Source organism: Pinus tabuliformis, chromosome 6, assembly GCF_031772625.1.
Source record: "Pinus tabuliformis cultivar Carrire ecotype Pingquan chromosome 6, CPIR1, whole genome shotgun sequence".
Classification (NCBI taxonomy): Eukaryota; Viridiplantae; Streptophyta; class Pinopsida; order Pinales; family Pinaceae; genus Pinus; species Pinus tabuliformis.
In genome coordinates, this window is record NC_142292.1 from 1318392602 (window position 1) to 1318464690 (window position 72089).

The following is a 72089-nucleotide window of genomic DNA, read 5'->3' on the forward strand; positions in this document are numbered from 1 at the left end:
CTAGGACTAGTCAATGGTCCAAAATTGGACCCACTAATTTTTTTTCTTTACAAGTAGCCATGATGAATGTTCTTAACCCTTATTTTTATTATGTAACAAGGTGTGAATTTGGATTAGTAATGCTTCTTAGTGGACATACTTACTGGTGATATTTTCCAACATTCAACACAGTCCCTCTATTCATTATATTTCCATTTTTCTTCTTTTATTCCATTGTGTATGCTCCCATCCACAACTATAATACATAACTAAAAGATTTCCATGAACTCATTCTCCAGTAAATTCGTATACTCTAGGTGCAAGGTGATTAATATGATATTATCTGCAAGAAATATGAACAATATATTGCAATAAACAAGCACAAATATGGTCATAATCTAGCAAGCCAACCAAAATAAGAAAAAGGAAACATGTCAAACATGGCTGAGAGAGATGGAGATGAATATATCAAAAAGTGATATTTATTTGTATCATAATTCAAATCACCATGCATAGATCTATCTTAACCCTAGACTTGTCAAGTACCAAGACAAGCAAAATCCTTTGAAGTGCGAACCTTTCCTTAAGTTTTTGCACTCTAAAAGATGTTTTCACCTTGAATCTCAAGACAAGATAGATACATTGTTAATACTAATCTACACTAGTTTATATTTTATTGATAATACATCAACTTTATATATTTATGGTTTTTGACATACTAGAGATGTAGACTATAGAATGCACCTCTCAATGCAGTGTCAAATGTGAATATATTTAGTTGAAAAACTACAAAGGGAGGATATTCTCTAATAATTTCATTACAAGGCTAATATCATAGAAACTAGGGAAATAAAGAGCGGAAAAGAAACTAAATATAGACAAACCAATTAAGAAAGTTTTTAGTAGGAGAAGTTGTGATATCTTAAGCCATGTTTTCTCTAGCCAAACCATAAGACAAACAAGTGACTCAAAGGGATTTTAGAGACAATAGTCCTAAAATAGTTTAGGAAAGATTGAAGAAAACTAAAGGTGACCAAGAAAAAGAGTTAAATTTATGTCAAAACACAATAGAAAGAATATAAAGTGGCCTTAATCAGCCAATCACATGTGCATCCCTTATTCTTCATAGACGATAACCAATGTAATACCCCATCCATGAATTCACATTACCAAAAACAGTCATCCATTTGAGTAGGCACCTTCACACCTCTAGTCTACAATGTCTTGCCTACCACTACATGCACCAAATTTCTATGATAGGGTCATTCATAAACCCTCTCTACTTAGAAATGAAGTATTAGTTACCTGTTCAGGTCAACAAGCAATTAATTTTTCCAATAGGATTCTGTTTTGAATGTGCTTTACCCCACCCAAATGGTACAAATCTGAAAGGCATGGCACTAGGTAAAAGTCCTAGGTGTAAGCTCTTGGTGGAATCAGCTGAAATAGCTTCTCATGGTTCCCCCATCGATCTATAAAATTCAATCTTTTTTTGTAAAATGGTACATCACTGGTAGCAAAATTCAGAGCAAAATTCAGTCTTAGGGGGTATTTTTCCATGTTGACTAGTGGTAGACAATATTGTTTTATCTCCAAGTAAAAAATGTAATAACCAGTTACAACACATAAACATCATAATTCAAATGTGACATATCTCCTACCATATACAAACTTTTACATGAAATAGGGCACTCACCTATTTGATTGTAGACAACGAATATGCACCTAGCACTGCAACATTTGATGAGCATACATGTAGGGATATACACCATGAGATATTCAAAACCACCACATTCAATCATTTTATTCCAATGTATACTATCATAAATGATGCAATGTTGTGTTTATTAATTGCTATTAATTGTATCAACATATCTGTCATGATTGTCCAATGTTAATCACTATTATGTTAAGCTAAATACCAGAATGCAACTATCACTAATATGCACTTCAACATAGTAGTTTACAATGTATCATCCAATATACATTACAAGGAGATAATGTCATTAATACATATCAAAATCCTCATGGAAATATATGTCACTTAAATTTTTATTTTAAGTTATCTTGTAATTAAAATGATATCACAAAGATAATAGGGAAACAAAAAACACACAAGTACCTATAAGCAATGTTAGTTCCTAAATGAGTTATAATATATTACAATTATAGCAAAAATTAAAAGCTCTACCTTAAGCTAATGAGAAGACCAAGGCACATCTCTCATGTAGTTGATTCTAGGGTAGGGGCAGAAATGACATGAAGTTCCTCCTATGCTAAATACTATTGTGCTACGCTAAATATCAGAACATCATCTTCACTAATGTGCATTTTTAACAAAGCAATTTGCAATGTATCATTCAATATGATTTACAAGGAATAGTGGAATTCATGCTAAGAAAATTCCTCAAAAAGGGATATGCCATATCAATTTTAATTCAAAAAATTTGTTGTGAAGAATACATCACAAAGTAAATAAAACCCTCAAAACTGAATATATTACTTTACTTTTAATTAATTTTCTTACAGACACCACAAATACAAGAAGGAATCAAAAAGTGGACAAGCAGCCCTTAGCAATTTTAGTGCCTAAACAAAGAAATACACATTGCAATTTGAGTAGCAAATATTAAAATATATACGTGACAAAGCTAATGTGAACACCAAGACTACGATGAGATGAAGAACAATCCAGGAAAATGAAAATCCCATAAGTGACCAATCCCCGTTTGGGATTCCTTGTATTATAGTCAAAGCACATCTTCCATGAACAAAAATCACATCATATCAGATGATATCTATAGGAAATCATAAATACCTATATAGATTTGGTCTCAAATTACCCAAGTCACATTAAACTTTGTTGTGAACGATAAAAAACAATGCACCCAAAACGAAACGTTTTTTCTTTGGCAAAAATATTTTGTTCCCACTAAAGAAATAAATTAGCCATAAACAATTTGAAGAGAAAAAACATCAGGAAATATGACTAGAACTTTTTTTTCGGGTTTGACCCAGGGCTTTCTGAATAAAAAATTCTTGTCCATAAAACCCTTGGTAGCCATTGGTGAATGATGAAGGTAATGATAAAGCAATTCCCGAAGTGCTGAAAGCACAAAGATTGGAATACTATGTCTTCGATCAGAGCAATCTCTTCTTCATGCCAGTCCTCCTGAAGTAGTGTTCAAATCTTCTGTAGCAATTTGTATATTTTTGGTAGCTAAAAATGTAAAGTGGTTTTTCAAATTATTCACAATTTTACGTATAACTTTATGAATAATATACCCTTCCTATGGTTCTTGTAGAATACTTTGTAAATACAAGTTATAGTTATGGATTTTCAAGAATTTAGGTAATATAGGGTTTTAGAATGTCCCCCGTAAAAATATAATTCAAACAATTTTACTAGGAAAAACAATTTTGCAATATCCACGCAAATTTTGGGATTTTCAAAAATTTAGGTAACATAGGGTTTTATAATTTCCCTGATAAAAATCTAATTCAAACAATTTTATTGGGATTTTTTTTTTATAAGATCCGGGCCAATTTTGGCCCGTCCCCTCAAGTTTTTGGCCATCCTAGATTCGGCCTTCGTATACGATGCCATTTTTTATTGGCAAACTAGTTTAAATTGTGATGTGGTTTATATATTCAAATTTCATGGTTATGGTTCAATAGTCAATTCCTCCGCGTTAAATTTTTTCATTGGTTTCCCTTTGAAGTCATCATTCCCAGAGGTTTCATTACATAATTTGGACTTATCGACGGAACTCCCATTATAAAGTTGGGACTAATTACTAAAGAAGTTAGAGATTAAATTTGATGGTAATTGTTTAATGTTTTATTTTTTTAATAATGGAAATGCTCAGTATAGAGTACATGTGTAGGTGTAATGAAAGTATGTAAAAAAATTTAAATATCAACTTAATTAAAAAATAGAGAAAAATTAAAAATGATATCGGGGATGACTATAAACATTTAAATGTTGGGCTAAGTAATAATACAAATTTACAATAATAAAAAGAATAAAAATCAATTTGTTATATTTTGATTTTGTTATTAACTTGTGAATAGGATTTTTTACAATACCATGGGCCAATCCCATGGCTTATCAATACCACATACCCAAAAACCATAATTTATTTCACAACCAAAATATTTTATAATAATATCACAAGATTCTCAACCATGGATATTCACCCTATTAGGTCCCTATAATACTAGTGTAACCCCTTATTGTTATTAGTGTAACTCCCTTATTGTATTATTGTGCCCATATAGTCCCCATGTTGTTATTATTATGCCCCATAGAAGCCCACTATTGTTATTGTCATGCCCCTATAATATTATTGTTATGTAGGCTCTAATTGTATTGGGACCCCTTAGACTCCTATATATAGAAAGGAGGTCTTGCCATTTGTATCATCCAAGAATTGTTCATTTGTTTAATGTAAAGGAGGTTTCCCCCTTGAAGAGGTTGCTTTTTAAGATGTTGATCTATCTTTTCTATCTTTTTGTGAGCTAGTTTCATAACATTTGGTATCAGAGCCTTGGATTATGGGGTTTCGCTACTCCAAACAAGTCACCGTGGAATTTTAGACATAACTTTTTCTCTATGAAGTTTCAGAAGCTAAAAAAAAAATCATTTGAGCCAACTCGTTCTGAACCTCAGGTCCAAATTTCAAATCTTGTCTTGCTATATTTTTGGAGATATTATATGAGGAAGTTAGGATTTTTGCAAGATCCAGAATGTAGGTTTTAACCCCGTACAGAAATTACCTGCATACGAATTCTAAAACATAGAAAATAAACAATGCGAGAGTAACATAAAACACATACACAAAGATTTTCCCCTGGATCCCAAAACTGAGACTACCAGATTGATTTTTCATTATGTTCCTTTTAATGTTACAATACATATATATACATCCTGAAGCATCCAATACTATGGACCGAAAACCGTCACGTCTAAAACCATGCGTGAAAACCATGCACAAAACCATAGGTAGGTCTGCCCAACCTAACATAGGGTCCAAAACATTCCCTGTGGCGGTGCCCCAGACCCCGTAGAGGGGGACTACTCACCCCCCTCAAACCCCCTGGACAGTGAGGCTTCCAGCCCCCCCCCATAACCTTGTGGTTAACTAGGGGGGATAGTCATGGAAAGAATATAACACAACCCAACATTCTCCCACTTGTTGTTCTCTTTCCATAGGGGGTCATAGGAGAGATTAGTCATTTATCTAGCCTTGCAACACCCATTGTTTCTCTACAGCATGAGAACTTCTCAGAGCTCACAAATTTTTTCAATGCATCTACATTATTCTTCGAAGTGTCCACATTTACCAGCAACACCTTTTTGTCTTCTATCATATCCCTCACAAATTGATACTGAACATCAATGTGCTTTGTCTTTGAATGGTAAGCAGGGTTCTTTGCCAAGAAAATTGAACTTTGGCTATCACAGTCTATCCTTATAGCTCCCTGTACTAACTCCGTACTAGAACACAATCTCTACAACCAAACTGCTTCCTTTCTTGCATGAGTGGCTACCATGTATTCTGCCTCTGTAGTTGATAGTGCCACTACAGATTGTTTCTTACTCATCCAACTAACTGCACCTCCAAATAGGTTAAACACATACCCACTTGTAGATCTTCTCTGATCCATATCTCCAGCCCAGTATTCATAAAAAAAGCCACAAATATCCAAAACTCTGTCCAATCCTGGTCTTCCTTGGTAGCACAAACCATAATCACTAGTGTCACGCAAATACCTGAAAATCCGCTTCACTGATGTCCAATGCTCCTTCCCTGGTTTTGACATAAACCTGCTCAATAATCCCACTACATGTGCAATGTCTAGTCTAGTATAAACCATCACATACATCGGGCTATCGACTGCACTTGCATATGGAACATGGGACATGTACTCTTCCTCGTCTTATGTCTTGGGACACTATTCAACAGATAAATTTACACCTACATGAATAGGAACCTTCACCGATTTATTATCTTGCATATTAAACCTTTGCAATATTGTCTCGACATACTTCCTCTGGTTTAACTGGAGCTTCCTCTTTGCCCAATATCTTTTAATTTCCATGCCCAAAATATAGTTTGTAGCACCAAGATCTTTCATTTTGAATTTGGAGAACAATTGGGTCTTCAAATCGTGGATAATTTCTTTTTCATTTCCAACCAGCAACATATCATCCACATACAAGACCATATAAATAACACGGTCACCAATTAATTTAAAATACACACAATGATCTGCTTTGCTTCTGGTGAAGCCAAGTCCCCATATAAATGTATCAAATTTATGATACCACATCCTTGGTGACTATTTTAACCCATACAGAGACTTCTTTAACTTGCATACCAGTTCTTTCTTAACCTTCATCACAAAGCCTTCAAGTTGCTTCATGTAGATCTCCTCTTCCAGATCCCCATGGAGAAATGTTGTCTTCACATCCATCTGTTCTACCTCAAAATCAAAAGTGGCAGCAACAGATAAAAGTAATCTAATAGAAGCTACCTTGGAAACAGGAGAAAAAATATCACCAAAATCAATTCCTAACACCTGGGAATAACCTTTTGCTACCAACCGAGCTTTGTATTTCTTCACTTTTCCTTCTGCATTTTTCTTCTTCTTGAACACCTATTTGTGCCAATGGGTTTCCTTCCAGCCAACAACTCCACCAGATCCAAAGCCTCATTTTTGTGCAAAGATGCAATTTCATCAACCATGGCCTCTTTCTAGAGTTTTCCATCCTCTGAATCTACCACTTACTTCATAGTTTTGGGATCATCATCAGTAATAGATAAAGCAAAATTTGAACCGAAATCAGATGGACTATACCGTTCTAGATGACTTCTTTCTCAAACTAATCTTCTCACAATTGGAGTTTGTCGCTCTTCATCTTCTAATTCCTCTTTTTCTGTAGAGTCTGATTCTTCCTCCTTTAGCTCAAACTCTATCTTCTCAAGTTCCCTTGATGGGACTTCATGTTTAATAACATTTTTCACCTCTTTGAACACCACATCTCGGCTGTAGACAACCTTCCTTGTTACTGGGTTCCAAAGCTTATAACCCTTTAAACCATCCTTATACCCAATAAGGATGCACCTTTCAGATTTACTATCCAACTTTGTTCTTTTCTCCTTTGGAACATGTACATATGCATCACATATATATACCCTGAGATGTGAAAGAGAGGGTTTCTTACCGTTCCATACCTCTTGTGGAGTCTTATCCTGCAACACTGATGAAGGTGATCTGTTGACTAGATAACATGCTTTCTCCACCACCTCTGCCCAGAATTCCTGTCCTAATCTAGCACCACTGAGCATGCTTTTTTCCCTTTCCATCAACATCTTGTTCATTCTTTCTGCAACTCCATTTTGCTCAGGTGTGTATGGAGTAGTCTTCTGTCATGTTATACCACACTTCTTACAGACTTCTTCAAACTCCTTGCTGCAAAACTCTCCACCGTTACATGTCCTCAACACCTTTATCTTCTTCTCTGTCTGGTTTTCCACCAGAGCCTTAAATTCTTTAAACCTGCCAAAGACTTCAGATTTCTTCTTGAGGAAATATATCCATGTATTCCTTGAGAAGTCATCTATAAATGATGCACAGTACACAGAAATACCTAGTGATGGAACCTTCATAGGTCCAAACACATCACTGCGCAAAAGCTCTAATATCTATTTCGCCCTCTTACCACCAGAGTGGAAACTCACCCGATTTTGCTTACATATACACAATTTTCACGTCAATCAAAATCCATAGAGCTATTAGTGATACCTTCTACCATGCCTTTACCATGAAGTATTCGAAAGCCCTTCTCTCCAACATGTCAAAGCCTTTGATGCCATAGCATGGTATTTTCTCCAGAGACCACTAGATTTTCTGCTCCACTTTTAGGAACCACAGAACTGTTGCACCCATCAATAACAGTGCTACCTTGTAGCTTGTATCGAGTTCCAATCTGAACTCCCTGCATCAATACCAGTGCTCCTCAAACCAACTTGTAGGTATCTTTATCGAACATTGTTTTTACACCTGCATCATCCAGCTTGCTTACAGAAATCAGATTTTTGGCCAATGTAAGAATATGCAGAACACCCGGAAGTGTTCTAACCCTTCCACCTTGCAACTTCAACTTTACATTTCCATGACCAACGATTCTAGCCTTCCTATCATCCCCTAAGAAGACATCACCACCATAATATTTCTCATACTCGTAGAACCACTCTCTATGGGGAGTGAAGTGAAAGGATGCACCTGAGTCAATAAACCATGCCTCATGATCTACATGTGTACTTGAAGAAGCCAAGTATACATCCCCACTTTCATCTAAGGTGGTTTTCACCTCTGGAGAATGAGCATCATCAAATCCCTTTCCTCGGTCAGGAGCTTTAGATTTACAGTCCCTTTTGTAGTTCCCTTCCTTTCCACATTTCCAGCCCACCTTTACAGGTTTCCCTGGAGATTTAGGTCTCCCTCTAGATTCAGATCTCCCACTCGATGACTTATTTTTGTTTCTATTTTGGGACCTTCCTCGTATATACAAGGCATCACCATTTTGGCTCTCCATATTTTTCTGTCTCATCTCCTCCATCAACAAGGATGAGACTATTTCATCAAATTGCAAGGGAGTTTCATTGCAACATATTACAATAACCAGACTATCCCACAAATCTAGTAGAGAACACAACAAACTGATGCACTTATCTTCATCTGAAATTTTAATATCAAATGATAATATCTGACTTACCATAGTATTAAATGTGTTCAGATGCTCTGTCACCAAGTCTCCATCTTTCATCCTTAGGTTATACAGCTTCTTCCATAGGAAATATTTATTCACCAGAGACTTAGATTGGTACAAAGTCCCTAAATTGACCCACAAAGCCTTAGCCATAGCTTCCCGTGATACATTAAGAAATATTGAATCTGAGACACACAATCATATTTTTCTCTTTGCCTTCTGATCCAACTTCTTCCATTCTTCATCGAACACTCCTATTGGTTTAGTATCCGAATCTACCACGATCCATTGATCTTTATCTACCAATGGATCCTCCATCTTGAGTTTCCATAACTCAAAACTCTGACCATTAAATTTCTCGATCTCTATATTTCCACTACTCGCCATCTTCTTTCACCACCAGAATCGATCCCATAGATCCCCCATTGAATAGGGTCTAGCACAGGCCCGAGTGGAGCCCCTTAGCAACAAAGGCGTCCCCTTGAAGCCAAAACAGCTCTGATACCAAATGTAGGTTTTAACCCCGTACATAAATTACCTGCATATGAATTCTAAAACAAAGAAAATAAATAATGCGAGAGCATAACACAAAACACACATACACAGAGATTTCTCCTGGATCCAAAAACCGAGACTACCAGATTGATTTTTCATTATGTTCATTTCAATGTTACAATACATATATATACATGTCGAAGCATCCAATACCATGGACCGAAAACCATCGCATCCAAAACCATGTGCAAAAACCATGCACAAAACCATAGGTAGGTCCGCCCAACCTAATATAGGGTTCAAAAAACAATTTCCCTGGGACACTGCCCCAGACCCCGTAGAGGGGGGCTACCTACCCCCTCAAACCCCCTGTGACCCCCCGCTACACAATCAGTAAACCAATAAAGAATATAACACAACCCAACACAAAATTCCATCGCAAATAGGTCATCGTAAAATTTCTACTATAATGTTTTTTATACGACGGTTCAGACTCTGCAATTAAAACCCACTTGGCTGAAATCATGATGAAGCTCGAGCCCGAATTTCAAATCTTGGCTCACTAAATGTTCGGAGATATGGTCCAAGACATTTAGGGTTTTCGAAGGCTCCAAAATTACATCCCAAACATGTTACCTCGAGAAAAGTGTCATAACTTTTTCTCTAAGAATCAAATTGAAATTCATAAACATTTACAAAAAGATGATGACCTGTACTGTTTTGTGTATTGGTTGCAAGTCCTAAGATTGAAACAGTGACACATGGCACTTCGTACAAGTTCTCTCTACTAAACTAGTCTATAATCTGGTCATTGTGGGAGATTTATCATAACTCTTCATTGGAGAATCCAATCTTGATTAAAGATGTGGGGTTGGGAAGAGGACTTAGAGGGCTATAAAAGAACGCAATTTTAGACCTTGGAGATATGAAATTACAAAGATATAACAGATTCAATATCGGGCTCCTACAAAGTGAAAAAAGTGTGTATTTTTTTTAAGTTCTACATAGGTTTGGTTGAAAAAATAGTTTGAAGGAATTCAAAGGTCATGGAAGCTAAGATGGAGGGTATAGAAGAAACATTAAAGGCAACATGGAATATTTGAAGATAGATTTCACAAAGTTGCTACAAGAAATGCTTACTAATGGTGAAAGGGTAGTAAAGGAAACTCATGATGAGAACAAATGAAATGTTGATTTCATAGACTCTAACGTTGGATTGAAGATCCACCATGTTCCAAAGATCAATATGAGGAGTTTTGATGGAATTGATCCCATAACATGGATACTACAGATGGAGCAATATTTCGATCTCCATAATGTGAAAAACACACAAAATGTAAGCATTGCAACTTTATATTTGGAACCAAATGAGTTTGTATGGTATCAATGGCTTTTCTCCTGTAAACAATTTGTCACTTGGGCAGTTTTTACGGAAGAAATGATAGCACATTATGAGAATACAAAAAGCAACACCTTTTTAGCCAATTGATAAATCTCAAACAAAAGGGTTCAACGATGGAGCACATTGAGGACTTCCAAAACTTGAATATAAGGGTAAAAGATATTCCGAAGGAGCATAGGATTGATGTGTTCATAGGGACTTTAAAGGATAACATCCAACATGAGGTTTGCCTTTGGGAACTTGATTCATTGGAGAAGGCATTTAGATTGGCAAGAAAAATGGAAAGAAAAATTATGGCAACAAGGAAGCCTACCACTCACAACTATAAATATGGAAGTGTTGTTTCTCCTAGCCTTTCACCACTTACAAGGTTGACACCACAACAATTAGAATAAAAAAGAGCAAAAAGGGCTTTGTTACAATTGTGATAGAAAATAAACTAAAGGTCATAAGTGTGCTGAGAATAAATTAATTTACATAGATGGGGAAGAGGAGCAAGAAAAGGAATAAGAAACATCAAAAGAAGAGGATATACACCAGGAACCAATCCCAGAGAAAGAAGAAATGAATCTGACCATATCTTGTAATGCATTGACAAGAATTACCACTCCTCAAACTCTTAAGATAGAAGGGAATACCAAGAAGAAAAAGGTAATAGTGTTGATTGATTCGGGTAGTACCAATAATTTTATTGATTGTAAGATAACCAAGGAATTGAATCCAACACCAGAGTGACAAGTAATGGTTTCAAATGGAGGAACCATAAATTTCTCTGGAAAGTGCCATAATATCAAGCTATCCATGGGAGAATATGTCTTGAATAGTCCAACGCTTTCCATCCCGATGGGTGGTGCAGATGTTGTACTATGAGTCTGATGGCTACACTCTTTGGGTGTGATAACTTTTAATTTTCAGGAACTTGTCTTGAAATTATTTTGGGAAGGAAAGAAAGTTAAATTAAGGGGTATCAAAGGGAAACTAGGAAACATAATCAACTCTAACATCATGACAAAGCTTCTGAAGAAAGAACAACGAGGTGTAATTTCATAATTATGTTCACCAGAGGTTCCCACATCGAAATTATATATTTCTCCATATCTCCAAAACGTTTTGGACAATCATTCCAAGTTATTTGAGACTCTTGAAGCCTCCCACCTATTCATGATCATGATCATTCTATTCATTTGATTCCAGGAAGTGTTCCTCCAATCATCAAGCCTTACATATATCATATGACCAAAAGAGTGAAATTGAACGTATGGTTGCATAAATGCTAGAGGTTGGTATAATTCAACCTAGTCAAAGTTGTTTCTCTACTCTAGTGGTATTTGTACACACTAAGAATGGACCATGGTGCATGTGTCCAAATTATAGGGAGCTCAACAAGCTTACTATTAAATATAAATTTCCCATTCCTGTCATTGATGAATTATTGGATGAATTACATGGAGAAATTTACTTCACCAAGTTGGATCTTCGTTTGGGATATCATCAAATCAGAATGAAGACTAAAGACATTCCAAAAACAACATTTAGAACTCATATGGGTCATTATGAATTTTCAGGTATGCCTTTTGGCCTTACCAATGCACCTTCTACATTTCAAGGTTTGATGAATTCCATTTTCAAACCCTTCCTTGGAAATTTCTGTTAGTATTTGTTGATGATATACTAATCTACAACAAGTCTTGGAAGGATCATGTTCAACATGTTGACAGGGTTCTCAAACTATTGGAGGAGAAACAATTATATGAAAAAAGCTCCAAATGTTTCTTTGGAGTACAAGAGGTGGAATATTTGGGTACTCATTTAGCTCGTAGATTATTTTATCATCCTCAATCTGATGGGAAAACTGAGATAATGAACAAATGTTTGGAAGGATATATTCGTTGCTTTGTATCTAATAAACAGACAGAATGGGTCAAGTAATGCATATTTCATTAAATTTGGAAGTATTCAATGGATCTAGAATATATAACTTTAACTAGATTAAGTTTTTTCAAAATGGGGAATTGGAAATTCACTTAGTTCACTAATTTTAATGTAGATATTCATCATTTTTTGTGAAAAAAATTATCATGATAAACTTTATTAAACAAATTCATATAAACTTGCAAAAACAAATCTTTCACGTCTTAATCTTGGATTCCTTAGATTATCTATTTTCATATTTTTATGGTTTGTATTAAAATATAAGTTTGTTAAGGTTATTTTATGAAAAGAATGATGTGTATTTTACTATTATTAACCCATTTAATTATAATTTGGTATAGTAAATATCATGTATGTGTCAAGTTAAAATTATTACTAAGACAATGTTGGCACAATTTAAAAGTCTATCACCTTTGCAACACTAGTAATATCATTGAAGATTTAAAAAATCTCATAGATCATCAAGTTTATACTCATATTGGATTTAAATTTCAAAATATTTGTGATGCTACCAACCTTCCCGATCTTTTAACTAAACAAAATTATGATGAGCTTGAACACTTCTTTTAATGCTTTTTGAGCATAACAATAAAATTCGAAATAATTTTGGGTAATATCTTTTTCGCCTTCTTATATACCATATTTGGTCTTAGTGGATGATAATCATCATTATCACCGTTATCATTTCATACTATTGTAGGAAATTTGCACCACTTTAGAGTTGAGGAGAAAATGTTTTTTTAGGATCAAATTAAATGTTGAATGCGAGTAGTAGCATAATTTATTTTTATTTGTTATTTTTACTTTTGTGTTAAAAACTAAGTTGATTGAGGCTTACTTAATGAATAATAGATTGATATGCAAGATACATATTAAGTATAAAATTATTTAATGACAAATGATAATAGTAATGTGTCCAATATATACCAACATAGATCCATCTTAAGTACAAATGTAGGGATCAAATTTCTTCACGTGCAAACATTTTTAGTGTAAAATACAATGTGTTATTTTTCATTGTTGAAACTGTATTTTTGAATGCTAAATAGAGTATACATAAGACGAATAAAAATTTTAACCATAAAAACTTCTTTTTTATATATATAGATATATATGAAGTTGAAATTGACATAAATTAGTTAATATAGATCTTCAAATAGTTGATTTGAATCTCTAGCTGAAATATTTTTGAAAAGTATAACATTTAAACATCTAATTCACAATTGTTTTTTTCTTCTAATTACTTTACAACATATTCATTTTTTTATTTTTCTATTTACAACATAATTTTTATTTTAAAGGGGCACAAACGGACAAACAAACTTACGCATGTCCTCATACTAGGTTGTAGGATGATCCTCTCAACTCAATTACTAATCATTTTAATGATTAAAACCAATCACGAATTAGAATAGTAACAAAGTAGTACAATTTGATTATTTTCAAATACAAGAGGAAAGAGAGAAAATTGACTAAACTATTTATTACAAATGTTTAGTTTTTGTTCCTGTAGTGTTTAAGGATATTGTATTGAAAAGAACATATTAACATTCATCTAAAACTTAGATTCCTTACATTATTTCTATTATTATTAATATCTATATTTATGTATTAAATTTGACTCTTGAATAATAGATTTTGTAAAAAAATTCTTACCTATGAAGTTTTTTAACAATATATTAATATTGTTTTCTTACTATTATTGACCATTTTAAATTGACACTAACTGCTTTTCCTAAGTTGAGTACAAATTTATTATAATAGTACAATGTTGGCACCACTTCAAAATCTATAGGAGGAAATATTTTATAAGTCTAGTTGTGTTGTTCAATGATCAAAATATTTTTTTTATAAATTAGAGTGCAACAAAATAGCAAATTTGATTTGTATCAATTATAATAAGGAATATTAAGGAAAACTCACTTCAAACATTATTACACGTGTCTAGCATCTATTCATTAAGTGTTTAAATGATTTATATTAAATAGAATACTAATTAGGTACCCCACTATTGTTTTAATAGACCAAGTTTAGAAGATGTTTTTAAGTGTATTATTGAATTTGATTATGCATATTTGATATGGTGAGAAGTCATGTTGGTCAAATAAAGCTTTGAAAACTTAAATATTTTATGGAAACTTAAATATTTTATGGCAATGTCATGTAATTTGTATCAACACATGATTACATTGAAATACTAAATAATATAAAACTCCAAAAATAATATGAAGATAATATTTTATATACAACAAATATTGAAAAGTGTGTCTGAATGTATATTAATAGATCCTTCAAAAAAAAATTACATTCATGAATCATATAAACCTAATCTTAAGATATTTGTTCTTGCAATGTTCTTTCTTTGGCATCCATGCCCACACTATGGTATTAATTAGAATAGAACCAAGTTCTGTGTCATCAGGATTTGGTATCCAATATTGCTCTAAAAAATTTCCATTGTATTTCCCTTACATGGGCTTCGACTAGTCAACCTTTACATGAAGATTCTCAATTTCATTATACCTAAAGATATCTGAGATGGATTTTGCCATCCAAATCATCTCTTTTGCATCCTCATTTCCTGAACTAACTAGCAACGTCCTTCCTTTCTCAACATCAATCATCGGATTGAATGTTGGCTTTGGCTTGTTTCATTTGGATCCAACATATATTGGTTCATTTATGGCATTATCAAAATATCCATCCATAATACTTGAGATTACATGGAGTGCATTACAATCAACATCAATGCTTTGCCTTCTCTTGGGCCAGAAATCCTCAGAAGATGAATCACTTCCATCTATTATTCTATGATCATTATAGATTCCATCTAATGTATCAAGAACTCTTTCCCAATACACTACTTTATTTTTCCATTCCTCTATAACAATTGGTGAATCCTCATTCCCGATAGTGTCTTTCCACATTTTTATGTATGATGTTATCCCATCGTTTAGTTCTTTTAAATAGAAATCATTCTGTTTGGAAGCTCAGAAAGATGTCTTCCCTATGGGAATTATCGGTCGACCTTCATCATCTCCATAACTCAACTTGTTCTGACCACTTAGTATCTCTAATTGATTCTTTGTACCTTAGTATTGAAACATCATTGAGTACAAGAAATTGGAAGTATTGGACATTAAGATGTCAAACTAGTGCATTTTTCCCTCCTTGGTGTATCCATTAAGGAAACTTTTGAAGTCATAGACCTTGTCAATAAGTATAGGTGGAAACACTCGATTTTCTTCAATTATGCGATATGTATCCATCATTTCAGGTTAAGAATATATATCTTTACTTTTGAGGTTGGAAGACATTCTTATGTAGGTTCCATCTATGTATTCATGGGTGTGCCCCACAGGCAAGAACCCAACCTCAATAGTGATGAAGACACCAAGTGCAGTTAAAAGTGATGAGACAACAAAAGATAGCATTCTTATTATCACTTGCTACATTGTCCAACTGTAACAACAAATGTCGAGGAAGAGGTTTAAAATCAACATTTTGACTTGTTGATCTTCCATGAGATATAAAATCATCATTGTACACTTGACATTTTGAGTAAATAGAGGTGTCAAGTAATGCATTTGTAAGTGGGTTTCTTGAACTTCCGCTTTTATAAAGTGGATCACCATACATATCCATTTGTGAGTCTTCAAGGTCCCTTAAGCACTTTGCAAGGGATGTAATAGTAAATTGTGATCCCATATGTACAAATGGTAAAGAGAAATGACCAAAACCTCTTGTCTTATGCCCATGTGTAAGCATACCTGTCAATGGCAAACCTAAATTTGTTCATACAATAGATTTTGATTTGACACGTTTCCTTGGGATTGAAGTCTTTGTTTCATCCATTTTATCATGGATAATGCTCAAATACTCCTTTGGAAACCGCTCTAACATAATTATGTGGTTATAGTAGCATTATCTTCCACACATAACAATCTTGTTATGTTTGTTCAACCAACCTCGTGCCTTTTCTTCCAACTCTTTTGTAGTTTATGACTTCATTTGTGCTTTCAACACAATACATTCATTGCATTTACTGAAGTTGGGGTTCTTTGAAAATGCCACATCTCAAAGCTTAGTATCCCAGATCTTGCTCATTGTTGATTGTGATATTGATGGGTAATTGAGCTTTTGAAGAGCCTAATTGATCTATTTTAACAAAGAATTTTGTGTGTAAGTCAAAGGAAGCAATCTTAAAGGAGAATATGTTCCATCTTCTTCAACTTGACATGTTTGGTTTGGTGAAAATTCTGAATTATCCATTACAATTTTGTGCAATATTTCTATGGCTGCCTTTGTGTGAGCTCATGCTTTGCATGTGTTGGTGTTTCCATGAATAACTTTGATCTGTCCATGTTGGAAATAATGTTGGTAGTTATAGAATGTGCTTTGAGGAATATTATGTATCTTATACCAGGCTTTCTTACAAATAATATTCCCATTACATATCATGTCCTTTACATTTCTAACAATAGGTGGTAGGCCATGGCCATGGCTCTTTCACATGACTGTGTTTGACATGAGTGAATTCAATAAAAATTCCCTAATACCATTTTTATTTATTTGTCTCATACCCTTCATAGCACCTGCAATGGCCTTCCGATCCACATGTTGAAGACAATCTTTTCTACAACATACACCTGCTGCCAAAAGTCGAATTGCTTTCACTTCTTCTATTTTTGTTTGACATTTTGCAATCTTTTTTGTAGCCATAACTCGTTTAATCCTTTTATATGGCCTTGTTACATGCATATCAATTGAGTTTCTATCTATTTCATTACAAAGATACCCATCCCATTTGTTTAAGGGATTTGTGTCCTCTATAACATCCCATATCACCATTTCCTTGGGTGGCTCGTTGAACTTTTCCTTGACCCTTGATATCACACCTTTGTTGTCCACCAACTTATTTATTGGCCATCTAACTAGACAATATATAGACTTATCCCCAATTCTTTATATCTCACAATTTCATCTATCTCTTCCAAAAAAACACCAAATTCCATTTCACCTAGTGTTTCACCCTCAACAATGTGCTCCTCGCAGACATTAACTAGCATTCCTTTGGCAATGCACATGCATGTTCCCATGCATTCATGTGTAAGAGAAACCTTTTTACATATGAATCTAACCCTATCTTAGGGAATATTTATTGCCTGATCATGACAGTGAGGCTCCAAATCTGATTCTCGCCAAATCTCATAATATTCCAATGCACCCCCTAATGTATGCTCAAATCCTGTTGGATGTGGTAGAGGAGCATCATGTTTTAACACCTTCTCAATTTGAACCACTATGCATCCTTTATTTACCATATTTCTATGCACTTTATGCCCAAGCTTTGTATTGAATATGTAGCCCTCACCCAACTTCAATCCATGTTGCAAAAGATCTACCTTGTCTCCAATAGAAAATGTAGAAGAAACATTTGCACCTATAAACGAATGTAAATAAGGTTAGTATTTACTCAATAAAACATTTACTATACTATCAATAATATTTAACACAGCCTCAATATTTTGATTTACCTATGTTGTGCCTCAAATCTATGATCTTCCATGGATGTATGTCCACTTCATTAACATCCTCATCAATCAAATGTGGTTGAGTGATACCAATTATCAAAATTGTAACATAACCTGCATTAACCCTTTCTCCGACATAATAAGTTCTAGACTCTGTAGATTCGACCCTTCCTAGCCCAATGACCTGATCATTAATAAGGAGATCAACATAGTCCCCTTTTGCAAAAATTATATTTTCCATTGTAGCTTGTATCAATTCTGTAACAAAAATTAAATCGTAACATGTAATTAAAAGGTTGAACCATGTAAAGTGTGACTTTATATTTTCGCAAAAACACAACTTACAAAAAGAGTAATATAGATGCAATAATTTAAATAGTATGGTAGTCATATTGTATGTAATAAAACATTGTTTCCCACCATCTAGTGCCTACTACCAGGCAATTAGAGATATAGATAGTATCATAGAATGAAAAATATAACCTCGTATCAAACCACCAAGTCCCTATTTAACTTTAGAAATGACACTTGTAGTCTTGATGCATGTTTATGAATAATGATCATAAGAAATTTGTTGAAGTTGAAGAACCAAAACATGGTCCTTTGGAAAATATAAGAAATTCCAAGATCGATGCTACATAAGATGTCTAAAATCCCCATGAGAAGGAGAAATTATATTTATATTTCACTTAGTAAAGATGTTTGATGTTTGAACTTGATAATCGGAAGCCAAACTAGAGGTTTTCTTCCAAATAAAAGTTTTGGTACTGTAAATACTAGGTAATTCTCATTTTTATTCTAAAAGCAAAGAAACTGCATTGGAAGAAAATTATAGTATACCTCAATAATACATTTATTCATAAACTTCAAAATTATACAAAGCTCACATTATTCTCCATGGATCAAATAATTATGATTGGATTATTGTGTTTGTGCCAAAAGGAAAGCTATACTGTTATCTTTCCTTCCAACTCAAGCACAAATGTAGTGCCAACAATAACATATATTTATATACGATTATTTTGCACTATCATTGATCTTCATAAATTGTTCCAAATTCAATAAAAAGGCACATCAAAAGCTATAACTCTAACCATTGTGATTATTTAAACAATGTCACTCCTAGAGCATTGGTTGCATAAGCGTAATGGTGTCTAGAATAAAGTTACTAATCGCTAGGTATCCTTCTTGCATAATCACAAATGCACTGCCAAGAATAATATCAAAGCACTAACCTTGGTGAGGGTGAAATCTTGATAGTTTTCCTTTTGGCACAAGAACAAAGATCTAGTGCATTCTATAATTCCTTCTAACACAAATACAAGCACATTTCCAACAATAATTTTGCATTGCGAAAAAAAAATTAACACATGCAAGATTTACTTCTATCACAAACACAAACACATTTTCAACTGCAAGATGAAGGAAATTTAACACATTCTAACCTTCCTTCTAGCAAAACGACAAACATATTTCTAATAACAACATTGCATTATGAAGGAAATATAATGTGCTAGCTTTCCTTCTATCACAAGTAGAAGCCCATTTCGAACAACAACATTGCACCTCAAATGAAAGCTAACAATCAATATCATTCCTTCTACTACAAACATAAGCATATTGCTAGAAGCAACATTACATGGTCAAATAAATCTAGCACATGCTAGATTTCCTTCTAGCACAAACACAAGCACATTGCCAATAACAATATTATAAGGTGAACAAAATCCACCACACGCTAAATTTCCTTATAACATAAATAGAAGCATATTACTCACAAAAACATTGTAAAGTAAAAGAAATCTTACACATTCTAGAGTTTCTTCTAGCACAAACACAATCACATTGTCAAAAACAACATTGCAAGGTGGAAGATATCTAGCATATGCTTGATTTACTTCTAGCATAAAAACAAGCACATTGCCAACAATAACATTGTAGGGCAAACGAAATCCAACGCGTAATAGAATTCCTTCTAGCACAAACACAAGTACCTTTCCAACAATATTGCATTGGAAAAGAAATCCAATGCAAGTTATATTTCATTCTAGCACAAATACAAGCCCGTTGCCAACAACAATATTGCATTATGAAAGAAATCTATTGCATTCTAGATTTTATTCTAGTACAAACACAAGTACATTTCTAACACCAATAGTGCATTGAAAAATAAATTTAGTGCATGTTAGAATTCCTTCCACCATACACAAACATATTGCCAACATCAATATTGTAGGGTAAAAGAAATTTATCTCATGCTATATTTTCTTCTATCACAAACATAAGCATATTTCAAATAACAATATAGCAAGGTGAACTAGATCTAACATGATATTTGTACTTATATCTCAAACACAAACATGTCACCAATAACAAAATTGCAAGGTGAATGAAATCTAACACATGGTAGATTTCCTTCTCTCGCAAACACAAGCACATAACAATATTGTAGGGTGAAAGAAACATACTGCATATTAGATTTACTTCTAGCCCAAACAAGCATATTGCCAAAAACACCATTGCAAGACAAAAGAAATCCGGTGTGATAGATTTCCTTCTAGCACAAAAACACATAACATTGTAGGGCTAAAGAATCTAGCGCATGCTAGATTTTGTTACAGCAAGAACACAAACATATTACCAACAACATTATAGGGCAAAAGAAATCTAGCACATACTAGATTTCCTTTTAGCACAAGCACATTGCCAATAACATCATTGTAAGGTGAGGGAAATGTGGCACATACTAGATTTCCTTCTAGCACAAACAATTGAATTGCAAACAACAACATTGCAATGCGAAAGAAATCTAGTGCACGCTATATTTCCTTCTAACGCATATACAACCACATTGTCAATAAACTCATAAAAGGGTGAAAGGAATCTAATGTATGCTAGATTTCCTTCTAGCACAAACACGAACACATTATAACATTTCTAGATAAAAGAAAACTAGCACATGGTAATATTTACTTCTAGCACAAACAAAAGCATATTGCCAACAACCACATTGTAGTGAAAAAAAATCTAGTACATGCTAGATTTCTTCGAGCCAAAATAGAAAATGTTGTCAATAACAACATTGCAAGGTGAAGAAAATCTAACACTTGTTAGATTTACACCTAGCACAAACACAAGCAAACAACAACATTTTTGCCAAACGAGTAGTTCAACAAGACGTGAGTAAAAAGGCCTTATAACTCCCTTTATCAGACATTGCCACTCAACATCTCTAATTTTCGAAGTACTCATAAAACCTTCGATAGATGGAAGTTTATTAGGAGATAGCCTTTTAGGCTTCCCGTGGCTAGAATGAATAAACTTTATCAGTAGAGATCTGCAAGATCCCACTCACAACTTGAGCAACAAATAAGTCCACACGTGAAGTTAAAGGATCCTTTCTAAGTCTTTGAAATTCCACCATTAATTCCACATAGGAATCGTTAACAAAAGCCATCAATTACTTATTCCAAGAGGCAATAATTTGATTGTGTGTGTCATGTTTATTTTTAAAAGCAGTTACGAAGGCTTCATTTTTAAATACATATCACCCCGCATTGTGGCATATAAGAAAACATACAATGATCGTCACTAGCATGCTGACTGAGAAATTCAATGGAAGGGGGGATAAGATGCAATTATCTAAACAAACCCTCGTAGTTTTTCCATTTTGGGACACATTTGTAGCAACACCAACAATTTGAGCCAAGTTGTAAGACATATACCTCCTCTCCAATGCCACACTTGTCTGTCCGGAGCCAAGGGTAATGGCAACAAGCCATTTGTAAGTAGTTTCACTCCCATCTTCAACTATGCATACATCTATAGTATGCAATTTTGTCGCAACACTTGAGCTACTAAATAGATTTGATATTTGAAATTTTCTCCACTTTTTTTTTTCAGGAAATAAACTCCTTAGAATGGAAAATGTGGGACCCATAGAGAGCATATTTCTGGCATGGAAATGATAATCTTGTTTCTCGAGTTGACAATAACACCTTTTCAACTGACATAAAAACCAACAATACAACAAAACCATGATCTTTAAATTTGTTAAATAATCATTTGATTCTTTGATCACCACTTTCAACATCGTCTTTTGTAGAGTTAGACTTCAAAGGCATACAAATAATTGTAGAATCCGATGATCCCCAGAAAAGAGTTTTGCTAACAAAAAGTGGAAGAAATTGATCTTGGAACCTCCCAAGCAAATTTTTACCTCGTAAATAATACATTTTTGCACTTGGTGATCTTGAAGGTATAAAATGACCAGGGTTCAAAGACGTATTAAGGACCAAACCCAAAGGATCAAATAAATAAAGAAATCCATCAGAAACTATCAATGGAAGGTCACATAGCAGGTAACAACTCAGTAAGCCTAAGCCATAGCTAAGGGTTTGACCTCAAACTTTCCATGGAGGATTAAGATGGAGAATGCATATTTCCTCCATACTTAGCACAGTCTCTTCAAAAGTAATTATGAGAGCAGGCCCCTCAAATTCACCTAGATTAGGTTGAAGAAAAGATTGTCATGGGTGATCACACTTATCATATATAATGTGTAATTTCTTTCTTTGGCATTGGTCTGCTATCTATGACAAGTCAAACAATATAAGGTCGTCATTCCCATATCTCTGAAACAATTCAGGTATTCTAGTATGATCCATACAAGGCAAATCTTTTGACATTTCTTGATCTATAAATGACATATATCATAGTGACTTTTCACCAAGTCACTCACCCAAATCATTGCTTATAAATCAACAAAGTGTAATGGTGATTCTCTGTTGTGAAGACCCATATGAAAAGTGTTGTAATGATGATAAGACCAATGCAACTACTACTAGGATACCCACTTACCTTTCCCTTTATCCTACAAAACACTCCCAAGTGTGAAATCCTTTTTTTGCCAAGTGTTTGCTTGTAAAAGGGGAAAGTAATGAATAATTTAAACTGGCAGAATAACTTTCTTTGGGGAAAACAGGATGGAAAACATGAAGCCTCATCTCCTTACCAAGCAAGTAAGGCTAACTAGGCTTGATTGATATCCATGATCGAGGAACTATATTAGTGGTAAAATTTGTTGTTTGAACTATGATTGGTGATGAACCTTGAAAGACACATGTGCTATCATCTTCAAAATGTTAACAGTTACACATCCATGGCATCTTTGGTTCTTCCAACTTCTATGACATAATTAGTGTAGTTGAAGCCTTGGAGATTTCTGGATCCAATGTTCTTTGAAGAATGTGGCAGGGTTAGAATTTGGTATCCAAGTAGTTACTCACCTTTATCACAAGCTGACCAACTGGTTTTCCTATTCTATATTACTCTCAAGATCTACTTACATGCCACAAACAAAAGAAGGTATGGTAAAAACAATCTCTCTCTGTTTCTAAAGGAAAACAATCTCTGTGAAATGACCAAAGATAATTTTTTGTTATTTTTGTAACATTTGCCTCAAGAACATTGTTGGAGAACTCATAATCCATTGCAGCATTTGAAAATGACACGGGGCACTGATTCTGAAGCATTTCTTTTTTGTTAGAATGAACTAGATCCTATAAAAGGTAAGTCTGTCAACCCAAAATTTCCTTGCACAAATGGAGGGTTAATCTAGCTAGACTCCATCATGTTGGTTTGTTAAAATTGGCAAATAGGGCCAAATTCCACTTTGGACAGCTCCTGTGGGAAAGATTATTGCAACATTAAATTCCTCTCTTTGATAAGACCAAAATCGATCTAAAGATCGCCAAATTTGGATAAGGAAAATGGGTTTTCGAATTTATGTTCTCTCAAGTAAATTTATAAGGTCGGCCTCATCCTTATGTCGACTCATCAAGCTTAATGGTCACATCCCATGAGCCCCCATTGAATTGTATATATAGAGGTATCGTCTCACCACATTTCAACACATCCAAGTGCATCATCCACACCTCTAAAAAAGGTGGATATCTAAGGCAAGGACGTAGGTGTCAAGAGTCAAGTTTATGAAGATGTTTATCTCTATTTAGGGTGCAGTTTCCTTGGGAGAGAGTCGCAGGTCTGAGGCAGCATGGGTGGAGGCTAGAGGATTGTCTGGGAAGTTTAACTCTTGATTATGAGAGTGAGTTTCTTGTTGGATAGGGCCGCAATCAGAGGTATGATCATTGGGTATTTTTTTGTGCCATTTGGTGTGTTGCATCTCTATTACAAGCCACGGAAAGAGGGCTGCTACAACAACTTATTGGTAAGCAGTTTGGAGGGTGTAAAATCCTTCTCTCTAGGCCACATATGCCAAGGCGAGAGCACAGCTAGGTCAAGCACTCTTCCATGTGTTTGGGACTACTTTGTAATCTCTCATGGGTCCAAACTGCAGCAAGGAGGAAGATGCATCTGAGAGGGAGTTCTGCATGATGTTTGGGCTTGTCATAGTTGGATGTTTCTCTCCTACAACAGGCCACAGCCCTAGCTGTGTGTTACAAGTAGGTCGCAGGCATTGACAGCCTTGGACAGGAGGTTGAAATGCTGGCAGGAGTCTGTAGGCATTGGATCTCTGGATGGGAGACTGTGACTCTTATCTTTTGTTTGATTAATAGTCCAAACCATTAGCAAATTGGAGCAGAGGTGTTTGGAGGAAGGCCACAGTCAGGTAGGGGTCTAGGAGCAAAGGAAGAAGGTTGTAACAATTTTCCATCAAACCCTCTCAATAATTGGCATTATCTCAGTTCATCATTACAGAAGTGTTTCAACCCTTTAAGATCCTTGACCTGCATTGTTTCTATGACTCACATTTTATGATTTGCATTCTATAAACTCTGGCCTGCCTGGTGTTCATAAGAATCACTACAGATCTCTCAAGTCGCATGAAAATGACTCATTATGTCTACACAACACCTTGATATGTAAAATAGTCTGTTCAACTCCATATTGGCCATGATATGATGGATAAGATATGACACATGGAAATTGATACTCTGCAAATACCATGATAGTGACCACAATTCTCATCAATAACATATTTTTACTGTTGTAACCTTGTAGTATAACATAATTCAGATTTCATTAACTTCATACTAATCAAGCTTGCACCTGTGATTATTATTTGAAGTTGTCTAAACTATAATCTAGCCAGAGATAGCTTGCTCCTGTAATACGACATTATCTCAGTGCCCTGAAATCAGTATCTATGACATATCTCCTTAGATCGGGGTTATAAATTGACAAGAACCTCGCATAGAAGTAACATTGACAAGGTTAAGTATTTAGCACAGTAAACCCTGTAGCTGCTAGTATATGATATAAATATAAATGGCACAATCCTGAGGATGAAGATAAATGACAGAAGCATCATATGGGGTTCAAGTTGATCACACCCTTGTATTGTGTCAATCTTTGAATATCTAATTTTATTAGTTGAAATACCTCTGTGGTTCAAATCTGAAGAATATAATTTGAGGTAGTATGTCCTAAGCTTTTCATCTTGTGAAGATCACCCTTGGAACACTATGATGATTACCTTGTTCACTTGATCATCCATAATTGATTGGTGGCTTACTACTATTGAATATTGTTATATCCCTTCTGGGGATTGAAATATCAAGTCATTGTCTCTAAAGAAATAGCTCAAAAGGTCACTTCAATTGCTTCTCCAGATATTCTATTGACAATACTTTCAGATAGTTACATTTGTTGAGAGTAGCTATTGTATGAATTTTTCAAAGCCTGAGAATTGTGAAAGTCTTGACATTGTGATCACTATACATGAGTCAATACTACTGCATACACAATTGTGAAATAACGATTGCAGGGTAGTATAATGCACATGAAGATTGAGATTCAATGTTCTTGGTGGTGCCTAGGGTTTGTCTTTGAGTGAGATTTTTCAAAATTCTGTATAGCTGATTTACAGTATTGATAATTCATATGACAAGATGCATGTGGAAGAAGATGAAAGATGGAAGACTTGCTGATCAGAAGTTCGAAGGCTTTCTTAATAGCTTAAGCAAAGCTACCAAGGTTTTCAAAGTATTTGCCATATGTCTACAACTGAATAGAATATTAAAGCAGTTTCTTTGATATCCTGGGAAGTCAGAATATGCTACTATTAGTATGATTATGTATGACAGTCAGGGTACATCTTGATGATGTATGGGCTTTAGTTTTCCAGAAGTACAATACCTTCATTTGGCATATTCAACCTTGAATAAAATCTATTGTTGAGATTCATAATCTGTTGAGCAGTCAATATATCTCAGGGTCTATATTTGATGACAGGTGTATCTAGGTCTTTATAGTGATTAGGGATTGCTACAGAGTCAGTTTCAATAGATTCCCAGGAACTGTTAATTTTACAGTTTGTTTTTTCCTAGAAACAAGAGTTCCAAGGCTCACATGGCAGAGATGCTTAAGTAGATTGCTCCTCAAAGTGATTTTGTTTTGATAGGACCACAAATGTCACTACGAATTAACTCGTGATTTGTGTTGCTCTCAATTTATATATTTCAAAGCTATCCATCTTCTGCTTTCCAAAAACACATGCTTCAACTCTGACGCCAGGTCAAAATTGAAGCAAATTAGCATCATGTTATCACTGAAACTGGATCACATAGATCATTCAATAAGACAAAAATACTATGAAATGAGACATTGACAATTTTATTACAAAGATAGAGCAAAAGAAAATGGATTTGGAAGCACATGAACACATAATAGAGCTTTTAACACTAAACATTCCAATTCGTATGACTCTTTATTTGCCCAATAACCTTTCACTTCCTATAATCTCTCTCTCACCACATATGTAGCCAAGTTTGTCCTCTTATTGACTTGCCATTTTACAGACCCTCAAATTACACCCCACACAATTGTTTCATGTACACTAATTTCAAAATTTGACCATTACTTTAATGACCTAACATTTTAACAACAGAACCAAGGCAAGCCTTTCAAGACCTTTCCTATAATAGCTCACATCAAATCACAAGATCCCAAAATGGCTTTTCCTGGTTGTAGTCAACCTCTGACAGATATGTCACCTATACTAAAGTGACACAAGAAACAGGATTGTCATAATGTATGACACAAATTCGCATCATTAAAGATGGTGTGACCCACCATAAGCCTTATGCATTAGATAGGGAATTGTTTGCCGGGGAAAATAAAGTGGAAAGATGAATAAGGTGTAGGATGATTTTGGTGAGATCTAACCAATTTTGGGAACAAAAGGGTAATCACAACAAATATGCAAAACCGTGGTATCATTAAAATAACCTATTTAATCATTAATGTTTGTGCACAAAGCTATCAATGAAACAGTGATCCTCATTAATCCTTAGTGACAAACAAAGAGCATCAAGACAAAGTGTGCTAAAATAGTCTGTAGTTGTAGCTAATACATGTAAAAATTACCTTAATGGCTTTCTTGGAAGTTGTCTAAATCAAATCCTGTTGGAACTATCCTGCTACAGGAATACAAATACACATAAGAACCATTAGACTATATTTTCAAAAGGCTGTTCACCAAAACCCTAGTTGGTTATTAGAGCATGATAAAATTTATTTCCTGTCATATCCTCACTTTTATATATAAACTCCTGTGTATGCAAGTTCATTCTTTTAGGATCTGAAGCACCCATGAAAGTGCCTCTGCATATCATTGATCACATAAAATAGTTTGAAAACAGTTGAATTAATACATGAATACACATTGATAAACAAAATCTGCATTGCATGTTGGCAGAATATCGAATATAACAACAATTGTTATGCATAACATCAATAACTTAAAATATTGGGACAAGAGAAAATTATCATTTTATATCATAAGCCTTTATAATTCCTTCAAATCCACTCCAAGGTGCACCAAAGACATCATTTCAACTGGATTGCCTTCTTGCAAAAATTTACAGTGGTCATCAAATACATTAAAGGTACACACAACCACAGTTCTACAGATGTTCTGGGAATACCAAAGCCACTCCATTCCCTCCATCTATATTAAAGGTTCTTGAATCTATGAAAAGTTGAAACCCATCCCCCCGTCAAAATTGGCACAAAGAAGCAACCAAGGGCACCCACAATAAAGAATAACATGCATAGAATACAACACTTAGCACAGATCTGAAATCATGCTGCTAAGGTCTTGGGATTATAAATCCATTTACCAAAATTATTTCCCCACATTTGGATAAGCATATCCCATTTTCCTCACGTGTTTCTTGAAAAGAAAAGGAATTCCTAGGAATTTAAAAATCTGGCTTGCCTTTACCCAAACCCACCCTTGTGTTTTAAGTAAATCTGGCATCTTCTGTGAGCTCTACCTTTAAGTCAATCAGGCATGTTTTGTGAGCTCTACCTGTAGCAATAGGTTTTCACTCATTGAATGTTTAGAGCTAAGGGCCTTGCAGAAAATGCCTAAGTAATTTACAAGACATTATCAATTGACTCCAATCTAGAACAATGAGTTTTAGCCCATTCAAAAGATTATTTGGATATGGTTTGTGCAGATGAATCCACTTTAATGACACCTTGCTTGACCCTATGAGATATCAGACATACACTGGCCTCTGTTTGGCAACTTGATCGGAAAGGATTAACTCAGGTTTACACTCTTTAAGAGAGAGGCAAGGTTAGGTCTTGGTGAATAATATCTTAAAAGCCTTTAGAGAAATTGGCTCAAATGCAAGAGGTAGAATAAAGGGATACCATGCTATCACGTAAGTTTTTTCAAAGCTGGTTTTGATGACAAGGATGTTATGGCCATAATGACTGGGCCATTCCATGCCTTCACAGACTGCAATAATATTGGCGATGATGAATCGCCCTTTGATGAAACAAGTCTGCCCAAGTTTGATAATAATCATGAGAATATGCTTGATTATGAGAATTGAGCTTTGGTAAGACTATTACATGTGACATTCAACAGAGTGATAGGCTTCCAGCTCATAGTCACTTTGGAATCATTGGGTTTGGGTATAAACTTGATAATACCTTTGTTTAAGTTGGTTCTCAATGATTGCTCTTGTGATGGATTCTTTGTAAACCTATACAAAATGTTTGGATTGACAAAGTACTAGGTAGCATTATAGAATTCACACTGGAATCTGTCTAATCCCAAGACTTACCATCATCATTGATCATGTTTGAGAGGGTAGCAGCTAGCTTACCCAAGGTCAAAGACTAGTCACACAATATTCTGTGTGCTTAGTATTTGCAATTGAAAATTCTTTTGTAGGGAGAATTAAGAAGTAAAATGTTTTTCAATTTCATCTTTTAAGCCTACCCTTGGTTGATTTGATAGTGGATATTATCTTCAAGCCTTATTTTGAATATAGATCCCCTAACAATCCTTGCACTATGATATTCTGCAGATGATTAGATCATAAACAATCACACAAACAGAAACTATTTTCCATTGAGAAGAATCTATATACCCCTCTCAAGGTCCTGCAAGGCAAGGACATGAATTGAAAAGAATATATATACTCTTCTCAAAAGAATATATATACGTTATGCATGAGGTTAATTCTATACTATCTTGAGGAAAAACAAAAGGCTTGGGTTAGATTCAGTAGTCCAAAGGGAATATCTTCTATTGCTTGTCTAATTGAGGGCTTTCTCGAGCATTGGGGCCCTGGTTTCCGATGATATGAAAATACCTTTCAAGACCTTGTTGTAGACGTATAAGAAGAAGAAGCTCCCACCTCTCTTGAAGATGATAACAGTATCACTGAAAAAGACCCTCCAAATTCACAAGATTAGTTCTTGGACAGGCTACTTGTGACCAACGTGGCCCCAAATTAAACCCCATCCTCATCAAAGAACAACTATGTGTTGATGTATCTGTCCTAGATTCTATGAATGATTTGAATGAAAACAAGGAGCATGATAATAATTTTCACCATTGTGAGGATGCCAGTCATGATTTCCTACATGACAAAGTGATAAACGGAGGAAATGAAGAATTTTTTAATACTTCCACCGATGATACAACCCAAATGCAGTTCTACACAAGTAGAAACCATGCTTCTACCCCAAAAGATCAACCATATGAAAAGGATGATGAAGATCATGCTTCCCTTGCTGATAATTTAAATCCTGAAAACACTTTTGAGGTCACAGAAATATAGTTCAATCGCACTAATCCTATTTTCATAGACACTGAAATTAAGGGAGCTGTAGACTTTCATGGTAATATACTTGGCACCTCAACATTTCATTGTGAGTTTGAGGAGTAATGTAACCCCCACGTTGCACTTTGATGTTAATCATGATCGTGTAAGAAATAAATGGAAGTAATCATGATTTCCTACAGTTTGAGGTCAATAAACTCAAAAGGTTTTTCAAAGCCAGCAAAGTAATAATGTGACCATTATTATTATCTGAGTGAAGAAACAATTAATATTATAGTTCAATCCTCAAAGATCCTATATCATGGAATCCAATAGTCCTGCTATTTTTTATGCCTAGAATCTGAATTTGTTCCTCAAGCCTGATGGGATAGGGAAGTCTCTTCCTTTTACTGTCAATACTCATCTGGAAGGAAATGTTATTGACATATGTGATGGATATTCCTTGGTAGAGGAACAAAGGGTATGTTATAAACACACAATTATTGAAGCTTTCAGTCATACAAATCCATTTCCACCTCTAGATGGCTCTATTGTTGACAATAATAAAGATGGACAGCCCAGAATATTGATGAAACCTGTAATGAAACCCTCGATGACATATACAACTACAGTGCCGAGAATGAAAACGATGTCAAGAAAATAATTGATGAACAATACAGGCTTGACCAAATAAAAAATTTCTCTCTGGACCACATCAAATGCAAAGATGTTCTCTTCTTCATGAACATGTGGACAATCATTCATGCACTAGATTTTTAAAAGGAAATGTAGACAACGAACCTCTAACAAATCCACATGAAGTCAACGTTGAGGGACAATTTTGGGGCCTGGAAAAGGTGCACTCTAGAATGATCGATGATATAGGTCAAAATGATCTTGAAACCAGCAAGAGGACATTTTCTCAACCTAGTCATAAACAAGATCTGGCTGCTCTAACCACTTAGCTTATGGGGTTTAGGGTTTGATGGTGATACAAGCACCGTTATGAAGTGTTGTGTCTTTGTATCAATTTCTGGGCATTATATTTCATAAACAGACTCTAAGACGTTACTTATAGTGGACCACTATAAAACAATCAGGTTCCATCTTTCTAATTCCCCTCACTGTGTGTTCAATTTTTGAATGAGAAACGACCATTTGTGGGTATTATTGGTGTTCTGGATCAAATGTGCATGACCTTGAAGGCTCTAATTTTTCAATGATAATAGGATGAAGTTAAATTGACAAAAATGGAACTTAAACAAAAGTTTTGTACCATTACTTGGGTCAAACTTATCGGTCCATTCATCACTGCAATTAAAAAATATTAGAAACATCCAAACACCTCAAGTCTCTAAACAAAGAATCTGGTGTAAACTCATTGACTCCAGACGACAACAATACTAGAGGTGGGCATCAGAAATACCATGTAACATCCAATGGGAAAATACATTTTATACACGAAATCAAATGCAGTCAGAGTATTTTCTAATGTTAGAACCCTGGAAAATTATGGAAGACGTACTTGTTCATTTTGATTAAAGGTCAAAATACTAATTATAATATAGTGCAAGGCAATTCCAAAAATCTCTTAATTGGAGACAGAATAAACTTTCTATTAATATGTGTCCAAAGGTAAACAACTACATTCATACATGAAAGAAGGAATTCTCTTAACTATTCAATACTTCCTAACAACTATAACCCATTCCAAAAATTAAAAAATGCCATTTCATCTAAGGATACTAAAAAGAAAATGGAAGAAATAAGTGAGTGAACTGACAAAAAAAATTAAAACAGGTTTGTTGGCATTATGATTTAAGTGTTGTCCTTGATGGCAACTCACTCAGAGGTTGGTACAGGTGATGGCAACTTAATCAGAAGACAGATCTCAGTACAGCATGCCAAGGAAGCTCATACACGCCGTTTCGTTAAGCCCAAGTCGCGTGTACACGCTAGTTCGATTCAGAAAAAGCGCGTGTATGTGGAAAGGTTCCTTTGGTCCATGGTGGTTAGTCCTTGGAAGTTGTGCCTATGATTTCGGACCATTATGTCTCGACGGGCGTGTCGATCCCTAGTTTTAAAGTTGATGGTATTGTGTTACTATGGTTTTGGCTCTTGGTATTGAGAAAGGCCTAAGGCTATATAAGGAGAAGAATATCATTAGGCAATATCATCTTTCGACAAGGCTTGAATATCTAAGAGAGAAAGAGATCTGATATGCAGGGTTCGGGTTGCTTGATATGAGCTAAGGAGAAATCACATCGGCGGATGGAAGACTAGATCTAAGGACAAATCGGGATCTAATGGTTTGAAATGCTCTATTATGATATGGTTGATTATGCGTATTTCTAGATCTGCATACTGTCGCAATATTATGTTCTGGATCTAACTGATGTCTGGTACAGCTGCAAGTTGAGAGAATCTATTTTTAGATCTGTACGCAGGTTGGCTTAAGTAAAAACGCGTGTACACGCGGGTTTCGCTCATTGAAGTAGCGTATATCTCTTAAAGCTTATTTTTGGGTTTTGCAGTTGGATCTGACTGTTATTGCAGAGTTCTGTAGACTGCTCTGGGTTCTGGTATCTGGTGATTGACAGGGTTCAGTGGTTCAGTGATTCAAAGTTTGATAATTCTAGTATTGGTTGTTTTATGCTTCATGGATCTGTTATGAAAGTTGAATGAATTGGGTTCTACAGATTGAATGATGTGCTTCAGGAATATCCAGTCTGAAAATGTATGAAAAGTGATACCTGAAAGAAAGAAGATTGTAGGCCAGCACCTACGTACTAGTATCTTGGCTAGTACAAGAGCAAAGGGGGTTGGAGCTCCCTTCCAAGGAAGTTTGGAGAACGAGAGAAGGTTGTAGCCTTCTGCAGGTTGTAGCCTGCGTACTGGTACAAGGCTGCACCAGTACAAAATATTGTAAACTGAAGTTTCTTATTAAAGAAAGATAGAGACAACTTGCAGCAGGTGGTTTTCACCCACATTGGGTTTCCACCTTATATCTTGGTGTTCATGTGTGTGGTTTTTGATCTGTTCTGTTATACTGCACCTGCTTACTGTTAATGTGGTGAATAATGTCCTGATGAACTTAACTGAAGAATAAGCTAACTAAATTATGAGTTTTCTTCTTATACGCTGTTTTACTTAACCACAGTAGCGTGTACACGCTGGTTCACCTAACTGAAGTAGCGTATATGTTTCTGAGCATTGAAAAGTTTGATTGATCTGATAATACTGATTCACCCCCCCTCTCAGTATTATTTCCAACAAGGTTCCCAATTGTTGGAAATAATACTGAGAGGGGGGGTGAATCAGTATTATCAAATTCTTTTTAACAAATCTTCCTTATTTATACTTTGAATTAGTTTTGCATATCAGTACCATAAAATAATGAGCATGAACAAGAAAAACACCAAAGAACACCAGATGTAAGGTGGAAACCCAATGTGGGTGAAAACCACCTGCTGCAATATGTCTCTATCTTCTTTCAAATTAGAAACTCCTTTTACAATGATTTTGTAATGGTGCAGTCCTTTACCAGTACACAGGCTGCAACCTGCAGAGAGCTACAACTCTCTCTCGTTTTCCAGTCTTTCCTGGAAGGGAGCTACAACCCCCTACTTCTTTTCATAAAGCATCAAATGATCATCAAGTACATGTAAGTTACACAGTCAACTGCAGTAACCAGATCAGCAATAACAGAACTAATCCAGAACACCTTATCAACAGGAAAATTCAATCAACAGAAGATCTTAAGACAGATACACAGTTTTTCCTTCTGTGGCCTGCGTCGCTACGCACTTCCCCTTCTGCCGCACTGCGTACTGTTACTGCAGGTACGCACCCAGAGACACTATCGCGCCGCGTACTGTTACTACAGGTACGCACCCAGAGATACTATCGTGCCGTGTACTTTTACTGTGCGTACGCACCTGAACCTTTGTCGCTCTGCGTACCCACGCAGTTCTCCTTCTTCTACTCTGCGTACCCACACAGCTCTCCTGTTTCTGCACTGCGTACCCACGCAACTCTCCTGTTTCTGCACTGCGTACCCACGCAGATATCCTATTTCTGCTCTGCGTACCCACGCAGCTCTCCTGTTAAACACCTGCGTACTTCTGATTAGGGCCAAATTGGCAGTCCACCAGAGCGGCACAGTTGCTCAGATCTGAGCATGCGCTCGAGAGATCACCCTTCACAGATTCGCTTTCAACTTCTCTTACATATAGATCAAGCTTTTAAGACCATAACCCAATATTTCAGATCTTAAGATATTCAATTGCAAAAGATACTTAGCCAAGTGATCTCCTTTGCTTTATATAGGCAAGCTCCTCCTAAAATCATGGAACAATACCACGAGCCAAAACCATAATAACACAAATACCGTCGGCTAAATACAAAGGTTAAACATAAGAAACCCCACGTGTGCTTTTCTCTGCCTTGAAATGAGTGCACTAGGGGTACGCACCTCCTGAACGGCTGACCTGCGTATCTGGCCACGGTCCCTTCACGGTGTACCTACGGGTACGCACTTTCTGAACTGATCTCCTGCGTACTTCTTAATTTTCAACATATTGAGAGCCTTGCCACGGGTGTTGCCATCAAGTACAACATCGTAACATATAGCCATTCCAGAAACATAATGCCAACAATCTCCCCCTTTGGACTTGATGGCAACCTCAAAAACTTCAGCTTCATTCTCCCCCTTTGACATCAAGGGCAAAGGGTTATGCTCCCCCTAAGAACATGCTCCCCCTGAATATGAACCAGATCTGCAACGAAGAACCATAATCCATCATGAAAGAGATAGAGACATATTGCAGCTACTTCCATGATCTCCTTCTGTACATCCTCCATAATGCCATCAAATGCATTATATGCTCCCCCTGAACCTGTGCCATCAATCTTCAACCAATCAGCCACCCAACACATGTACACATATACCCCAGATGAACCATGCGTACAACCATCAATCAGAAGAGTTTCAACAATAAGATGATGCATCAACAACCCCCAGCTTTTGCCTGAGGTATTCAAAAGTCTCCCTGGGCAATGGTTTGGTGAGAATATCAACAACTTGTTCCTTAGAAGGAACATACTCCAACTTGACTTTCTGTTCAAGCACTTGTTCCCGGAGAAAATGATACTTGATTGGTATGTGCTTGGTTTTTGAATGCATGACAGGATTCTTTGAGATGTTGATTGCACTTGTGTTATCACATAAGATGGAGATAGGTGGTGTACAAGTGATTTGAAAATCCTGCAAGGTCTGCATCATCCAAAGGAGTTGAGTGCAGCAAGATGCAGCAGCAACATATTCCACTTCAGTTGTAGACAAGGCAATCGAACTCTGTTTCTTGCTGAACCAAGATACTAATCTGGAACCCATAAAGAACGCACCACCACTTGTGCTCTTCCTGTCATCCACGCTTCCGGCCCAATCTGCATCTGTATAAGCATGAAGTGTGAGATCTGTATCTCTAGGATACCATAAGCCATAATTTTGTGTCCCTTGAAGATATTTGAAAATTCTCTTCACTGCCTGAAGATGAGTCTCCTTTGGATTTGCCTGAAATCTTCCAACTATTCCTACTGCATGCATGATGTTCGATCGGGTACCTGTCAAATAAAGTAGACTTCCAATCATAGATCTGTAGGTTGGTTGATGTACTGCTGCAGATTCATCATTTGCACTGAGGCTACATCCTGTGACCATGGGTGTACATACTGGTTTTGCATCTTCCATGCCATATTTCTTCAAAATCTGTTTGAGATACTTGGTTTGAGATAAAAAGATTCCTCCTTCTTTTTGTTGGATTTGCAAACCAAGGAAATATGTTAGTTCTCCCAGCAAGGACATTTCAAATTCTTTTTGCATGACCAAGGCAAAGCTTTGACTCATAGCTTCTTCATTGATGCCAAAAATAATGTCATCTACATACACAACAAGTATTAGCAATTTGTCATTTTCAATTTTTATATAAAGATTGCTATCTGCCGATCCTTTTGAAAAACCTTGTTGATGAAGATATTTGTCCAAACGATAGTACCAAGCCCTTGGAGCTTGTTTGAGACCATAGAGAGCCTTTTTCAATCTGCATACAAGATTTGGATCATTTCCAAGAATGAACCCATCTGGCTGCTCAATGTATACTTCTTCTTCCAGATCTCCATTTAGAAAGGCTGATTTCACGTCCATTTGAAATACTTTGAAGTTTTGGAAGCTTGAGAGAGCAAGGAACATTCGGATGGCCTCAAGTCTTGCAACAGGAGCAAAAGTTTCTTCAAAATCTATTCCTTCTTGTTGCGCATACCCTTTACAAACAAGTCTGGCCTTGTTTCTAATTACTTCTCCATTTTCATTCAATTTATTTTTGAAGACCCATTTTGTTCCGATAACATTCTTATCCTTTGGTCTAGGAACCAGCTCCCAAGTGTTGTTCTTTTCGATCTGCTCAAGTTCTTCATCCATTGCTTTCACCCAACATTCATCTTTGCATGCCTCTTTCACATTTTGTGGTTCAGTGGAGGAGATTAATGCCAAATAGCTTGAAGCTTCTGCAACTGTTCTTCTTGTTTGTACACCTGCTTCTTTCTGCTCCACAATCTGAGATTCTGGATGATTCTTCTGAACATATCTGGATGGAGTTTTCTCTTCTATTCTTGTCTGCTCCTCTGGTTCTTCTTCTTCATCATTCTGTCTTTGAGGGTAGCCTTCATCTTCTTCGATGTCTTCATGATGTACTTGCCTAGGAATGTATCCCTTCTCATCAACCACTACATCAATGCTGTCAACAATTCTGCCAAGTCATTTATTGTAGCACTTGTATGCTTTGCTATGTGGAGAGTAACCAAGAAGAATGCCTTCATCTGCTCTAGGTTCAAGTTTGCCAAGTTGCTCATCAGTATTCTTAATATAACATTTTCTCCCAAAGATTTTGAAGTGCTTTACCGAAGGAGTCCTACCACTCCAGAGCTCATGAGGAGTTTGAGTGCTGTTCACCCAGACATTTGTTTTGTTGAGAATAACAACCGTAGCATGTGCAGCTTCACCCCAGAAAGTTGCAGGACTTCCTGACTCATCAAGCATAGCACGAGCCATTTGTTGGACTGTTCTGTTCATTCTTTCCACAACTCCATTTTGCTGAGGAGTTCTAGCTGTAGAGAATTCTCTTCTTATCCCATGTTCTTCACAGAAATCGAAAACTTCATTTGAGGTAAACTCCCCACCTCTGTCGGATCTAAGGCACTTAATTTTGTGACCTGATTCATTTTCAACCAAGGCTTTGAAGGATTTGAATTTTTCGAATGCTTCATCTTTGTGCTTCATAAGTCCTAACCAGACAAACCTGGAGAAATCGTCAATTAATAATATCAAGTATTCTTCTCCTCAAGGTGTTCTTTTCCTGAATGGACCGCATGTATCTGTATGTACTAGTTCAAGAGGCATGCTAGCTGATCCTTCCTTCTCTGGAAAGTTAGTTCTGGTTTGTTTTCCAAACTGACATGATTTTCATATGGTGTTGTCAGGAATTTTGATATCTGGAAGATCGCGAACTGCCTGATATTTGCATGCTTTCCTTATTTGTGAAAAGCTTAGATGCCCCAACCTCCGATGCCATAACCAGTGCTCATCATCCTTGCTCAGATAGCATTGTTGTTGTCCTTCTTCAAATATGTACAGATTATTTGGAGTTCTTTTGCCTTTGATCACTGTTTTACCTGTATCAAGATCGCGAACAAGACATCCATTTGATCTGAATATCACCTCGGTTCTTTGATCACACATCTGGCTGACACTTAGAAGATTATGCTTCAATCCATCAACATACAAAACATTTCTAGCCTTGACCTTTTCTTTTAACTGAGCAATGCCTTTTCCTTTTATAGTTGAAGGAGTATCATTTCCAAAAGAAACTTTCTTTCCCTTTTCTAGAGCAGAATATGACTCAAGTTTTTCTTTATCACCTGTCATATGCTTCGAACATCCACTGTCAATGTACCATAGATTTTCCTGTCCCTCTGCATAAAATGTTATCCCACATCTTTCTGTTTGTGGTTCCTTTATTCTCCATGTTTTGGTGCTTGAGGCTTGTTCCTTTTTCTGCTGAAACCTGCTCTTGCATTCAGAATCTTCATGACCAAAGTTATTGCAAATAGAACATTCAACTTCATTTTCAAGAGCCGAAAAGTTGTTATAGGTCCTTTTTGTAATCCTGGTCATACTTCTTTGTTTTTGAGCTTCTCTAGTCATGATTGTTTTATATGCAACACATTGAGCTGCTTTGTGACCAAAGTTATGACAAGAAAAACATTGTCCATTGAAGAAACTTCTGTGGTTATCAAATCTACCGGCCAAGTGATTGTAATCTCTATTGTCATTCATTCTTGAACCAAATTGAGAAGATTTTACCTGTGGCTGGTTGTAGCTTTTGTTCACTCTTAAGACGGATTGCCCCTGATAGTCTTTGTTTGCAATTCATCCCTGCTTTACCTGATAGTCTCCATTGTGCTTTTGCTCATTCCTTTTTGCTGCATCAAGATAACTTTTTGAAGTGGATGCTTGAGAAGTTTCTCCATTATAGCCCAGACCTATCTTGTTTAGAGGAGAACGTTGTACATTGATAATCTCATCCAGAGTTCCAGATCCTTTGACAAACTTAAGATTAATAGCTTTTGTTTTTTCAATCTCTTTTCTAAGAGCAACAATTTCACCTTCTAATTTTTCAAGATGTTTTTCCTTTTCATCAATTTGAAATTGTAGAGTATCAATGATCATATTCTTTTCTTCTATACATCTCTTGAGTCTAGTAATTTTTTCAAAAAGGTTATCCACATCTATAGCATCCATATAATCATCATCTTCAAATGCCATTAACAATTTATATTCATTACCTTGTTCATCTTCATCACTATTTGAGAGACCATCACTATCTTCATGAGTGTAGTAGCTTTTCTCATTTGCACCCTATTTCTTGTTCCATCTAGCAGGTTCCTTTCCTTTATCCTTATAAGGACATTTTGCAGCATAATGACCTACTCTTCCACAAGCAAAGCATTTAAAAGGTAACTTACCTCTAAACCTTCCAGAACCCCTTTGAAGATTTCTGACAAAATTTGATTCTTCTTCTTCTTCTTCTGGTACGTGACTTGCTTCATAATAATCTCCTTTGCCTGACGCCTTGAAAGCAGCTTCTCTTCTGTCTGATGGACCTCCCTTTCTCATTTCATAAGCAGTTAGAATTCCATGTAGCTGAGACATAGTAAGAATTCATAGATTTTCCTTTTCTTCTATTGCAGATACTTTAGATTCAAACTTGGGGGACAATGATCTTAGAACCTTTTCAACCACAATAGCCTCTTTTATTTCTTCACCCAAATTTTTCATGCAATTAACAATCTCATCTACCCGAAGAAAATAGTTAGCCACACTTTCATCATTATACATCCTGAGATTCTCATACTGAATCCTGAGAGTTTGAAGTTTAGCACGCTTTACCTGTTCATCTCCTTCGTAGCTCAAGACAATCTTGTCCCATATTTCTTTTGCGGATTTATATTGCATAACCTTTACGAATTCAGTTTGAGATAAGCATCCTAGCAAAGTATTGACTGCTTTAGCATTTGTTTCATATTTCTTCTTTTCGGTTGCATCTGTAGGAGTAGCTGAAGGAAAAGCATAGCCTGTATCTATGATATCCCAAACTTCTGTACCAAGAGATTGAAGATAGGCAGTAACTCTTACCTTCCAATAATTGAAGTTTGTCCCATCAAAAATTGGTGGCCTGATTGATGCTTCCCTCTCGTAGTTGCTCATGATGAATGATCTTCCTTCAAGCGATCAAGCTTCTCCAAAGGACCTGCTCTGATACCAATTGTTGGAAATAATACTGAGAGGGGGGGTGAATCAGTATTATCAAATTCTTTTTAACAAATCTTCCTTATTTATACTTTGAATTATTTTTGCATATCAGTACCATAAAATAATGAGCATGAACAAGAAAAACACCAAAGAACACCAGATGTAAGGTGGAAACCCAATGTGGGTGAAAACCACCTGCTGCAATATGACTCTATCTTCTTTCAAATTAGAAACTCCTTTTACAATGATTTTGTACGGGTGCAGTCCTTTACCAGTACACAGGTTGCAACCTGCAGAGAGCTACAACTCTCTCTCGTTTTCCAGTCTTTCCTGGAAGGGAGCTACAACCCCCTACTTCTTTTCATAAAGCATCAAATGATCATCAAGTACATGTAAGTTACACAGTCAACTGCAGTAACCAGATCAGCAATAACAGAACTAACCCAGAACACCTTATGAATAGGAAAATTCAATCAACAGAAGATCTTAAGACAGATACGCAGTTTTTCCTTCTGTGGCCTGCGTCGCTACGCACTTCCCCTTCTGCTTCCCTGCGTACACCCGCAGAGATCCTTCTACCGCACTGTGTACTGTTACTGCAGGTACGCACCCAGAGACACTATCGCGCCGCGTACTGTTACTGCAGGTACGCACCCAGAGGTACTATCGCGTCGCGTACTTTTACTGTGCGTACGCACCTGAACCTTTGTCGCTCTGCGTACCCACGCAGTTCTCCTTCTTCTGCTCTGCGTACCCACGTAGCTCTCCTGTTTCTGCACTGCGTACCCACGCATCTCTCCTGTTTCTGCACTGCGTACCCACGCAGATATCCTGTTTCTGCTCTGCGTACCCACGTAGCTCTCCTGTTAAACACCTGCGTACTTCTGATTAGGGCCGAATTGGCATTCCACCAGAGCGGCACAGTTTCTCAGATCTGATCATGCGCTCGAGAGATCACCCTTCACAGATTCGCTTTCAACTTCTCTTACATATAGATCAAGCTTTTAAGACCATAACCCAATATTTCAGATCTTAAGATATTCAATTGCAAAAGATACTTAGCCAAGTGATCTCCTTTGCTTTATATAGGCAAGCTCCTCCTAAAATCATGGAACAATACCACGAGCCAAAACCATAATAACACAAATACCGTCGGCTAAATACAAAGGTTAAACATAAGAAACCCCACGTGTGCTTTTCTCTGCCTTGAAATGAGTGCACTGCGGGTACGCACCTCCTGAACGGCTGACCTACGTATCTGGCCGCGGTCCCTTCACGGTGTACCTACGAGTACGCACCTTCTGAACTGATCTCCTGCGTACTTCTTAATTTTCAACATATTGAGAGCCTTGCCATGGGTGTTGCCATCAAGTACAACATCGTAACATATAGCCATACCAGAAACATAATGCCAACACCAATAAGATATTCTCAAAGGGAATCTATGCAAGTTCATTCATATTCTCAAAGTAGACAATGACATGAAAACTTTCTAGTTTGTAATTGAGGAATACCAGAGCACAATGAAGATGCCAAAGAAATATATTTTTAACTTGCAAGTTATCCAGTTTAAAGTGCATGATGCTAATCAATACCAAATACAGAAGTGCAGGCTGTGGTAATCGTGTCAAGATTCCTGCAGCGAGAGCAACAATCAAACCAATCGTATATCCTGAAAGTGCATGCCAAAAATACCTGCAGCCCCTCATAACAGGCAATTTTGTATCATTGCCAAGATCCCTGTTCTTTCGGTAATCAGAACAGAGCACTAAAGCGAGGAGCATCCCTGGAATTTCCTGCATTGTGATTCAATATAAAGTTTAAAGAATGAGTAGGTGGATGTGAATAAGGTGCTCACTATTTATGAGTCCTCACTTTTAACAAACCATGACATCCATAGAAATATTGTTCATAAGAACATTTGTGTAAAAAATAAACTAAATAATGCGTTCAAACAAAATGGTATCTTCCCACTAAAAATGCACCAACTACAACAACAATCTGCTGATGGTTTAAACAAATTAAAGAACATGTTAAATAGTTAATACTAATAGAGTTAATGACAGGTTAAGAGAAAAGACTTCATTCTGGAGCAACAATGAAGTAAAGTAACTCTCTTTATTGGAGATCTTATACACAAAGTTTGGTGTACCTGAACAGGTATTGAATATCTTATAAATAAAGTTTGGTGTACCCAAACAGGGCCAAAATGCATCTCATGTATGCAGTTAATCTCTTACAAGCACCCTATGTCCATTGATCAATTCACTATAATACTAAAATAGTAAACAGTTATATCACGGCCAAATATGACATGTAAGGTTCCTGAACAAAAACTGTCTGATAAACAAAGCTGGAATACAGTATTATACTGGAATATACTTGATGAAACATCTAAAATCTGAAACCACCTGACTGTTACATCTTTATAAATTATTCCAAAAAAATTATAGACAAGAACATAAACAAATAATTGTTTTGAAAATGGCAGAAAACGAAGAGGAAAAGAAACCCTAGCGGAGCTCTGATGGTCATCGATAATGGAATTACTATGGCACTGCTGCCAGGCACCTGACGGTAAGGGTTAACCTCCACAGCTTGCCAGACTCCGTTCAACCTTACCTCCTTCCCACGGGCTCTCTAGCGTTTTCCATTCCTATGGTCCTCCCGCCTTCCTCGTAGTCCGTAACCACCATCGACCGTTTTCCTATCGGTTGCAATGGACCTGGACGAGGTGGACTATACGGAGGACCCCAATCCCCATGAGGTCATTTGGTCTTTCCATCACGCTATGTTGGGCTCTGGCCCTTTTGCCGCATCTCTGCGACCTCTCTCAGCTCCTAGCTCTGCACTAGACAAACTTGGGCCATCTGTGCCCCATCCTCCGCCCTCTGTCAACATCGAAGACGCCTCCGGCTTGGACTACCCACCGCTTTCCCCAGCTACCTTGAATCTCCTCGATACCTGCCTGCAACCATCGCCCACTTTCAATGCGTCGCTGCCCCGTCTACCCCACATCTCCACCCCGCCCTACAACCCTTCCTCCTCTGGCATCCCCCCTCCTGGGACTGCTACCTACCTTGTCCCTGCACTATCCGGTAGCACCCTTAATCTTGGTGGCCCATCTCCCAACACCCCTATCCGTTTTGGATGCTTCAGCTCCCCGGTCCCAAACCCTAAATTGACCCCATCCACCCCACAGACGGTTAACCAAGGCATACGGGGACATCTTTGGGACTATCCGACGGCTCGCAGATCTGACAAGCTAAAGAAAGGAAGGTGCCTAAAAGCTGTCGAGAGGGACATCAACCTATCCTTGGGCGAAGACCTCTCAATGGGGGAAGTTGTTGATACAGCGAAGAAGGTATTGGTGGGCTGAGTTCGGCAGCGAAACTATATTGTGGAGAGACTTCGTCTCTAGACCTCAGAGATTTTGGGTTCTTTACTCAAAGAATTACCCACCATTCAGGTGCTTGTGCGAGGATGGTTTGCCCTTCATTTCCACAAGGAAGAGTGCACGGACTGGATACTCTCTAGATTTTGGCATATCGAATTAGCCCCTGTTCTGCTGAAATGATGGGATCCCTTATTTGATCCTGAGAGGGAACAAATGGGAGCTGGGCCGATTTGGGTTCAATTACTAAGCCTTCCAATGCAATACTGGACCCCAGTCGTTTTTAAGCGCATAGGCAATGCACTAGGTACCTATTTGGAACATGATCAGTCCTATGAAATGTCAGGGAATATGACTATAGCTCGCATCCTGGTTCATTTGGATACCATAGAAGGCCTGGAGGAAAAGATTAACCTACATTGGAGGCATTTCTCTCGCTGACAAAATCTTGATTATGAAGGCGTTCCATTCAGGTGTAGACGATGCCATAAGGTTGGACATCTTTTCAAAGAATGCTCACTGCTCATGCCCACTACTCCGGCTGCTACAAAGGAAACCAAACATCACCAGACAGAAGACCTGATTGTGGATGAGCAGCCCACAGGTCCGGATAGTCCAAAGGATGTGGCTGGGGTCACTGCTCATCCATCCAGTGCTTCCCAGATGCCACCAATCTCCCCTCCTATGACTAGATCCCGGTCTGCTAGGGAGGCTGCTCCTACATCGGGTACAGTTTCTTCTCCCTTATCCTTTGCACTGAATTTTAATCAACATTTTTTCTCATTGGAATCATCTGCATCTTCACCTTGTTTGGTTACCTCTCCCATTACCTATGCACGTGATCACCCATTGCCTATCTTTTCCACCACCCCCCCGGCTGTCCTTGGACAGGGGCTCCAACAAAATCCTATTTCCCCTTCTGCTTCAGGTTCACATTCCTACAACCTCTGTTCCCGCCATCGGGAAATCCCTGACTCACTTGGATTGGGTATCACACCCTCTAATGTTGAGCATAAACCCACCCAGGGGAGGCCTTCCAAGATGTCCAAAGCCATTAATATTGTTGGGGATGATGTAGCTTAGGGCAAATCGAACACCATTGAAAGGGTACTTAGAGCACCATACACCCTTGGAAATGTTCTGCCATGAAGTGGCTCTCCTTCAACTGTAGGGGATTAGCTAGTCCCTCTAAAAAATTAGCCCTTAAGAGACTCTTGAGCTGTGAGCCTTGTGACATTATTTTTCTTCAAGAAACCCTAGGTAGCTTTGAGCTGATTGTTAGGACCCTTCTAACTATCATGCCAGGGTGGCACTTTCAAGCCCTGGATGTTGCTGGGAGATCTGGGGGTCTAGCTCTCGGGATAAACCCTCGAACCATCAAGGTTACATTGGCTTAGGGAGGTCAGGGTTTCCTAGGTATCGATATATTTTTAGCTGAATTAGGCAGAAATATCTGTATTATGAACATTTATGCATCCAATCACAGTATATTGGATTTCTTGCAGCAGCTCCTTGAGAATCCCCTAATAGACCAATCCACTATTCTAGAGGGAGATCTTAATTTCTCCATCGGACATGAAGAATTCTGGGGACACCACTCGCAACTGGATCCACTCTCGGATCAGCTCAACATCCTCTTGGAGCAACATGGTCTTATTGATGTCCCTATGAACAAGAAGCTGCCAACCTGGCACAACAGAAGGACTGGAGATGCAGCTCGGGGGAGGAGACTAGACAGGTATCTCATTCATGAAGATCTACTTAATTCCCTCACAAATTATAGATAGTGGGTGGGCACTAGAGGAATATCAGATCATTCCCCTATTTATTTGGAAGTGGCAGGCTCTTTCAAAAAACCTAGGGCTCCTTTTAAGTTTAATTCGACCTAGTTAAAGGACACTGAATATCTCAGGTTGGTTTCGGAATTTTGGAAGGCCCATCCCTTACCAAATGTCCAGAGGAAGGCTGAGGGTTTCTATAGTAACTGATTCAAACTCAAGTGATTATCCATAGATTGGGCGAGAAGGAAAAGGGCCAAGGAGGAACATAACCTTTGTGACATTGAAAATCAGTTGGCCACTCTAATGAATGAACAGGGAAGAGGGTACACCTATATAGCAGCAAAACTACACCTTGTGGTCTTGGAAACCCAGAGATCAAGGATTCTGCTGGATCGGGAAGAAACTTGGAGACTCAAAAGCAGGGCAATTTGGTTACAAGCGGGTGATGGCAATACAAAATTCTTCCATAAATTTGCAAATGGAAGGAAAGCCAGCAATACTATCTAGCAGATGCCTACAGAACAGGGTCTGATTGCTAAAACTTATAATCAGCTGGCACGGCTGGGTAACACTCACTTCAAGCAGCTATTCAAAGCCCCACCAGGCACACCTCTAGCTGATATCATTCGCATTGCAATGCATTTTCCCAGATTTGTGGAACCTGACTTGGTGGAGGATCTCATAAAACCTGTTACTATGGGGGAACTGGAGGGCACCCTAAAGTGGTTTAAGAAGGACAAAATTCCGAGGCTAGATGGTTGGTCCGTGGAATTTTATCTTACGTTCTTTGACATTATTGGACCAGATCTACCTGATGTGATCGAGTAATGTTGTACATCGGGTAAAATGTATGAACCTATAAATTCCACCTGTATAGCCCTCATTCCCAAGACAGACTCCCCGCCATCCTTCAATGACTTCAGGCCTATATCCCTATGTAACTGCCTATACAAAATTATTGCGAAGATCATTGCTAACCGCATCAAGTTGATCCTATCGAGCAACATCTCCTCAGAACAATTTACCTTCCTACACAATCGACAAATCCATGAGGCCATCGACACAACACAAGAGGCCTTACACTCCATCAAAAAAGAAGAAGCTTAAAGGGGTGATGCTCAAGATTGACCTCTCAAAGGCCTTTGACAGGGTCCGCTGGTTATTCTTAAGGATGATCCTTACTCACCTGAGCTTTCCACTGGTTTTTATCAGATGGATAATGTGTTGCATTACATTTGTATCCTTTGGAACCTTAATCAATGGATCAGTCTCCCATTCCTTTCAGGTGGAGCGAGGAATCAGGCAGGGGTGTCCTCTCTCCCCATTGCTTTTTCTTATTGTGATGGAAGGCTTAAGCAGGCTGATTGCATCAGAAAAAAGAGCTAGGAGGCTCAAGGGTCTCAAGATCATGGAGCAATGCACTCTAACACATCTGCTCTTTGTGGATGACATGCTCATCTTCTTAGATGGAGGCATGCAGAGTGTTGTTTCAGTCAACTTTTGGAGGTCTTCCTCAAGTCCAAATTGAGCTCATGATAGCTCAATGGAAAGATATCGGTGTCTAGTTATCATTTGACTCATCAAGAAAGTCATTTGGTCACTCCAGCTAGGAGAAATCTTGATTTTCCCAAAGTCACTCCAGAAGTGCAGCAACTCTCCCGAGGCAAATGATGTTTTGGAAATTTCTCCCAAACCATGAGACCTGTGTAAAAACTGAAGGAGGTTTTTCTTCTTGAGTCTATTATGGGAAAAAACCTCTCTCACTTTTTTCAAATTCATCTTTTCTTGCTCAGAAACATCATTTGAATAAAACCTATCCCGATGTGTGGCACAGGGGATTTGTAGAAATGAAGGGAAATGAAGGGGATGAGGGCTTCTAATTTCTTGAGAATTTTGGGAAGTAGGAAGGGATGTTAGGAAGCAGGGGAAAGTATAATTTCAAAGATTGAGTGAGGGGAAGGGGTCTAAAAGGGAAAAACACAGGCCTAACCTAGAAAAGTGTTAAATTGTAGCAATAGGCTAGGCTTTGTGGGAAAATGATGAATTTGAGGGATATAAGTGATGGGAGGTGTTTAAGAAGGTATATTAAGGATAGGGGAAGGTGTATGAACATTAGGATACAAGTTTTGTTGATGATTTGACCATCCAAGAAAAATTACCTTCAAAACCCTAGGAGAGGGAAATGAGCCTTACTTAAGCACAACTGAAGCACAAACAAGGTGTAAAATGACCCATTGGAACCTGAAATAATGATGACAACTCTTTGAATGATGGCACACTCAGCTGAATGGTGACATGGACCAGTACTTGGAAAACTTTGGAAGGAGTGAAAACAATCCTAGACCTAATACCTAGTGACCAAATTTTACATGAAGACTCATTGAAATGACAAAAATTTGATTTCGACACCCCAAGACCACTTTATAAGAGCATATTTGATCACTGGTGGAAGACTGCAAAGACTGATAGGTGGAACATTGATAGATTTGATGAGCATGATGGGTCGGTTAGAGGAGTACATTTTCACAAGGCTCAGCCGTGTTTGTGTCTGTAGGTAAGCCAACTGGCTTGGATATTTATTGCATGTTTTGTGGTCCATGTGAACCTCTTTTTTTATGTATTTAAGAGATTGAGCAGCACTTTGAAACTGATCACCAAGGTTCATTTTTCAGTAGTTCCATCAATTGGACGATTGATATGGGTTTCAATGGATACATTTTTATATCCTGGAATGGTGGGTGTCTAACACCTTGGTGACATGGAGAGGGTCTTGAACACATTGGTGTTGTGTGAGTCCCTCATGTATTTTGACAAAATTTTCATGGATCAACTAGGAGATTACCTTTAATTTCTCTGTATTGTAAAATGTCTGGAAATTACACACGTCTAGTGGCAAGTTTTGTAGTGGTGTCAATTGGGTCTAGCTTGGGTGGTTGGGAAGAAAATGTTATCTTTCCCTGTTTGTGAGTCAATTGTTGTTTGGAGCTCTTCTTCATGAGCTATGAGGAATAGAGTCAATTGTTGTTTGGAGCTATGAGGAATATCTCAGTCTCACTACCGGATGGAGGGTGGGGTGAGAAATTACATGCAAGGAAAAAGGTCGCAAGGTAATCAAACTGGTATACCTAGTTTAAAACCTTCTGAATGGGCGGGGATTGGGCCAGATGACAAGTCCTTGGTGATTTTGGCAGGCTTAGAAATGCCTCTCATAGTGCAGCCACTTAGCCAAAGGAGAGCTGCAAGAAAAAATCCCACCCTCTCCCATCCAAGGAACAAAGTTATTTTAGAATTGGTAGGTTTAGCGAAGCTTCCTAGCCATGTAGCTTCTTATGTAGACATTGTGCATGTATATTTAGGACATCTAAAGAGTAGTGCCTTTGATTGTAAATGATATTAACTGCAAGTCATCTGACATAACAGTAAAAAATACAATTATGAAAAGTTGTTATAACTCCAATTTACTTGTTAATGTTACAGGGAATGTCTTTAAGATCAATATATGGAACTACAATATGCACCGCTGCCTATATCCGGAGAGTTAAGTTCCACAATGAGTATCCTTAGATTGTCAGTGCCAATGACGAACAAACAATAACGATATGGAACTGGCAATCTTGAACTTGTATCTGACCTTACTAGCGACATTTTTTGTGTAATGTGTGTTTCTTTTCATCCTAAGGAAGATTTGGTCATTTGAAGCCCCTTGGATTAGACTGATTGTGTATGGGATATTTGTGCTCCGAGGAGGAAAACCGTCTGTTGATGATATTAAGGTTAACACAAATGAACACAGATATTTTTGGAGAGGGTGATGTTGTTGTCAAATATGTTTTGGAATGTCATGACCATGGAGTGAACTGGGCTGTTGCTTTTCATCCCAGCTTGCCATTGATTGTGTCAAGAGCAGATGGTCACCAAGCAGATTGAATGGCATGCAGATTCAATTGCTTGGTGAAGTTATATCTATTTCATTAGAGATATATTAACTTTTTTTTTTTCTTTTATCTTTTTCTTCTGTTACTCCTCTTTATTGAGTAGCATCTCAGTTTGCATGTAATTCATTTGTGAAATGTTAGTTTGTTTTGTTCTCGAATACCAAGGCCTGGCAAGTTGGATAATTTAAGAGGGCATGTGAAAAGTTTGTAGATAATTCGTTTGTGAAAAGTTAGTTTTGTTCTCAGAGATCAAGGCCTGGGAAGTTGAATACTTTAGGAGGGCACGTGAAAAATTTGTAGATAATTCATTTATGAAAAGTTAGTATGTTTTTTGTTCTCGGGTACCAAGCTTGGGAAGTTGGATATTTTAACTTTTAAGAGGGCATGTGAACTATATGTCTCGTGTGATGTTCCATCCACGCCACGACATTATTGTTAACATTTAGAAGATAAAAGTATCTGAGTTTGAGATGTATCCAAGTATTGTAGAGGTGTCCAAACATTTCGTAGAGACCATGATTGCTTCTAGATCCTTGTAGCACATCTTGATATGAATCTTCTTGCTGTTGGGCATGACCGTGGGATGATTGTTTTCAAGTTAGAAAGAGAAAGATCTGCTTTTGTTGTTTATGAGGGCACCCTATACTGCAACAATGACCATTTTTTGTTTGCTCATCAATTTGCAACTCAAAAATACTCTCAACTTATACAGATAAGAAGGGCTGGATCCATGAATTGGATCAAGGATGATGATCATTGTTGTTTAGCCCCATGGAGAATGTTGTCCTAATATGTTTGGATGTTGATGGTGGGTGATATGAACTTATTCTTGGGCCAGATGATAGTGTTGGGACTTGGGAGAAGTGACGCAATGCAAGAAGAAAAGACAACGACTTGGAGGACCTGCTGCCTTTTTTGCTTGCAATCAATCGACAGTCACTGACATGAGTCATAACCAAGTGATAAAAATTGCAGAAATAAGGTGATCAAGAAGTCTAGTTGTCCAGTAACTGTGGATACAATTTTCTGTGCAGGAACATAAAACCTTCTTCTTGGGCCAGAAGATAGTGTTGGGACAGAAGAGTGACACAATGCAGGAAGAAAAGACAGCAACCTTGGTTTGCAACAGAGGATTGTACCTGGGGACCTCCATACTCCATTTGCTAAATACATTTAGTCAGATGACATGGAAAATGTAGCCTTGCTGAGCAAGCATGCAATCATCATTGGAACCAAGGAGCTTGTACATTGTTCTCTACATAAGATTATTTGTGTTAAAACTTAAGAGTGGTGCTCGGGGTGACAATTGTGCTTTGTTGTCTTCCAAACAGAAACTGTGGCCTTATTGGAACACTTGATGTTCAAGTATGTATAATGAAGGTGTCTGAGAATTCTGTCAATTACATGAATGAGTTGGAAATAACCGTGTCATACAGATTGATGCATGAGTATATATTCAAGCTGGCACTGATAAAAAGGAAGTATGACAATGTTATGAGCATGATTAGGAACTGATTTGTGGATAGGCAGTGATTGCTTAGCTACATCTGAAGGGCTTCCCAGAAGCAACTCTTCACTTTTTCAAAGATGAGAAGGCATGCTTTAACTTAGCAGTGTAGGGTGAAACTATTCAAATTGATGTTGCTTCTGCAAAAAAAAGAGATGTTAAGGTCACTGTTATACACTTGGAACTGAGGCCCTTTGGTAAGGAAATGCTGCCATTGTTGAATATGCTTACCAAAGATTAAAGAATTTTGAAAGGCTTTCATTTTTTATCTTGTCATGGACAATATTGATAAGTTTTTGAAGATGTTGGGGATTGCATAAATATAAAATGATGTTATGGGTCAGTTTCACAATGCCCATATGTGAGTGCAGCAGTTCATGGGCTTACAGAGATTGCTGATATGCTTGTACTTAATAGTTAGGTGGAAATCTGCCCACTCTGCCATCTGGAAAGAAATCATCACTTATTGTGCCTCCATCAATTTGTCGCAATCGTGAATGGCTGTTATTGAGGGTTACCAAAGGCCTTTTTGGGGGTGGGTAGCATAATGCAGGGGTTGCAGTCCATGAAGAAGAGGATGAAGGAGCTGCAACCAATAGGGGTTAAGACCTTGACACTTCTGGTGGGTTGGATAATGCAGGGGGTGCAGTCCATGAAGAAGAGGATGAAGGAGCTGCAGCCAATAGGGGTTAAGACCTTGACACTTCTGGAGTTGAAAAACAAAATGGCAAGGTTGTAGTGGTCAGTGATAGAGAAGTGAGAGGAGACAATGACGATGAGGTAGGATGGGATGTAGAATATTTGATGTTGTAGGTACAACTCATAATGTCATTAGTTACGCCATCACCACGTATGCCAGTAATTCAAATATGGATACACAAAATATTTTCTTGCAGGTGAGAATGCAACTGCTAGTAACATTAATATGGCGATGCAACTCTCAAGTCAACAACTTGGTATTAAGAATTTCACTCCATTAGAAGTTAAAACCTTTGTTTTTGGATCTTTACATGGGCAGCCATACATACCTCCCTACATTTGTTTCTGCACTGTGGTCTTCTTAGCAATAGAGGGAGGCTAGAGTGAGACTGCTAGCTCAAATGTCAGAGGTCCATGAGCTTTGGTATTTAAGCCTTTTCAATTAGATGAGAAACTTAGACTAGCTTACAGAGCCACAACACATGGGAAGTTAGCTTACAAAGCCACAGCAGATGGGAAGTTTAGTGAAATTTCTTACCATCTTGCACACAATTCCAGTTATTGATGTAGATTCCGTTTAGGAAGTTGAGAAGGTGAAGAAATTGATTGGAATTGCTAAAGAATGTGTTATGGGTCTTCAAATGGCGGTCAAGAGGAAGTTAAAGATCATACTGTCGAACAACAAGAGCTTGCGGCCTATTTTACTCATTGCAACATTCAAAAAGTCCATTTAAGGTTGGCTTTGTTGAACACCATAGGCGTTTGCTAGGGAAATTCAAGTTTTCGAAAACATAAAAGCTTGGTTTTTCAGTACATTTAACTACAACAACAATGTCTTCAGTGTTCACCATATCATCATTCCAGTTGGAAATAAAACACTAGTGATAATTTCTTTTCTATTCACTAGGGATAATGGCACTTTATAATCCCTGCACAAAATGCCAAATACGAGACAATACTTACAGCTGTTAGCTCTATATAAACTGAAGTCCCAACATGCAACAATTGTTGTTCCTTTAGCAACTCCAACAACCAAATCCTTGGACACCTTGGACTTCTCCTAGTGACTTGGCAGCCCTCCTGGCATGCCCCCTGTACACTCAATCAGCAATCTGCCCATTAAGCAGTTCTTCAGCTACATCCTGCAGGCCATGGTCTACTTTCTTAGTCCTCCTGTAGCAGACTTCAAAGCCTTGACCTACTCCTTTAGTCCTCAGCCACCCTGCTGTAGCAAGTTCACGCCGTCATCCCCCTTGCACGGAACTCCACAGAGCCAATAACTTGGCTTGATAACTGCTGGCAAATGAGCTCGCTGCAAACCATGCAACAAAGGCCCAACAAGTTCTGTAGGCATCTGGGAGGCAATTGCAGGATGCTAAAAACACTGAATTATGACTTCATAAATCCTTTTGTTGATTTTGGAGCAACTTTTACACCTCTATACCATGGTAAGAAGTATGTGTCCTGTCCACATTGTACACCACACTTTATTCCAATCATAAAGGGAAATCTATGTGCTATATGTGAGCTTGCAGTTGTGTTCTGGGTCTTTAGCTACAGCGCAAGAGAGAGGAAGTTAAGGATGATACTGTTCAACAGAAAGAGCTTGCAGTTTATTTTAGTCATAGCAACCTTCAAAAATTCCATTTGAGGTTGGCTTTGCTGAATACCATGGGTGTTTGTTATAAGGGATGGAGCTTTAGTACAACAGCTAACTTTGCTTGATGACTATTGGAAAGTGAACCCTTGCAAACCATTCAACAAAGGTACAACAAGTTCTGCAGGCATGCGAAAGGCAGCTGTAGGATGCCAAAAAATTGAATTATGATTTTGACTTCAGAAATCCTTTTGTTGGTGGTGCAGCAAATTTTACACCTATATACCATGGTTAATCAGAAGGATGTGTCTTGTCCATATTGTACAACATGCTTTGTTCCAGTCATACAAGGAAATATCTGCCCTATATGTGAGCTTTCCATTGTGGGTTCCGATGCTTCTAGGTGCTGAATGTGCATCTTTATTTCAAGAAATTTCATTACCCATGCATATTTCCATATCAATATTGCACTCTCTACCTTTGAGAGCCACGTTGAGAGATATGGCAGGACAATCACTAACAAGTCTTGGATAGACTTGAGGGTCTTCTTAAGAGACCAGAGGAGGCTATTTATTGATCACTGAAGTGACAGTAGAAGTAAAACTTTCCATGTTTTTTCATTGTTTACAATTTGAAATTTCAGTCTGTGTTTTTGCTTCCCTTTCTCAGGAAGTAAAACTTTCCATGTTTTTTCATTGTTTACAATTTGAAATTTCAGTCTGTGTTTTTGCTTCCCTTTCTCAGGAAGTAAAACTTTCCATGTTTTTTCATTGTTTACAATTTGAAATTTCAGTCTGTGTTTTTGCTTCCCTTTCTCAGTCTCAGACAATGAAAAGTGCCAGTAATTTAGCTTTAGGTCTGGAGAATTTTTTATAGAACCCCCTGGGTGTTTATCCTATCTTTATCATGCAAGTTTTCTAGTGGTTTGTATGAGTAGAAACAGGCACTAGGGTCTCATTATTCAACATCATAAAGCAATGCAATTGTTTGAATGCTTTTTCATATGTAGGTCCTGTCAGAATCAGAACTGGTCAAATCGCCCCATTGGACTGGGCATGGTTTTGAACCAGCCTGCTGACTAGACTGGTATCTACCCAGTACAAACTGGCCCTAATTGGCTGGACAAGAGACTTAAATTTTTATGAAATTTCTGAATGAATTTTCTTGTACATGCACAAAAAAGTTGGTTTATTCTTTTGATGATGACTATAGATGCAAAGTAAACATTTGTGAATTTTTCTTAATGCCTGGAAATAACAATCCTCTCTTAATTATGACTCAAAATTTATAACTCTGAAGTTGTTATGTGTTTGAATGAAAACTATTTTACAAAATGCTTAAAAGAATTGGTTTGCATCTACATAACAGTATTCATGTCTATACTTGTATGTTGGCCATAGGGCTTTAGATTTGGGTTTCTATCTTTGTTTACACGCGTATTCTAAGTTCAGAACATAACCATCACTTTTACACTAGAAAGGCTTGGAAATTCTATAGCCAGCTGTTTGTGCTACATGCACTTGAAAAGGTGTCATTTATTTGCTGAAACCAAGGCATCTTTTAATGCAATTGACTCACAGCAGGAAGGAAAGCTATGACACAATTTAGATTTGCATTATTTGTATATTTACCTGTCTATATGCTGAAAATTTAGTAGTGGGGTATATTGTATTCACGCTGCCTAGGAAACTTACACCATGTGGCCTCATTCCTAATCTCAAACTAAACCTCGCAGCCAAACACTGCTTCATCTCAGGAACAAATTATAAGGCCTTTAGGGCTTCAACATCTAAGACTCTTTGGTCTTCTTTTTTCTTTGGAGGCAAGGTCGTTTGAAACTCAATGCATGTTATATTAGGATCCAAGGGACCAAACTTGGCGTATAAAGAAAAAGCACTACTTTCTACACATGTTTTTATTACCAAACTAGGTGCACCAAACCTTTTTTAAATCCCGAACACTAGTAGTAAAATTGTAGCATTTCATAGTAAGCCGTCTTCTGTAGCTGATATCAGAGGAAGAGATTGTTGCAGCAGTAGAAGGAGAGATTACCATGGGAAGCAGAGGGTTTCAAGAAACAAAGAACTGATAAGGGGAGTAGGTCATTTTTCCAGATCGAAAATGTATCACAAAAGGGTTATTTGGGCCCTCAAGGAAAAGAATGGGGGCAGTTTTTCCCAGCATGCCAAACAATCGAAAATGTATCACAAAAGAGGTATTTGGGCCCTCAAGGAAAAGAACGAGGCAATTTTCCCCAGCATGCCAAACAACCGCAGGTGCCCAAATCCGATGAAAACCCTCCCAAATTCTATCCTGCAGAAGACGTGCTTGATTAGACCCACTTCCTTTTCACACAGTAAATCAATAGTTTGTTGAGTACCCAGATACCCAAAAACTGAGATTGCTAAACCTATCAATCACAATTCTGAAAAAGAGTAATGGGAAATTGGGAATCCAAGGCTTATGATGAAAAAAATCTTAACCTTATGCTTGGTGCCTACGTCAGAGCTCTGGAATAGTGAAGACAGAGGTAATCAATGGGGAGAAGAGGAACTTAGGTCTTTCAATGTTGTACAATTCTTACACATCCACACTTCGTTAGGTAAAAGCTGCAAACATGATAGAGCTGTAAACTCTGGCATGCATAAAAAAGGAGCTAGAAAATCCAAAAAAGAGCGTAACCTCGTTGCATAGATGGCAGCTTCAACATTGCCCATTACTTCACTCAGTTAAGCAACACCCTGTTCTTGGCACTATCCACATTGCAAACACCAACCCTGATATTGAATCCTTTGGATAAGAATTAGGTTACAATCCATTTCCGTTGTTTTTTGTGGCACCTGCAACTAATACCCTATGCCCAGTGCAATAATTCAATGCCGAAGGTATGGTATGGCAAATGGTGATAGACTGACCAACGACAAGGAGAAGGGTACTGTTAAAATTGGCAACTAGGGCCAAACTACATGTGGGTCTACTTATTCATGGCAGCTTATATTTTTCCTAGATTCCTCTCGTCGAGAGGTGTAGGATTGATCTAAAAATCATCTGATTCCAACATGTATTCATGGAGATATGAATTTAATTGTGTTATGTGACAATTCGTCAAGGTCGGCGAACAACCAAATTACCCCATCTATCTTCAACGTTTTACTATAAATAGAAGAGGTTTGCAAGTCATTTGAGACACACACTCACACCTCTTGTGATCTCTTCCTCCCCACTTGTTTGGGTTTTAGTGGAAGGAAGAGTTCCTAAGAGAATACGCTGCCCTAAGAGAAGATTCCCTAGCTCCTAACGCTGGCATGGAGATGAAGGCCTAACACAGTTATGAAGATAGGCTTTTAACGCTGCCCTAAAGCCCTGAGCCCTAGCTGCACACATAACGATGTCAAGGAGGGCAGTGAAGTGTAAGCCCTCATAAAAGAGGCTTACACTCAACTTAAGGATAAGCCTAAATGCCCTAGCCGCTGGTCACAATTTGTTGTTACAAGAGACCCTCAAAACGCAGTAAAAGAGAGCCTTAATCTGATGTCTGAACAACTCCTAATGTCCGCTGTCATAATGGAGACTCTATCCACTGAATTGAGATCTATAAGCTGACCTAATTGTAGGGAATACACAGTCACCCTAACGTTGTCCTTGAGTGCCCTAAACACTGTGGCCATAGTCAAGGAGGATGCATATACTTAGCCTTCTATATGCTACTCATACGCTGCCCTAAGCCGCAGGAAGGAGGCCTAGAAGAGGCCCTAATCTCAGGCCTGAAGAAGACTTAATTCGTTGTCACAAATACAGCTAACATTGCAAAGGAAGCCTAGCAGCGACAATGTTAATTACAACTGTTCTAAGGCATAGGTAAGTTGGGGGCAACTGTATCTATATTAGAAGTATGAGGGTATCGCTGCCATTTAAGAACTTGGTAGCTAGCTGCTTTGCTAGGCTGCAAGCCATAGCAAGCAGGTAAGGTTGTTCCATGACAATATTGATGAAAGTGCAACATGAATGGTACAACATCGTGCAACATGAATGGTGCAGCGTAGTGATGATGAAGTGCAGCATGATGGGTGCAACATAGTGATGATGAATGGTGCAGCATAATGATGATGAATGGTGCAACATAGTGCAGCATGACAATGGTGCAACATAGTGCTACATAGTGCAACATAGTGATGATGAAGTGCGGCATGATGGGTGCAGCGCAATGATGATTGTATGTAGTATGATGAGTGCAACATAGTGATGGGTGCAACTCAGTGATGGGAGCAACATAGTGATCAGAACAACTCAGTGATGGGTGCAGCACAGTGATGGGTGCAACACTGTGATGGGTGCAGCATGGTGATGGAATCACCTTGGAGAATCAATTGAAGCAGTATGCCTTCACTTGAGTTTAAATCAGCTACCTCATGTGTTATCTTCTTAGTGAAGATCTCTGCTGAACTATTGAAGAACATAAGAAGAATTGATCAAGGGTTTCCCCACATTGGGGTTTGTCCCTGGATGGCGCCACATCTTGTGTCCTCTTGTCTTGGCTTGTTTTCTGCGATTTATGTTTATGTTATATCTGCATTTTACTATCATGCTAAATGTGATTGCTAATCTGGAATTGATATTGAGCTAATATGGAAAATTGAAGTAAATTTTCTCTCAGCATAGAACATACCTAAAATTAACAGGTACAACTTGCTAGAGAGGAGTAGAAGGTTTCAAAACAGGGCGGAGGATGCCATAAAGTGCTGTAGAAACACGCAGGTATGAGAAAACATGCCGAAAGCAATTTGGACAAATGGAAAATTTCCATTGGTTAGAAGGGCGAAATTTAATCTTTCCCATTGGCCAGGGGTGAACAATGTTTGCCCACCCCAAGCCAACAAAGAGAACGCCTATCAGCGTAATTATGTAAGAACATGTACAAAGTTATTTTTAAAATTACTAAATTTAGATGTAAATTAAAATGTATGGTTTTTATTTTTTGATGGCTCTAAGTTGAGTTCATGAGCAAGGTCTAGATGCACTCGTAGAGATCTTAAAGGATACAAATATTTGATGTCTTGTCGCTTGTATTTCCCATGCACAAATAATGTCACTAAGTATGAGGCTTTGATACAATGCCTTAAAAAAGTGATAGATTTGGATGTTAAATAGCTCCAACTAATAAGGATTTACAAATAGTTATCAAACATTTAGGAAATTCAATTCATTGTATTTTAATCACCTTAGGAATTATAGAGATGAGGCATGGTTTATTATTTCTAATTTTGAAACATTCAATATTAATTATGTACATTAAAGTCAAAATGCAAATGCAAATTAACTTTCAAACACAACTCCTATATTTATACCATTGGGAAACTTTTCTATGGACATGTTTTCTAATGAACAATTTTCTAATTTTGAAACATTGAATATTAATTATGTACATTAAAGTCAAAATGCAAATGCAAATTAACTTTCAAACACAACTCCTATATTTATACCATTGGGAAACTTTTCTATGGACATGTTTTCTAATGAACAATTTTCCAGACCTTCTATACCAAACAATATTACAAACTAGATATTTTTTGATGATGATGCCCCTATTTTAGAATTCCTCACATAGGGAGATACTTTTAGGGGATCAACCATTGATGAAAATTGACATTGCGATCAACAAATTAATACATTGCCTCTAGATGCAAAACCAAAGAGTGAGAACTTATTTCTTAAATATGTGGTTCAAATCTCTGTAACAAATAATACCCACAAAATATTAATCTAGGTATTGGATACGTGCCTATTGAGAGGGCTACATTTTTTCATTTCCTTAAGGAATTATAAAGACTTTTTTCTCGTAGAATTACACTGATTCAAAAACCCATGACACTAAAATCATTCAGGATGTGATATCATTCAAGAAATATATAATCCTATTCAACAAACATTCCTAGATATGTATTCAACAATATAATAACAAATGAAAATGAATATAAGAGGAAAAATATTTTTTATCATTCATCATTCCCTATGGGTATCCAATATGGTACCTGCTAGGAATAAGAATGGAGAAATCGATATTTTCATTGATTTCAAAAATATCAATAAAGCATTAGATAAATATAACTACCTTGTTCCAACCGTGGAACACATCCTCTAGTGTATTTTAGGTTCTAAAATTTTGTCTATGTTGGATGATTTTTCTAACACCCCAATTCCAACCCCTCAATTGTAAATAACATGTACATGCAAAGATTAGGCTAGTGGGGGTATCATGCCCATGTGTATGTATGTGTATATGTTTTGGGACTAGAGTATCAATGTGCATATGCCTTTATATTTTTTGAGGCTAAAAAGTCTGGTGTTGCAAATATGATATTTCATGCACACTAATAAACACATTAGCACTGCAGACCAAATAAGATGAAAAGAGTATGGGGGGTAAGACCCCATGTGCATACAAAGTGGGTTTCATATAACTTAATAATTATGATAAAAGTGCATTGGCTTCTCAAAAAAGTCCATGAAATGACTTGAGGGGTGTTAGGTGTCAAAAAACAAATATGCAAATAAAAGTATGTTTGTGGGAGCTACTAAGGGTTAAAGTTGTTATGTGCTTATTTGTGCTAAAGAAAATCTAACATTTGTTAGATTTCTTTCATCTTACAATGTTGTTATTAGCAATACACTTGTGTATGACAAAATGAAATCTAGCATATGTTAGCTTTCTTTTGCTTGATAATGTTGTTGTTGGCAATAGGCTTGTGTTTTTGCTAAATGTAAATATAACACATGTTAGATTTTTTTCACCTTACATTGTTTTTATGTGCTTGTGTTTGAGCTATAAGGAAATTTAGCATGCACTAGATTTCTTTCACAATGCAATGTTGTGGTTGGAAATTTGGTTGTTTGTGCTAGAAGGAAATATTCTAAAATTCTTTGACCTTGCAATGTTGTTATTGGAATTTTGCATGTGATTGTGTTAGAAGGAAATTTAGCACACACTAGATTTCTTTTATTGCAATATTGTTATTGGCAATATGTTTCAGTTTGTGCTAGAAGTAAATTTAGTGTGTGTTATATTTCTTTAACCCTACAATGTTGTTATGTTCTTGTGTTTGTGCTAGAAGGAAATCTAGCACAGGTTATATTTCTTTCATCCTGTAATGTGCTTGTGTTTGTGTTAGAAAGAAATCTAGCATGCGCTAGGTTTCCATGCCGTGTAATGTTGTTGTTGTCAACATGGTTTTGTTTGTGCTAGAAGTAAATCTAACGCGAGCTAGAATTATTTCACCTTACAATATTTGTGTCTGCATGTGTTTATACTAGAAGAAAATCTAAAGCAGATTGATTTTTTTCACCTTGCAATGTTGTTATTGGTGATGTGCTTATCTTTGGGCTAGAAGGAAATTTTGCATGCACTAGATTTATTTCACAATGCAATGTTTTTGGAAATATGGTTGCTTGTGCTAGAAGCAATGTTTTAAAACTCCGACTCCAGTTCAGAAACGGCCGAGGGTTAGCTCCGACTTCGACTCCGACTCGGTATCGACTCAACCAGTTTGATTTCAATGACTCAGTAGTTGTAAAAAATACATTAAATATTTTTTTTTTTATAAAAACATAATTTTAAATATTTTCATTCATGTTTCCAAACACAAAGCTTTAGAATATAGAGAGAAGACAACATATGATCAAAGTAGGCTCATGAATATATCCATTATATCAAAATGGCACCCAGTGCACTATCCAATACAAAGTTCATACTTAGCCACCACTGCCAGGATTCTTTTCTGCCTCAGCCTAAGGACAATCACTGGACTACAACAACAATAATACCAATTCTCTGCCCCTACTGAAGTCTCAAAACCCTTGATTTAATTTTGGTCAAGCTTCAGAACAATTAGAGGTAAATATGTATTTATTAGTCCATTGCCAGAACGTTTGCCTTTTTAAAAACATTGTATGGCTCAATGCATTGTTTCAGTTTTCTAATTCATGCCACTAGGATAACCATACTTCAGCCTTGTAATTTTCAAAACTTTCTCACAACGATAGATTACTTTAGGGCTATAAATATGCAATAAAGAACAACCCAACCATTGATATGTAGGAGGCGGAACAACTTTTGACAAATGTGCTTTAGGATTTTTGTCAAAGAGGCTAGCCGACCAAGTTGTTATCGAGCCAGCCGAGTCATTACCGAGTCGACCGAGTTGTTATCGAGCTGACTGAGTCAATGACTGGCTCGATAACAACCCGACTAGCCATTCCGTTTCGGCCGCCGAGCTGACCCGGCGAGCATTGGCTCGCTCTGACTTGGCCGAGTCGGAGTCGACTCGGTCGTTTTTTAAAACAATGGCTAGAAGGAATCTAGCATGTGTTTTGTTTCCTTCAGCTTGCAATCTACTTGTGTTTGTGATAGAAATGAATCTAGCATGCACTAGACTTCTTTAGTCCTACAATGTTGTTATGTGCTTGTGTTTGTGCTAGAAGGAAATATAACGTGCGTTAGATTTCTTTCAAATTGAAATGTGCTTGTGTTTGTGTTGGAATTTTTTTTTAGCACAGGCTATATTTCTTATACTCTATAATGTTGTTGTTGGCAACGTGCTTGTATTTGTGGTAGACATAAATCTAGCACTTGCTAGATTTCTCACTCTACATTGTTGCTATGTACTTGTGTTTGTGCTAACAGGAAATTTAACACATGTTAGATAGATTTTCTTTTACCTTGCAATGTTGTTATTGCTAACATGTTTTTGTTTGGGCTAAAAGGAAATCTAGCTTGTGCTAGATTTGTTTTGTCTTGTAATGTTGTCATTGGAAATATTTATATGCTTGTTTTAGAAGTAAATATAACGCAGACTAAATTTTCCTCACCCTACAATGTTGTTATGTGATTATGTTTGCATTAGAAGGAAATATACTATGCATTATATTTCTTTCATCTTGTAATGTTGTTATTTGCAACGTGCTTGTGTTTTTGATAGGAGGAAATTTAGCATGTGTTAGATTTGTTTTGTTTGGTAATGTTGTTGTTGGCAATATGTTTGTGAAATTGTACTAGAAGGAAATCTAGTACGTGTTATATTTTTTTCACAATGCAATGCTATTTTTGACAATATAGATTTGTGCTAGAAGGTAATCAAATGCCTTGCATTGTTTTTATTTTGCAATGTGTTTTTGTCTATGCTAGAAGAAAATCAAAAGCCTCGCATTGTTTTTATTTTGCAATGTGTTTCTGTTTATGCTAGAAGGAAATTTAGCATGTAATAGATTTCTTTTTTTCTTGCAGTGTTGTTGTTGACAATATACTTGTGCTTGTGATAGAAGTAAATCTAACACATACTAGATTTATGACACCTTGCAATGTTGTTATGTGCTTGTGTTTATGATAGAATGAAATATAACACACATTAGATTTCTTTCAGCTTACAATGTTCTTATTCGCAATGTGTTTTTGTTTGTGCTAGAAGAAAATCTTGTGGGTGCTAGATTCCTTTTTCCTTACAATGATGTTATTGGTAATATGCTTGTGTTTGTGCTAGAAGTAAATCCAACATGTATTAGGTTTCTTTAGCCATACAATAATGTTGTTTACTTATGTTTGTGCTAGAAGGAAATATAGCATGTGCTAGAGTTTCTTTTACATTGATGTAATGCTGTTGTTGACAACATATTTGTGTTTGTGCTAGAAGTAAATCTAGCATTTCTTTCACCTACCAATGTTGATATGAGTTTTTATTTTTTTCTTATGCTTAAATTTCTTTCCCCTTCTAATGTTGTTATCACTTTCTAGCACATGTTAGATTTCTTTCACCTACCAATGTTGATATGAGTTTTCTTTTTGTTTTGTTTTTTTTTTGCTTAAATTTCTTTCCCCTTCTAATGTTGTTATTGGCAATGTGCTTTTGTCTATACTAGAAATAAATCTAGCATGTGATACATTTAATTTTCTTTGCAATATTGTCGTTGGAAACATGTTTGTATTTTTGCTGAACGTAATTCTAGCACATGCTAGATTTATTTCACCCTATAATGTTTCTATGTGTTTGTTTTTATGCTGTTAAAATTGGAAACTAGGGCCAAACTCCATGTGGCTCATCTTATTAATGGTAGTTGATATTTTTCTTAGATCTCTCTCATCAAGAGGTGTAGGATTGATCTAAAGATCATCCGATTCCGATAAGTATTCATGGAGATCTGAATTTATTTGTGTTATGGGACAATTCGTCAAGGTCAGCGAACAACCAAATAAACCCCACTTGTGCCCAATGTTTTAGTATAAATAGAGGTGGCCTTCAAGTCATTTCTACACACACTTGGGATCTCTTCCTCTCTACTTGTCTTTGGGTTTTAGTAGGAGGAGAGATCCTAAGGAATAACACTGCCCTATGGAGAAGCCCTAACGCTGCCCTATTGAGAAGCCCTAACACTGCCCTATGGAGAAGCCCTAACGTAGCCTATGAAGAAGCCTATACGCTGTCCTAAGGGTGGTATGGATCTACCCTAGCCGCAAAAAATCTAGAAGAGAACAATGAGGAGTTAGGAGGATATTCCAGGAGGCCGAGGAGCTATTGAAGAAGGCCGCAACCCACATCTTGAGGTTGAGAGGTAGGGGGATTGTTTTGGGGTGGTTACGTGATGGAATATCCCCTAGAAGGGCTACCGCAACTAAGGGACAACTTGCTGTAGCAAGCCACAATAGATAAGATGAGGCTGAAGGATGGAATAGGGGTCGAAACAGCCGAGCATTGCAGCCAAGGCTTTCCTACCCTCTTAGAAAGGCAGATGCAGTTGTGGAGGGCTATTTTGGCCACATTTTGAAGGCTGTTAGGACTGCTGTTAGAATGCCCTAACCAGTCCAGCAATGCAGCAAATAGAAAAGCCCCAAAACAGTGATGATGATACATTGAAGCAGCATGATGATGATATATTGCAGCAACATGATGATGAATGTTGCAGCATGATGGTTATAGTGACGAAGTGTATCATAGCATAATGAGGGGCAACACAATGGTGAGGTGCAACAGTATGATGTAGCAAGTTCATGGTGCTGCAAGTATAGCACATTGGTACAATAGCATGCAAGGGACAACAAACTAACATTGGGACAGTTGTATGGTACTTAGTAGCAAGTACACCAAGCATGCAATGGTACAGAAGCATGCAAGGGACAAAAAACTAACATTGGGACAACTGTATGGTATTTAGCAACAAGTACACCAAGCATGCAATGGTACATCAACATGTAAGGGACATCAAACTAACATTGGGACCACTGTATGGTACTTAGCAACAAGTACACCAAGCATGCAAGGGACAACAAGCAAGCAATGGGACAACAAACATGGACAACATGGTTCAACCATGACACATGGGACAACAATACAACATTAAGTGCAGCAGTCATGAGGTCCAGCATTGTGATGATGGGTGCAGCATGGTGCAACACGGTGAGGTGCAGCATGATGACGAGATGCAACACGATGATAGGTGAAGGAGTCACCTTGGAGAATCAGTTGAAGCAGTATGTCTTCAACTGATCTCATGCATCATCTTCTTAGAGATGATCTATGCTCTCATTTAGATAAGTCAAAGTGTTGACTTCAGTTGTATATGTACTATCTCTCTGTCTCTCTCTCTCGGTTGAAATATTGAAGAACATATAAGAAGAATTGATCAAGGGTTTCCCCACATTGGGGTTTGTCCCTGGCCAGCGCCACATCTTGTGTCCTCTTGTCTTGGCTTGTCTTCTGCGATTTATATTTATGTTCTATTTGTAGTTTACTTTAATGCTGATGTGATTGCTAATCTGGAAAAAATATTGAGCTAACTGTGAAAATTGAAATAAATTGCTCTAGAATAGAACATACCCAAAACTTAACATGGTATCAGAGCTGAGGTGAAGACAAAGCCCAAGCAAGAGTGAAAGAGCAACCACCAAAGATAGTTGGGAAATGACAAAATGATCAATGGATTCCTCATCCCTCTTCTAATTCACCAAGGGTGAAGTCGAAGCAAAGAATATTATCAAAATGGCGCAGCGGAAGTTTCTGATGGCCTACCTGAAGATCACTTCAATGGGAAGTCCGAATCTAAGGGTGGAAGGAAAGGTAGATGCCTTGGTTGAAATAAGTTCGACCATTATGCAAAGGAGTGTTCGACTGGCAGGGACACATCACTTGATGATGATAACAATCATTCCAGGGACATCTTCAATGATCAAAGGAATGACAGGACACAACCGACTCTTCAGAGAAACCAAGGAACCCTAGGTATGAAGAATCAAATGTTGTTTATGATAAGATAAAGAAGTGTTATCTTGTATTGGCCCTCTCCTTCAAATTCTTTCGGAATCTAGCTTATTGATTGTAATGCTTCAAGGCACTCCATCAGATAGAAGGTTGCTCTCTCTCTAATTTGGTAGAGATGGAAAAATTCATGGGATTATACTTGGAGCTAATGTCGCCTATCCCGGAAAGGGTGTTACCCCTCAATTGAATGAGGGTAACTCGATTCATTTACATAATTTCTTTTATGTACCTGATCGCAAGAAGAACCTGGTGTCCATTTTGGCAATGGAAGTCCAAGGTTTCTGGGTGGAATTCATCGATGGAAAGGTATGTGTTTGAAAATAGAATTTTCAAGGATGCTTTTACTCGTGGGTTCAGGGTTGGCAATTTCTATCAAATTGCAGAAAGTCCATTGGGGACCATGTTAGTTGACACATAGCACCAGAGGTCTATGAGTCAGATGATGACAGGGATGCCTGAATTCAAAAGGAGTATGAAGGTACATGTCTGAGATGTACCAAAGGAAAATCTCAAAAGGGGACCATTTCCCTCATGTAGCAGGTCCACAGGTTTGGAACAACTCGAGGAGGTTTGAGATTCATGACCAGGAATCTCATGTGTGTAGGTGGAAGAAAGCCCTCTATGGCTTGAAGCAAATCACCCCAGGTTTGATATGAGAGGATTGATAGCTGTCAGATGAAGCTGAGATTCACTAAGAGTGAAGGCAATCCAAACCATTGTTTGAAGGTTGTGGATGATAGACCTCTCATACCAGCGCCTTCTGAGAACAACCTATTTCTGACAGGTGCAGACCCTCTCACTTGTAGAAGTAAGAGGGAGTTGGATTCTGGATATGGAATGGTAAACTGCAAGCCCGTGACTACCTCGAGGATCTTAACTTTCAGAAGTTATATGGTGGTGATGCCGGACCAGATTTGGGAAATGCCTCTGAGTTTCATAAACTCATTTGCATTGATGTTCTTGGTGAACTTCCGTTTGGATATATGTTTTGCAGTTAGCATGGTGAGCTCATATTTGGTTGAGCCTCACTGGATTGGTGCCAAGAATCTTCTGAGATATCTTTGGGGCACAATCTCTCATGGATTGAGATACACTGTTAGAAATATGACGCTGCATGATTATTCGAATGCTAACTGGGCACCCAGTGTGGAGGATCACTAGAGCACTTCTCAGTGCTGGTTCTTTTTGGGTTCTGCTTCGATATCATGGATGAGCAGGAAACATAAGTCAGTTGTTATAAGCACCACCAAGACCGAATACATAGCCACGAATTGCATTTAGAAGTACCTTAAGATGAGCGATGTCTATTTCATGCTATTATATGTATGACATCATGAATTATTGCTTTTATTTCACAACACTAATAAAATAATTGTTGATTTGGTTTGTCATTACTAAAAATAAAATATTTCTATTTTATTTATTTTTGGTGAGATATTGTGTTGATAACAATTATTGATTTGAATGGTCATTTAATTTTTTCATATCAAAATTTCCCATGCTATAGAAATTTTTACAATGGACTACATTATATGTAAAAATTAAAAGATAACTGGTCTATTTGTTTGAATTAGATCATTACAATTATTTGTTTCAATCGTGGTTTAAGTTATCACTATACCTCTTAGAAATTAGTAATGTGAAGGATGACCCATTGCATTCTTATAACTTTTTTTATTCCATATAAGTTGAAAAACTATATTAGTTTCTACGTAGCACCAACAATAAACATACAATTTGTACTAAAAGAAGCACCAAAAGCAACTAAGGTAGAGACTCTAGAAATTAGCATATAATTAATTAGGTTTGAAATTTAAAAATTGTATTATATTGTATGTGGAAGTTAATATATAATTAGTTTGTTTACTTGCACTAGACCGTTGTAATTATATTTTTCAATTGCAATTAAAGAAATCCTCATAAGTATTAAAATCAATGATTTTAATGGTGGGTCAACGCTTTCTTAGAAGAATTGTATTTCATACAAATTAAATAAAAGTACTAGGTTGTATATATAAATTAAACATATCATTAGTTTGTTCATTTTAATGGGGCCATTGTATTTGTATTTTTGATTACTATTAACTCATAAAATTCCCTTTGCATATAAATGGAAACAATTCATAATAAATATTAACATTATTTTTAATTTGGTAGGTGTTTATGTCCTTAAGCAATGAAGTGTAGATATTTTAATATCATACATGTGGTTGCAGTGCAGATGCAGATGGGCATTACTAGAAGTCAAAAGATGTTGATATTTGAAATGGAAGGAGTATTCTTCAAATCATACACCAAAGATGAACACAATTTTCATATTCAAAGAGAACTAGATTGATAGTTTGGTGGTAGGTTTTATTTTTAAGGGCCAGAAATATTAAAATGTTGCTTAAAAAATTATGATGTCACAATATGGACATTAATGTCACTGACAAGTACATCCGAAAAGTACTTGAAAAGTCAAATATTGATATAGAGGACTTTAAATCTACATGGGAAAAGTCTCATTGTTATTTGCAAACAAAATTGGAAGCAGGAAAAACAAGACAATTTTATGAGAAAAAGTTGACTGATGTGTGGTCCCAATATGGAGATAATTATAAAGAATCAAATGTATTGCTAATGATACAACAAAGCATACTTTTCAATTCATTGGATATCGATCAAACCACATCTTGATAAAAGCCTATACAAGAAAAGAGCAAGATACTTGACTTATGCAAGTTTTATTCCCCTTTCTTAAGACACCTCATTGTATCAAAGAAAAATATGAGTACATTCGAATGTTCAATAGAACATGTACTTCATTGTAGTGGATGGAGATAATTTCCTTTATAAATTTGTTGAAAAGTACATTCCAAATTTTCAATACATTTTGGACATAGTTTTTGTTGTATCAATTTGTATGATTTTATATTTTTTGAAATATATGGGAATTGCCAATTATATTAATATGTATATTTCTTATTATTTATAATTTCTTTTGCAATGATTTTGTTGCTTGCCTTTTAAATTATCTTACATGAACCATCGAGACATGTTATTTTTAATGATTTTTGTTTACTTATATGCATCAATAATCATATATAAATGTGAAATATAAGTTTTGAAATAGAACTACTTTTATTTTTCTATCATGAGGTTTTATATAAAAGTATAAATGTGACATTTTTTTTGAAATAAAACTTCATGTAAAATTAAATGGTTTTCCTAACAACACAGAATAATTAATTGGTAATGAATGTTAAGTAGATTGTTCAAGTTCATTCAAGATACATGCCATAAATAAATGTAATTAAACTCTTTGCAACATAGGACATTTGATTTTCCCACCCCTAACATTTGGTAAATTTCAATTCTTAAATAAATTATTTGTAATTGAATAATCTGACAGAAGACAATAAGACAAGTATGTATTAAATTCTATTTAGTATATATGTATGTATACATGCAATTTGTTTTTGAAATAAAGTTCTTAATGTAAGTAAAAATATATTTTTTAGAAAATTAATAATTTAAAATCAATCTTTGATGAGTTCTAACTAATTTATTCTATTTTGAATTGACAACTTTTTCTAACCACACATTCTTAAATCAATTATCTCTATATGTAATCATGTCATATAAGTGAATAAGTCAAGAAACCATTAATTGATTTTTATTTATCATGTGGTTTAATATGAATGTATAAATGTGACATTGTTAATGAATTCACAATGAGCATTAAGTAGACTATTTAAGCTCATTCAATAGATGAGCCATAAATGAATGTCTTTAAACTTTTTGCACCATATGACATGATTTTCCCATCAAGATAAACATTTTGTAAATTTCAATTCTTAAAGAAACTATTTGTACTTAAAATAATCTCATAGAATCCAACAAGACTTAGAAGCTATTTATTCAATTCCATTTACTTATATGTATTGATATAAGTTTATAAATGTAATTTATTTTTGAAATAAAGCTCTTAATGTAAGTAAAGATATATCTTTTACAAAACTAATTAGGATTAATTGATAATGAACTTTAAGTGGTTTATTCAGATTATATCAAAAATCAAGTGTCATAGATGAATGCCTTTTAATACATATTTAATCTTCAAAATCAATATCTTAACGATAATTTATTTGTATTTACATTAAGTATTTAATAATTAAAGAACATGAGGACTTATATAAATTTCAACTAAAATTCATGAGTTATGTTTCACAAATATTTCTTCCCCATTAAAAATTCTTATAATTTTCTCCTCTTAGTGAAAGTAATGGTCAATCATGGTTTTCCATACAATTGAGACTATTATTTACATACACTGAGACTATTATTGGTTTTGACAATGTTTACAAGAAGATATCAATATCCACACTACCATCAACTTTACTAATCTTTGAAAACCCTTGCCTCCACTACTTACAAGAAGACCACTAATTCTTGTTTACTTCAATTTGTTACATTGTCCATCACAATGGAATGACTTGAATACCCATTTAAGAACTCTCATTTGATGTACTTGGATTTTTAGTGGAGATAGATCAAAGGTGCCTAACCTTCTTAAAATACCTAAATCAACAATGCCTAACTTTTATAATGGATCCCTGGATGCTATGAAGATGAATGATCACCCCCCCATTAGTGCTTCATAAAGGCATGAAGGGACCGTAGGAAATTGAGCACAAAAACATTTTACTAATTTTTTTGTAGAATAGTTTCAATGCAATGCAAGGGACACACATCCTTTCCATTTTCACTAAGATCCTCACATCACCATCATTCAATCAATAAATCCCTTGTAGGTTGTGGGAAAGGGGGTTAGAGTCATCAGACACAAAATTCAAACATCGAGGAATCTAGTCTGTTATCCATAACTATAATATCTTTATTGAATATTAGACATACTAATATGATTTAGCTTAAATCAATTGCTTCTAAGAGTTTGATTTCACACCCCTATTGTGTATTGATACTATTGTAAATAAAAACTCCGTGTTTGACCTATTCATGATCTCTACTTGGTTTGAAATTACTAAAATTATTTTTATATTGAATTAAGTTAATATGGAGATTTACAAAAGAATGAATGTTGTTGAAGGCCTTGTAATAGAATACTTCCAAATTTAATGAAATATGTGTTAAGTGGTTTCCTCTGGTTGAATGGTGGTACAAAAATTTCTTCCATACTGCAACAAAAATAACCCCATTTATGGCACTTTATGGATATCATCCATCGTCCATCACATCACCTTTAAAAGAAAATTTTAAGGTTCAAGCAGTGGAAGATCACATCGAGCATCAATAACAAGTTCTCGAACTCTTAAAGGATAACCTCACTTTGGTGCAGAAAAGAATGAAACAACAGGCAGATCAACTTCGCGACGAAAGAATTTTTGATGTAGGTGACTAGGTATTTCTATGACTACAACCATACAAACAAATGTCCCTCAAGCAAGCTAAGAAGGATAATAAATTATCACCAAAGTATTATGGTCCGTACAAGTAGTTACAAAATATTGGTACTATGGAATACAAATTGGATTTTCCTGTATCTTCCCGAGTGCACCCAATTTTCCATGTTTCATCCTTAAAGAAAGTTATAGGTGAGAAGTCCCAATTCAAACAATATTACCAGAACTTGACGAGGAAGGAAAAATCATATAGTAACTGGAAGCAGTCAGAAAAACAACAAATCAACAGCTACGGAATCAATCAATTTTAGAGTATCTCATCAAGTGGAAGAAAGTACCCATTGAAGATTCCACATGGTAGAATGATAATTTTTTAAAGAAGCAACCATAACTACCCAAGCGTTGAGGAAAACACTATTTGAAGGAGAGGAGCATGTTAGGTCCCTATATTACTAGTGTAACCCCTTATTGTTATTAGTGCAACCCCCTTATTGTATTATTGTGCCCATATAGTCCCCATGTTGTTATTATTATGCCCTATAGAAGCCCACTATTGTTATTGTTGTGCCCTACAATATTATTGTTATGTAGGCTCTGATTGTATTGGGACCCCTTAGACTCCTATATATAAAGGAGGGCTTTTCATTTGTATCATCCAAGAATTATTCATTTTTGTAATATAAAGGAGGTTTCCCCCTTGAAGAGGCTGATTTTTAAGTCATTGATCTATCTATTCAATCTTGTTGTGAGTTGATTTTGTTATTAACTTGTGAATAGGATTTTTTTACAATACCATGGCTTATCAATACCACATGCCTAAAAACCATAACTTATTTCACAACCAAAATATTTTATAACAATATCACAATATTCTTAACCATGGATATTCACCCCCACATTATCATGGATATCATTAACCTGTAAAAACTAGGCTCTGTTTCAACACCATGGGCCAATACCATGGATTATCAATACCACATACAAAAAAAACATAACTTATTTCACAATCAAAATATTTTAAAACAATATGAAAATATTATTAACCATGGATATTCACCCCCACTTTACCATGGATATTATTATCTTGTAAACATGATTTTTAACAATACCATGAGGCAATGTCATCACTTATCAATACCACATTCCCAAAAAATATAACTTATTTCACAATCAAAATATCTTATACCAATATTACATGATTCTTAATCATGGACATTCACCCTCACTTTTCCATTGATATTATGAACTTGTGAATAGGCTTTGTTATAATAACATGGTGATAATACCAAGGCTTATCAATACCACATGCAAAAAAATCATAACTTATTTCACATTCAAAATATATTTTAACAATATGAAAATATTCTTAGCCATGGATATTGACCCCCAAT

General features: G+C 36.7%; 2 pseudogenes; both read left to right on the forward strand.

Annotated features, from left to right (window-relative positions):
* The first annotated feature begins 45766 nt into the window (after positions 1 to 45766).
* Positions 45767 to 49183, forward strand: LOC149263457 (uncharacterized; annotated as a pseudogene).
* Positions 49184 to 53404, forward strand: LOC149263458 (coatomer subunit alpha-1-like; annotated as a pseudogene).
* Positions 53405 to 72089: the final 18685 nt, after the last annotated feature.